This window comes from Engystomops pustulosus, chromosome 4 (assembly GCF_040894005.1).
Source record: "Engystomops pustulosus chromosome 4, aEngPut4.maternal, whole genome shotgun sequence".
NCBI lineage: Eukaryota > Metazoa > Chordata > Amphibia > Anura > Leptodactylidae > Engystomops > Engystomops pustulosus.
Genome location: NC_092414.1, coordinates 176,850,258 through 176,921,661, shown reverse-complemented (window position 1 = coordinate 176,921,661; position 71,404 = coordinate 176,850,258). Strand labels below are relative to the sequence as shown.

Here is a 71,404-nt window from a genome sequence, read left to right as displayed (position 1 = left end):
ATATATATATATATATATATATATATATATATATATATGTATCAGCAGTGACCATCTGTCTGCCTCTCACTTCCCCGCCATAACCCGGCACACTAACATAACAACAATTTATCCACTTAGCTTCAATCTCTTTTAAACTATACTTGAACGCCAAGGAGATAATCCATTTACAGCAAGTAGGCCATTACAGGACACAGATACACTCAATACAAGACCATCCCTCTTAGCCTTTACCCACTCAGACAATGAAAAAAAAACTAGAAAATTTTAAAAAAAAATTCTTGATTTTAATCAACCATAAAAAATGATAGGAATATGTACTAAAGGAAAGTCGTCAAGGTTCTTGACTGGAAGGTCTATCTAATGTGTAAATTCAGAGGAGTGGACCAGGGTGGGGTAAATGCAGAACAGGTTAGAGGATAAAGCATGCAACAAGCAAAGCAGAAGATGGCTATGGCTTCTGATATTAAGTCAATATAACCTATTACTGCGCATTCACATACACACCACTTCTTAAAGGGAAGTACAAAGGCCACCATGAAGTCACAATTGGATTGAAATCTTATGAATAATATCAGTAGTGATGTATAAGAAGTTCACTGGATCATAATGTTCACAGCTTAGTTGTCTTACCTTCTCCAAGAGGGTCCAGGGTATGGATCATAAGTTGGAATATGGTACTGCGAATGGTGCTGTTATGCAGGGAGGCTGAACTTCCACCTCGGGTAAGGAAAGGCTTCAGCTGGAGGGAAGAGGAACAATACTTTTATGATATTGCAACATATAGGGGTTTTATTGGGTTGACATATTGATGGCCTATCCTCCAGTTGTGTTAATACATTGTATTACAGCTTTCCCCCTTTCAATTAAAGAGGATGAAGCTGTAATACCATCGGCTACTGCTACTAGTATAAGCCCATTCCCTCAGCGGAGAGTCACTCACATCATATTTATGGATTATCATGAGGCATCAAATTGGAAACTTAGGAGACTTTGTGAGGAGAGCTCCACCAGCTTGTAAGTGGGGAAGGCATTTTATGGCTTCGGTTCATGAAGAAAGCCACTAAATCTAGAAACTGCAAAGGAGCGATCTGACACATACAATAGAAGAACTGGTGAGGAGTGCAACCTCAACTGAAGGGTTTAGAAATAAGTGGTCTGACACAGTTGGAGAGTAAGTGATCAGGAACATAAAGTCTGGTCATCTGGTACTGTAGTTGTACAGAACCGAGGAATGAGTGGGCTAGCAGATACAAGACTTTCAAAGATATGTTCCAAAATATCTGGAGAACATCTAGTATATAAGGCTGGAAAAAGACGCAAGTCCATCAAGTCCAACCTTTAAGAATTAAGTAAATGTTTTATCCCCATAACCCGTGATATTTTTGCTCTCCAGAAAGGCATCCAGGCCTCTCTTGAACATGTACATAGAGTCCGCCATAACAACCTCCTGCGGCAGAGAGTTCCATAGTCTCACTGCTCTTACAGTAAAGAACCTTTGTCTATGGTGATGGTAAAATCCCCTCTCCTCTAGGTGTAGAGGATGTCCCCTTGTTCTGGTCACAGGCCTAGGTATAAAAAGATCTTTGGAGAGATCCTTGTACTGTCCGTTCAGGTATTTGTACATTGTAATGAGGTCTCCCCTCAGTCGTCTTTTTTCTAAACTGAATAATCCCAAATTTTTTAATCTGTCAGTGTATTCTAGTCCCCCCATTCCCCTAATAATCCTGGTTGCTCTCCTTTGCACCCGTTCCAGCTCTACTATATCCTTTTTATACACTGGTGCCCAAAACTGTACACAATATTCCATGTGTGGTCTGACCAGGGATTTGTATAAGGGCAAAGCTATGTCTTTATCATGAGAATCTATTCCTCTTTTGATACATCCCATAATTTTATTTGCTTTAGCAGCAGCCTGGCTCTGGTCACTAAAATTAAGTTTACCATCCACCAATACCCCCAAGTCCTTTTCAGCTCCAGTTTTACTAAGTAATTGACCGTTTAGAACATAATTATACTTATTGTTTCCATGGCCCAAGTGCATAACTTTACATTTATCTACATTAAACCTCATCAACCATTTCTCTGCCCACTCCTCAAGCTTCCACAAATCCCTCTGTAATGCTATCGAACTCAGTATTTATTACTTTACACAGCTTAGTATCATCTGCAAATATTGAAACTTGACTGTGTAAACCCACTACAAGGTCATTAATAAAAATATTAAAAAGAAGTGGCCCCAATACTGACCCCTGTGGCACTCCACTGGTAACGTCAACCCAATCTGAGAATGTGCCATTAATGACCACCCTTTGTTTTCTATCACTAAGCCAATTACTTACCCAAATACACAGATTTTCCCCTATTCCCAGCAGTCTCATTTTATCTGCTCTAGTACATAGAGGAGCTTGTGAGGACTAATACTTTTACAGAGAAAAACTGGTCATCCTACAGGTGTAGAGCTGGGAAATTAGTGTTCTGACAATTACATGGAGCAATCTCAGAACTTAAGTTGAGAGAAGTTAGTTTATGGTGAAAGGACCACAGCTAAAGATCTGGGGAGGGTGTGTTTTGGCACATACAGAGCACCCTCTGCTAGAGAGCTGGGAAGTAATGATCTGGGATGTAGAAGATGTATATGCCAGACCATAGATGTAGAAGGTTGCCTTCAAAAGATGGAAGTTGAGTAATGGAGCTCAGGGCTCTAAGCAATGGAGCAGAGGGCTCTATGTTGCACATCTGGTTGTCATGTCCTGCGATTAGAGATTTGTGGAAAGCAGTTGTGTAGCAAATTATGGTCAGCTAATATACATGCAATTCCTGAGATCGCCCTTCTCTGGATGTTCCCTTTGTCTGTCTCCTCGATCAAGAAGGAGTTCCTAAGACACTGGCCAAAAAACAGTGCAAATTCCACTATGTGCAGTTTGCCTGTGTAGTGCGATTCATGATTTCTGGTGCCTGTTCTTCATAAATCAGGCACCCCCTGCACTGCTCGGACAAGTTTTTAGTGCACCTTTGACATAAAGTGTGTGACACAATTCTGTTGGACACTGTATGATTAATGTGGCGCATGGTCCGACTGTGCACCACTACTCCCTTTTCAGTGCAGAATTTTGTGTCACGTTGGGTATAGTGCAGCTGCGACACAAATGTGTTGTGGGCACTTTATAAATCAGCAGTTTGCACTAAAAAGAATGTCCAAATTCAGACAAAAACTGGTGCAGGGGCTTTAATAAATGTGGGCCATTGTGGGTCTCTTGGCTATGCTGTAACATATCCTCAGACTTTGGAAATTATCCACGTGCCCCAATAGACCGCAATGGTTTGAGGCTCTGAACCATATTTTGAGGATGGAGGAGATGAGCGCACCTGGCAGATTTCCAAATCTCAAGATATGCTATGATGTGGACCCCTTGGATTCACTTCCACAGCTCTGCAGAGTTTGACCCCTGGGCGTTAGGGTAACCTTTGCTGGCGCCCACTGCCTGAATTTCCACGTAAATTTCTCCCCTGATTTTTTCACTACGACCATTGGCATCAACCCTACACGTTCCTTTTGTCTCTCCCTCTTGTTTCTTTTCCCTTTAGTAAAACTTATTATTGAACGTAAAAGATGGAAGTTGAGGAATGGCACATACAAGCAATGACAAGAAGAGCTCCATGAGATGTGGACATGGGAAATGGTCTGATACAGAGAGATTAGAATTAGTGGTCTACCCTATAGGAGATACATATTGATAAGATGTCCTGGAGAGTGGGTGGTCCCACAGATAAGTGATAATAAGGAAAGCGCTGGCACATATCGTAGCTAGGAATAAAAGTGGTCTAGTGCTGATGAATGACGGGCTCAGAAGGGCTTGAGAAGGATTGGGCTGATGATATTAGAGGTGAAATGAGTCCTGGAGAAAAGCCACTGCAATTGCTATAATCCTAACAAGAGATTTGAAATTGCTGCACACCAGAGGTTAGCGGCAGCATAAATACATCTCATAGATCATGTGCATAGGAAAGAAGATGCATCTTATATTGGAACAATTATTTTAGCAGGCACATACTTTCATTTAGGCGTCACTGAAATACCAGACTGTGGTGTCACATTCTGCACCACATTCATAACTAATATTCCTATATCCATAACTAAGAGGACATCTGTTCATTAACATCTTCCTGCCAATAGCACATAGAGGATTCAGGATGTGCCCTTAAAAGGGTTCTAAACAAGTCCTCTACAAAGACTTTTGCAGGACTACATCACAGTTAACACCCATGTAACATAGTGATTAGCACATTAGAGTGTGTTTGGATCACCTACCTTTAATCTGTTGTTGTCTTCTGGTGGTTTTGGCTCATCCCCTGCAACTGACCCATTGCCTTTCTGTACATAGAAATGAAAAGTAACCATTAACTTCATCAGTCAGGACTTTACAAAACCATCAGCAACAACAACTCTACCAATGCTGCATAATGACCAATATTTAGAATGGGCATCAGATATTCCTATTTTCATAAAAATCATAAAGTTTTTGTTTGGCAAAGTTAAAATGATTTGATTTAGATGAAAGATTTGACATGTGGTGTATGGGGATATGACCGAACATCATTGATGTATCAAGTCTATCTATCTCATACATTTCTCTCCTTTGGCATAGATGTCCATCACATTGTGCCATATATCTGACAGATGTAAATCACTTGATGAATGAGTTTATTTGGGAAGTAAAATAAAAGGGCAGAGAGCTCAAGATTAACATTCTCTCTGCAGTACATGAATCATTACAATGTGAAATACACTGTGGAATATGTATTGACTACACATAGATCAATTGCACCATATAGTATATGGATAATGCATCTGTCAGAGATATAGCTGGAAGATGTTTGTCCCCAATGTAAAATTTGTACAAGAACCCCCTATAATGTATCATTTACACCATTGCTAGGGACTTTGTAGGAGCCCCCTAAGACTTGGAATCAGACACCCTACTGCTTGGAGTAGGCACGGTTTAATGCACCCCCTGCAAGGTATTCCCCTGTCATGTTAAGCTGTTCTAAAAAGTGATCATAGCACAAAGAAGAGTAAACTATTGAGTCATACCTCACCTGACATCCAAAAGAATTCATTGGGGCAGATTTACTTACCCGGTCCGTTCGCGATCCAGCGGCGCGTTCTCTGCGGTGGATTCGGGTCCGGCCGGGATTCATCAAGGTAGTTCCTCCGCCGTCCACCAGGTGGCGCTGCTGCGCTGAAAAGCATCCGGATGCCCTGAAATTCACCGACCCGGACCAAGTGAAGGTAAGCGCGTCCCAAGCGACACATTTTCCGCTTTTAAATTCGGCGTTTTTTCCGAATACATCGGGTTTTCGTTCGGCCACGCCCCCCGATTTCCGTTGCGTGCATGCCGGTGCCGATGCGCCACAATCCGATTGCGTGCGCCAAAATCCCGGGGCAATACAGGGAAAATCGTCGCAAATCGGAAATATTCGGGTAACACGTCGGGAAAATGCGAATCGGGCCCTTAGTAAATGACCCCCATTGAGTTGAATTCATTCTTGTAGCTGTCACTCAATACTGCAATACATCAGTAGAGCTACAAATGTACGTTCTATAACCATCTCTGCTATAAACATAATATCTAAGTCAATCGATGGGTCCACACATCAGGATTCTCATGTCTTGGCCATAACATTTGCAAAGACTATCACATGCTATATGACAGTGATGGCAAACCTTTTAGAGATAGAGTGCCCAAACTACAATTAACACCCACTTATATGTTGCAAAGTACCGGTTGAAATTTGAATTGTATCTTCCCTCTAGGGTTCCCTGGAGAGGAAGTATCAGGGGACCCAGAGCAGGAGCTCCAATGATAACCCATCTCTGATCAAACCTTCTCGCTCCTCCAGTCGTCCGGGCAGCCAAGGATGCATGGCCTTAAAATAGCACTGAGCATGGCACGTCCTGGGCTGTCTTGGACCGCAGACTCTTTGCCGGGGTGAAGGTCTGGGTGCCCACAGAAAGTCCTCTGAGACCCACCTCTGGCACCCGTGTCATAGGTTCGCCATCACTGCTCTATGGGGTCTGTCCTGTCCTGTATTATACAGATACTTCACTGCTTGGAGTTGACACTTTGCAATGCTTCATTTCCCCTTGTGGTGGCGCAGTTAGGATGTTGAACACTTCCTGCCAGGTTTTCCCGTAGTTTACAGTTTGGGTTCCCAGAAGGGGTACCTTATATGATCAGCTTATTGTTATTCAATCCACCTTACAAGCAGAACAAGCAATGTGAAGTCAGGTTATTTCTACCCCAATATAACAACTCTTTTCATGATGTATTGAACTAGAAAGTAGACGTAAGGCTAATGTATCACTACTTAAAGATTTTTACCGGATGAAATCGCCAATTTTGTAACTTGTGACATTTTATTTCTTTACTATTAAAGTGGAGTAGAGAAATACATCTAGAGCATGTAAAAGCTATTGTATATTCAGCTACACCACATATAGGTGTTCTCACATAGAGACATCCCCTTTACATATGCAATATTAGATAATAAAATAATCATGAGACGGTCTGGCCAGGCTGCCACGCACTCACAGACATGGCAACTCCTATATTACAATTGAAATGTATGGCCGGTCATGGCTTTCTCCAGCTGATCTGCAGGATAGGCGATAACAATCTCTGGTTATCTGGTTCCAGCATTTGGTCCCCCATTCCTATTCATTTATGGAGTGGCAGATTGAGCATGCTTCCTGCAGCTCCATACAATAATAGTTGGAATTGCTGAGCACAACGCTCAATATTTCTGGCATTCCCATTCACCTTCGATGTAATAGCTGATTTCCTTTATCTTGCTGATCAGTAACACCAGTACACGCTATAACCTTATAACAATGTTGTTTCCAGAGCCGAATCCCACATTTGAGTTATGTTACCTTTATAGATAAACGTTGGGATAACATAAGATTGGGATCACTGTTTACATTGTTTTTTATACAACCTAAAATCACAGAAGCTTTTGCATCTGCTACTTGCCATTGAGTACTAAACTTACTTGAATACCAAATCCTTCAAGTTTGGGTTTGGCGTTCAGCTGCCTGATATATTGCCATATTTGGCGGCCAAACAGCCAATCCAGCAAATTGATTCCCATAAACAATCAGCTATGTCTGGGCAATCAAAGCTATGGCTAGTTGTTAGGGGTGTCCATTTGCTGGATTAGCTGTTCGGTTGCCAAATACGGCAATATGTCTGGATCAGGCAGCCGAACCTGAATGCCCAAACGGCGGGTCCACTCATCTCTAATTCTGTTACCCAGTTGTATTGTGATCAATGTTTATACAATAATACAATCACTAGGTGTTTCGGCTAAACGGCTAACTATTCTAGGTCCTTCTGTGATATTTTACAGTAATTGGAAATATTACAAATAATATTAAGCAGGTGATACTGTATAAATGTACTAAATGTAATCTTTAAATATGGTACTTTACAATGACTAAAACATATACCTAAATCACAACGTCCTGCTTATTTTACTCCAAAAATTTCTGTTCCTGTGATATAATCCTTTATATAGTCCTGATATTCAATTACAATAGCAATGAGACTAGATTATGACAGGAATGGACTGTATGTACCCACCTTAGATGTATCTTCCAGTGCCATAACTTTCACCAGCCTCTTCCTTTTGGACAGATGTGTCTTCACCCAACTTTCGAACATAACGTTAAACTTCATGAAGCAGACATAAAGCCCATAGGCAGTGAGAAGCATCATGCTCTCCCACCACATGATAACATTATCAAGGAAAAAGATAATCAGCATTATCAAGTCAAGGATATAAAATGAGACATCTCTGAAGAGAGGCCACCATGTAAGGTTGAGGATCTCCCTAGAGAAGAGGGCACAAGTGCCAATCACAAATAAAATGTTAAAAACTGCCGAGCCCACAATAGTTCCAATGCCAACATTACTGTGAGAAATGAACACGCCAATCAAAGAGGTAAAAAGTTCTGGTGCTGATCCACCAGCAGCCATAAATGTGGCACCAGCTACATCTTCAGAGATCTGAAGCTTCTCTGTGATCACACCCAAGGCTGGGACAAAAAACTCATCGCAGACAATGGCCAAGGCCACAAAGACGTACATCATGCCAAAGATATGGAGTGCTACCCAACCTTGTCTGCGCTGCTCTATGCTGAACAGGTCCTCTGGATATTCTCCTTTGGCATGAGGCAAAGGGGGTTTAGTGGGTTTGTGGGTGGTGGTTGGGAGAGTGGTTGCAGGTTTTGGTTTAATGGTGGGTGTTATAGGATCTGGGTCCACAAAAATACAGTGTCGAGTTTTGGTCCTTTCAGTTACATTCTCTGTGTGGGCAACTGAGGTAGAGGTGGTGGTAGAAGTGGTGGTGGTGGGTGCTGTCAGGTTTAATAGTTCCTTGACAGACGCTTTTGAAGTCGTCTCACGTTTTGCATCCTTCCTGAATCTAGATTCTTCCAGGTTGGTCTCTGTCCAAGGTTCTGATCCCATCTGTTGATCAACTGATAGCTGGTACAAGGAGCAAAGGAACATCACACAGACTATAAATAAAATACGGTTCAGCTGAAGCCTTTTTCTCCTCTGTAGATGCATTGTGATAGTATTAGATGGATAAAAGACCAGGGGCCAGAAAATGTCTATATCCCAGTTAATTGTTTATATCCTAGGGAGATAATTCTGATATGGTCCTATGCTTGTTTTCCATCCTTGGATTGCTTGCATGTATTATCAGCTAAATTTGGAGGTTTCTGCAGTGCACCACATAGATCCCTAAGTGGGAAGAAACACAGTAAAACAGGCATATTGAATGAAAAAACAACATTAAAATCACTAAAATAATAACAATTTATGTTAGTGCCCTATATGCAGGCAGAAGGAGGACCTAAGCATAAAGTTTGTGCATAAAGTTCTATATGTAGCTAGTATGTTATAGAGCATGAGAAGCTGATCACATTGTACATTGAATTCAATATGCAACCAGCATGTTATACAGCAAGAGGAACAAAGCAGATACCACATGCACCTGATATCCTGCATGTGTCTCTCCCTGCTTAGGTCCGACAGAGTTCACCTTCTTCTTCCTGGTGCATGTAAGTGTTTGGGCTTGTGACACAATTTGAAAGTTAAATCCCGTGCTCAGTCCGAATCAGTCGGATAGTCTAATGACACGCCTCCCAATTAGTGTTGCATGGAAGCCAGCGCATCTGCGCCAAAATCCGATGTTAAATACCTGTCAGAGCCGTGCAAATCCCGAAAAGTGTTCTATTTGCAGGCAGCATGTAATAAAGCAGGAGGAGCTGAGCAGATTGTACATAGCGCCCTATCTGCAGGCAGCATGTTATAGAGAAGGAGAAGCTGAGCAGATTGCACATAGTGTCCTATCTGCAGGCAGCATGTTATAGAGCAGGAGAAGCTGAGCAGATTGTACATAGTGTTCTATCTGCATGCTGCATGTTTTAGGGCAGGAGAAGCTAAACAGATTGTACATACTGTTCTATATGCAGGCAGCAAGTTATAGAGCAGGAGGAGCTGAGCAGATTGTACATATGTGTTCTATCTGCATGCTGCATGTTATAGAGTAGGAGAAGCTGAGCAGATTGTACATATGTGTTCTATCTGCAGGCTGCATGTTATAGAGCAGGAGAAGCTGAGCAGATTGTACATACTGTTCTATATGCAGGCTGCAAGTTATAGAGCAGGAGGAGCTGAGCAGATTGTACATATGTGTTCTATCTGCATGCTGCATGTTATAGAGTAGGAGAAGCTGAGCAAATTGTACATATGTGTTCTATCTGCAGGCTGCATGTTATAGAGCAGGAGGAGCTGAGCTGATTGTACATATGTGTTCTATCTGCATGCTGCATGTTATAGAGTAGGAGAAGCTGAGCAGATTGTACATATGTGTTCTATCTGCAGGCTGCATGTTATAGGGCAGGAGAAGCTGAGCAGATTGTACATACTGTTCTATCTGCAGGCTGCATGTTATAGAGTAGGAGAAGCTGAGCAGATTGTACATATGTGTTCTATCTGCAGGCTGCATGTTATAGGGCAGGAAAAGCTGAGCAGATTGTACATACTGTTCTATATGCAGGCTGCAAGTTATAGAGCAGGAGGAGCTGAGCAGATTGTACATATGTGTATGTATGTTGTATGAAAAATATTGATGTCTTCATAAAATGCCCATTTTCCTCCACTGGCAGCAAGTTGTAGAGAAATGCACCGTGATTTCCAAAACACTTTTACAAATGCTGACCAGTATTTAGCTTCTGAGAAATCCTAATTTTTAGTAGTATGCTAATGAGGCAGTTGGTACACCCCATGTGTACTTGGCACCCCAAACATCAATATCCCTGCCCAATTACTCACATGTTCATTAGAAAATCTGATTTGTCTAAGAGGAACACTAGAAGGAGCAGGATGTGGATTGGGGGGAGAGTTGCTGCACAGCATGCCCCCAGTGCAAATTGGAACATCCCTGAAATGGTAGAATGGATGGAAATAATAAAGGTGTTTTGGAGATCACTGGATTTCTCTATTACATGCTGCCAGCAGATTATACCGCGTGGGTAGGTGGTAAACACAGAGTACCAGTCAGTGGGGATCAATTAGTCCAGTTATTTTTCTGAAGCCTTTTAATGTATTACTAGGGTTCAAGGTTTTTTTTATTTCCCTCAAAGACCACATTTTCTGCTCAACTTTTGTTGTGGTCTTCTAATGAATGTAAAATTTCACAGGTAGGGATTACAGTGATCTAATAGAAATAACAATAATTCTTAGTATATAATCATTTCTGTATGGGGGACATATGTCTGACCACTCCGTACACAGGGAAAAAATAGGACATGTCCTATCTTTCCCCATGTTATGGGCCCAATGGATCACCACTCCTCCTCTCCATTGTGGTTGATGTATGCCCGCCCATAGCTGTGCGGCCATACGTCAGTGTGCATGTAGCCTAAGGCCCCTTTCACACTTGCGTTTATCACGCGTTTTCTGCACGTGATTGTGACGCACAGAACGTGCATTGCACTCTGACCCATTGTAATCAATGGGTCTTTTCAGACTTGCATTTTTTTTCACGCACACACGCGCGTGAAAAACGCACCATACAACTCTATGGAGATGCATCAAAAACGCATTGCACTCTGAGACACTTGTAAGTGCAATGCGTTTTTCACGCATCAATTGCCATAGAAAAGATAGAGCCAGTCCTGAGTCCTTTCACACGCATTATCTGCGCATGAAAAACGCATTGAAATTGCATTGAAAACGTGCGTGAAAAACTGAGACACTGAACAAACTCTGACTGAAAACTGATTACACTCTGATGCAAAATGTGCGTTTTTCACTGACCAAACCCTGATCACACCCTGATCAATCTCTGACGTGATCTGCAACGCAAGTGTGAAAGGGGCCTAAGTAATATAAAAGGCATGTTTTGTATTAGTAAAACCAATGGCTGCTGAGGGCTGTATAAGGGATCAGCTTGACCCTGATTCCACAAGTCCACTTTGATGTAAGTTGTTATTTCTACCTTGTCTATAGTCTTTCACTTCTGGCACCATTTTAAAAAGCCTTTCCTCTGCCCTTATCAGTTACCCGAAAACCATAAAAAAAAACAAGACCCATTCCAACTTATGAAACCAAGCTCAAATATACAAGGATTTGTGCACATTTATCATGGGCTCCTTTTTACTGACAGAGTTGGAGCCTTTGATTGGGTCCATTGTATTCCATTATATATAATGTGCCGTGGACCCGGTCATGTGATCATTGTTGCATAAGGCCTTCCCATTTATCAAGAGTTTGGTAACTATTTATTTTTATTATAGTCTTAAAAAGTATCTAAATTTTTTTTTTTTATCTCCAGCATTAAAATCCTCAGCTCATCTCGAAGGTCAGTGGAGCCAAAGCTGCACAATAATATAACACCTGTATTTTTCCTAGCGTTACACATATATTAACATACAAAGGTAAAAAACATCAAACAAAAAACGGATTAGTTACTAAAAATATTGTTGTTGTATCAAAATTCTGGAAAAAAAAAATCAGAAAACCAAAAATGAAATAGAAAACCAGTAACTGTATATAAATTAACTAATCCAAAATTTACTGTAGTGGTGTAAGTCCCAAATCCCAAGCTCTGCTCTCCTAAATTTATAGGATAACAAATAATAAATCAATTGTCTGACCTTTGAATGAACCTCTAGGATACAAACGAGGACATCTATCAGATACAATTGATGTAACATTCGATACAATGTAACATATTCAACACATAGCAAACATATATATTAGGACCTATTAGTCACATTCATTTGTCATTTCCTTACTACAGAATCTGGCTAATAATACACTATCAAAGGTTTCACGTATGAAGACAATATAACATCTGGAACCTACCTGAAGATAGCAGCCAACAGGTATTTTAGGGGACGCATTCGCCCCCTTAGTCTTCAGGGAACATGATGCCAAGAAGAGGTCTACTAGGAGGAAGGCAACAGAAGTGTCCCCATCACCAGCAAATCTGCACCAGTTGAGTCTGCCGAGGGTCAGGTATGAAGGACACACTGCAGTGTCCAATCCACACTAATACCTGCAGCATTAAGGAGATTATACAGCAACACTGTACTTTCCTCGCTCCCAGGAGAGAAGCTGCTGGATGTGGGAGGAAAGGAGAGGAATTATTTCTGCATAAAATCTTTTATATGTTAAGTTTTAAGACATCTTTTCAATGACATTCTATTAGATGTATTCTGGGATTTCCTCCAAAAGTTTTGCTTTAGCGTCAGATTTCTAGACATAGAGGATCTATCATTATGGCTGTAATTGAATTGAAATATGCATTTTCTACACTACACATGGGGGTAGATTACAGTCACATATAACAACATATCCAGTATAACAATATTATATTTAATGTGTTTTATATGTTGGGGTCAATCCTGATGTAGAGAAAAGTAGATTTTTTCAATTATTTATTGGTGACACAGCAATGTGTATATTTTTACAGGTGACTCCAAGCTGCGTAGTATAGTGCACTCCAGGGGGATGTTCATAAACTGCAGCTAATCTGGACACAGTGGAGGACATTTATCATATGGTGGCGCTCATGAACCAGCGTACAATGATATCCCCACCCCTCGGGTGCTGCTGGATACAACAAGAAGCTCAGGCCTCCTGATGTGTCTAGCAGCCGGCAGACCGGTGTACCTCCCTGTGCCCCAGTACGGCCGCGGCGGGCTGACTTGCCTTCCCACGGTCCTGCGATGGTTCCTGTACCCCGCTAATTGGCACTGGCCATCGGCTGATATAATAAATGACCTGCCCCTTCCTGTCACCCCTGCTGGATCTTTGTGCTCTTATGCCTCTGAGAAAGTGTCCCAAACTTGTCTGTATACTCTCCGTTGTGACCTCCTGCTACGTTCCTGACCTCGATTCTCTGCCACCTGCCCTGACCCTCCGCTATGTCCCCAACTCTGTTCCGGTGCCGCCTGTCCTGAACTTCTGTCTGAACACGACTCTGATTTTGCCTGCTGACTCTGTACCTTGCCTTGCCCGCCACTGCGAGCAAAGTCGCGCCTGTGTAGGGACTGGGTTGTACCACTCCGCAGAAAGTAATACCCGCTTTGCGGCGGGCTCTGGTGAAAACCGGGTACCACTTAGACTCAGTTCCCAGGTCTCGGCTTACATCATCGCTCGTAGTGGTACTGTCGGTCCACTATCCCTGACTCTGACAGTAAGATCCGGCCATGGATCCCACCAAGGTTCCGCTACCTGAAGTGGCTGATCTCGCCACCGCCGTGGTCCAGCAGTCCCTGCAGCTTACCATGCAGGGCTGACAACTTGATCAGCAGACCTCTGTCTTGCAGCCATTCTTGGCTACCCAGCAGCAGCGTCCAGTTCCCATGTTATCTCCCGCTATGGTGGCTACGTTATACACTGCTGCACCCAGACTGCGACTATCCATGCCTACTAAATATGACGGAGATGCCAAGTTATGCAGGGGATTCATCACCCAGTGTTCATAGAACTGATGTCTTCACAGTTCGCACAGAACGATCCAAAGTAGCTTTTGTGGTCAGCCTTATCTCCGGGAAAGCCCTGGCATGGGCCACCCCTCTCTGGAACAGGAATGACTCGGTCGCGGCTAATATCTCCGTTTTCCTCACTGAATTCCGGTCCGCCTTTGAGGAACCAACCTGGGCATCATCTGCTGAAACTGCCCTGCTGAACTTACGCCAACAGGATTCTTCAGTTGGTGACCACGCGGTGCAGTTCCGCACTCTTGCTTCCGAACTCTCCTGGAATGAAGTGGCCTTGGTCGCCACCCTTAAAAAAGGACTGTCTGCATGGGACCTGCCATCTTCTCTGAGCGGCCTTATCTCTCTGGCCACCCGTATTGACATCCGCTTCTCTGAACACTCGGAGAGCTGCGAGCTGAACTAGTGCAAGCCAGAGTCCAATGACTACCCCGTTTGGCTCCAGTCTTCCAAAGGCCCTCTCTGCCGTCCTCTGTGTCTGTTACTGAGGAACCTATGCAGGTGGATAACACCCAGCTAACGCTGCTGACGAAGACAGGAGAACCTCTGCATCTTTTGTGCCAGCCCGGAACAATTTCTCCAGACTTGGGAGAAGCGTCCCTATGTGAGAGCAAAGCTTCTCCATGCCTAAATATACTTGTTCTACTCGCCACAGCTAGCAAAATCACGCCTGTGGAGCGACCTGGTGGTGAACCTTCCTCTTTATTCTTTTAGTTCATACAATTACACAGATTTTTAAATGTTTTATTATATTTTTAATAAATTAAAAATGATGAACTTTCTCATACTTGCTATATAAGATGTAATGTTCCACAGGATAAGCTGGCGTTTTCATCGCTACCGTTGTGGGTAACTATGACCATTTGAACAGTTTTTATTAAAAAATTTTGTGTTGCAAAATGGCACAAAAAATGGTTTCTGTTTTTGTTTGTGTCTTTGTTTTCAGTCAGGTCTCAGATCGTAGGGGTAGCTTGGTAAAAGAGAGAATAAAGGTTTTTGTAGCCCTTGCAGGAAATAATTGTATCTTTTTACGGGATGGTAAGGGGAGGGTGGGGGGTAGATTAATTATTTATGCATAAGGATTGTGTTTGTGATTGAAAAGCATATGTATATATTTTAATGTTTAAATAAAGAATTTATTTTTTAAAAAAAATGGCAATTAGGACAACAAGGCACTCTTTTCCACCACCAAGAATAATATTTTAACAGTATATTTTGGGTTCCAGGGGAACCTAAAGTGTAGAATTTTATGTGTTTATTTTTTTATATCAGTTCTCAGGAAAGAGGGATGATGGAACAATACAAACAATACAGCTGCCTGGTTATACGTATAGTGATTTTGTATAAGATCTGTATTGGTCTGCCATAGGGTGAAGACACACATGGCGTTTTTGGGCCGTTTTTACTAAGTGCATTTTCAGATCGTTACTAAGTGCGCTTTTGTCCGTTTTTCATTGCGCAATTTCGGAAAACCGGCAAAAACGCATGTGTTTTTTAACGCATGCGTTTTTAACGATCTGAAAACGCACTTAGTAAAAACGGCCCAAAAACGCCATGTGTGTCTTCACCCTTAGGCTTACTAAGTGACAGGCTGTGGAGTCTCACAGAGACTCCCAGCTGTCATGGATCTTATCCAACATGGAAATTCTACCCGTAGCACCCACAATCGAAGCAATAAACATTTGAAGGTGTTGGTGATGGGTGTATGATACGCATGAAGTGCGCTCTCTTACGGGGCAGGTCTGGGCCTTTCTATCAGTGGGTCTAAATATTTTTCCTTTACATGATATCCATTCAAATCAAATTAATTGGGATATCTGTATAATACAGGATGTATTCAGGATGAGTGACACTCTTAATATCTTCTTTCTACTGTGGACAAGAGAGGAAGATTGTGAAGAAAGGACTCCGCTCAACATTAACTCAGAATTCCCCCATAGCTCATATAGAAATAGTAACTCATTTAAACCGCGGTAATGCGGTTCATAATACCTCGGCCAGATTGGATATGCGATTGTTATCAGCCTCCCGGTGTCTTGCATTTAAACAATACAAGACACATGGGCTCTGGTTACCAATTGCATGTGTTTCCCTGGAAATGCATATGTGATGAGGCCAAGGCCCGCCCCCCAACTGCTAGTGTTGCGTTATGAACGCAATGCTAGTCGAACGTGTGACTGTGGCCTTAAACTGATTTCTTCACTCTTCTTCTCCCTAAGGGTGTTTTGAACACATTTTTTGCCCGTTTTTGAGCAGTCTGTCATCCGTTATTGACAGGTTTGACCAATTATCTTAATTAAAACTGGTCAAAAACCTCAGAATCTGTTGTACTGTTAATCGATTTACATAGTGCTGTACTAAGCAACACATGGAAATCACCATTTAATTCCGCTCTATGTGCATTTTAGGCTCCTGTCCTAATCGACCATCTGAACATGCACGTGGAATCAGCTTGTAACACACAGAAAATTTCAACTTTCCCACTGAGAGAGGAGAAATCCGTTGTCGATCCGCAGTAGAGAATGCCGCAAGTTGTAAAATATCCTGTCCAATATATGAGTTGAAAAACAGAAATCTTTATAAAGTTGTAGGCAAATGAGCAGAGAAGAGTCATATTTTGCTTGAGATGAGTCAATTTAAAGGCTGGAGGGGGAACATGACTTCAGACTCTCCGATCTTCAATTCTACAAAACCTACAAACATGCTTTTGGCGTCATTTTAAATATAAGAATCTCATCTTTTTGAGGTTGTGGTTCTGTGAGCAAAGGTTCTCTTCACGGCTAATTTTCACCTGACTTTGGGAGACAATTTATTTTTTTTGTAGGTAAACGGATAAGATTTTACATAAAAGGGGGAATTCTAGAAATATTTGTCACGGGTGGTCCCGCAGCCCACATCGCGGATCGCGCGCTCATCCGTGCTGCCCTGCCTCCGCCAGCGCGCCGCCAGCGCATCTCACCCATCCCGGCTCCTGGCTCGCTCCCCTCCGCTGTGCGCGCGCGTCGCCGACTGCTAGGGCGCACGTGCGGCACCTTCTCCAAATTTAAAGGGTCAGCGCGCCATTAATTGGCGCTGGCCATATTGCCCAATTCTTCATAACCCTGCCTCTTCCTGTAACCCTTGCCGGATCTTTGTGCCTCATAGCCTAAGAGAAAGCTTCCAAGCGATTATTCCTGTGTATTCCTGCATTCCTGTTTGTTCCCGCTCTTGAGTCCTGTGTTGCCGTGTTACCCGAGTTCCTCCGTGTTGCTGTGTTCCGTGTGCCTGTGTTCCCGCTCCCACCTGCCTGGACCTCCCGTTGCTGACCTCGGACTTGGACTTGACGTTGCATCTCTGCCGCCTGCCCTGACCCTGTGCCTGGACCTGACTACGAGACTGTCATCTGCCAAGGTACCTCGACCTCAGCTGCCACCGCGGGCTAGTCGCACCTGTGGAACGACCTGGTGGTATCCTGCCGCAGCGAGTCCAACCCGCTTTGCGGCAGGCTCTGGTGAAAACCAGGTGCGGCTTGGGCGCCGGTCCCAGGTGTCGGCTAGTTCCATCTCCCGCTGTGGTCCAGAGGATCCAATATTGAGGCTGATAAAAGACATTTATGTAGTATCCACAGGATAAATGTCTAATTGATGCTTATTCCACCTCTGGGACCCACGCTTATATCTAAAATGACTAGTTCTTATATCTGACTATACAGGGGTGGTCAGGATTGTTTGCATAGAAATTCTTCTTACTGATGACAGTCATTGGGGACGGAGATGGACATGGAATGGGAAAGGGGGGGTAGGGACATTAGGGATTCATTTTAGAGACGGATGTGGGTCCATACCCTTTTGGCTTATACTTTTGTGATTGAAGTAAAAAAAAACACCACAGGTCTATTACAATTTTACTTTTCATGTGAATAAATCTACAGTGATAAATCTACAGGAAAATCTTTATTCACTGCTATTTTTAACCCGCAAAAAAAACGCAGTGCAATCTTCAGTGTGTGAACAAATCCTTAAAGGGGTTCCAATTTTAGCCATTTAGCGCACGAAACAACCACCTCTATATTCTGATGTATCCTACTACATGAGGGTCCAGTCTCGGGCTACAGAGTTACTAATGAGGACAAGACTAAAGCAGAGTTCCGGGAGGTAGGAACATTAAATTTCAGAGCAGGTTTCACAGGGAACACATTTACCGGCGCACAGCTGCTTGAGGGCGGCTATAATCCTTCCGGCCTCTATGTACTAGTATTGCAGGGCAAGGGGATTGAGCCGGTGAGTGGTGGAGGAAATCTTGGTTGGGTAGCGGGGTAGTTCTTCAACTACATGTCCCAGAATGCTTTGCTGTCGGACATTTGGCCGCAGGGCATGCTGGGATTTGTAGTTCCTCTGCAGCACAAGTTACTGGTTCATAATTGCAGATGTGAGTTCTGGGTTCAGACATGAAATTGAGGCAGTGTGTAATGACTTGGTATGGTCAGGAGAGGCGCTACATGCTGCTCTACTGCAGTCACTGTATCAGGAGAAGCTCTGTCATTTTCAGAGTATTAGAACTCTGCTTGCTGTCAGTGAATGGGAACATTATTGTTTATATCCAAAGGCAGGAAATCTGGACTGATTAATGATGCAAGTAGAGAGCTCATATAATATTGTGTATGTGCACGCACCCTCTTTCTTGTGGAAACGAGTGTCTGATCACATGGGGTCCCATGTATAATGAGTATGAGGGTCCGGTGCCGTCATTTGAATAAGCATTCATCCCACATATTGGCTGACGATTTTTGGGACTAGGGAACATAGTGACCATTTGCAGTGACCATTTGACTCTATTCAAGCAGCTCGAGACCCTTGTGGCTGGTGAGACTTCACGTAATCAGACAGTTACTATGTACTATGTTTAGGCAATTAGTAATAAGATCCATGATGTAATTGGTGGTGGACCCTATGGATTTGATGAAAAGCCTACAGTTATGGCAAAAGCTCACTATTTCAGTGTCACACCTGACATTAAAGGAAATCTACTGCTTACCCAAGTATCTCCAGTGGCAGATTCCTACCTCCATCCTGATCTGTTGCTGAATTTCCAATTTGTTCTCTCCTTGAAGCCGCAACACAAGGACTCCAATGTGCTCTAGCAGGAGTGGCAATAACCCACCCCACCATGTTCTCTCTTCCTTCAGGAGTCACAGTCAGCTGGCACAGCTGCTCTAGGGATGCTATGTGCAGGCTCATTGATGAAGATTGCGTCTCTGGGTCCATTGTGCTTGCTCAAAGCATCCCTGAAGCTGATGGGGCAAGGAAGCTACTGCGCAGGGGCAGGAATTGCAAACTGGCAACCTGTGATGTAGGCTTCAGAAAAAAGAGCAAATGTGGCAGAGTTTGGATAGTTTCCACTGTTGCTGGAGAGCACTGGGGCTCTGGTGACACCCCTGGAGCACCTGCGGTTAAAAGGCATATTTTTAGAAGTCAAGTAGAGCGCTAATAAGAAATTCAGCAAGAGATCCTGTATCAGGATGGCCATAGGAATCTTCCACTGGAGCTACCTTAGTAAGTATGAATAGATGTAGATGAGGATGATAAACTGGTGCTGGATCTTTTTCTCCAATAAATCCACGGACCTTGTTTTGCAGAGATCTTTTCTTGTTTATTATAATCGTTTAAAAACCACAACGCACTTCATGCTCATAACGAGCGCTTCATCAGACACCCAATGAAACGCTCATTATGAGCGTGAAACACATTTTGTTTTTTTAATTGATCATAATAAACAAGAATAATATTTCTGCAACACGAGATTCGTGGATTTATTGGAGAAAAACATCCAGCACCAGTTTATCATCCTTATCAACATCTATTCAAACTATCATTGTTAGATTGGTTTGTCCGGACAAGGCAGCATGATCATATTTCTTAGGCTGTTTGCAGGAGTTTTGCCCGTTGTGCCATGATATGTACAACAAGGGTTGATGAAACCAAACTATTCACAAGTGCCCTTCTCAATAATTTTCTAAATTGGGTAAGTAGTATCCAGACAGTCGATTTCCTTTAATATCTTGGTATGATGCGCACTACAGATTATTATATGTGCATTTACATTGTTTTGTATCTCCTATTTGCACATTGCAGGCTTCCTTTCAAGTTGGTGTGAAACTTTGAACTAGTAACAATGCCCACTGTGGTGGTGATGGATGTGTCCCTCTCCATGACCAGACCAGTCCCGGTGGAGGGGACAGAGGACTTCCAGCGTAAACACCTGGCAGCTCATGGCCTGACCATGCTCTTCGAACATATGGCAACAAATTACAAGCTGGAGTTTACTGCAATGGTGGTTTTCTCTTCTTTATGGGAACTAATGGTACCTTTTACCAGAGACTACAACACCCTTCAGGTATGATCCTGTGGAGAATAATAATAATCTTTATTTATATAGCGCCATCATATTCTGTCGCGCTTTACAAATCATAGGGAACATGTACAAATAAAATACTATATTACAGAGTACAAACAGTCATATGAAACAATAGGAATGAGAGACCTGTTCACAAGAGCTTACAGTCTGAGTATTAGAGACTGTTTGTTTCAAGAGAATCCCAATGCAGTGTAATTTAGGGCTCCATTATATATAACCTCTTATTTGTATGATTCTCTGTATTTTTCTGCTTAAAGCCACCAACATACAAACTACAAAGCCACCAACATACAAACTACAGAACTGCTTTTTACTATATTTGCTGGAACTTGTCATCCTACATATAACCAAGTTTTAGTCTTGAAGAATACTATACAATAATTTTCTTTTTGTTCTTGGGTATTCCTATGAGCCATGCTATGTTTGAGAAGTAACCAGAATTTTTCCCAGCAACCAGCCATTCTCTGATATTCACAAATGAAATGGAGCTCCAAATTGGTGAAATATTTCAATAGGCCCCATGTAAGGTTTTATTTTCCCTATAGTGGCACCTCCATGTAGACAACAGCTGATTGCTGTGAGTTTCATTAGTGTGACGCCTGTAAATAGTTTTGTATTCAGAAGACCATTTAAAGGGGTTGTCTGTAGGTTGAAAAACTTGGCTTTCATCCATAACAGCGCCACATGGTTTGTCCTGGTATTGCAGGTCAGCCGCATAGAGATATATGGAGCTTAGTTGCAATACAACACAATACCCATGGTCAGGTGAGGAGCTGTTTTTGGAAGAAAGCAGCCATGTTTTCAACTTCCAGACAACCCCTTGCGTTCTGAATATAAATTATTTACTGGGGTCACACTAATGACGCTCACAGCCATCAGCTGTAATCCGCATGGAGGTGCCCTTACATGGAAAATAAAAATCTTACATGGTGCTTTTGAAACTTTGACTAATTTGGAGTTTCAGCTTAAGTTACTAATATTAGAGAAATGCTTTGTAAATGAGACCATTCTTTTTACAATTAGATGTTATTCAAAATAATCTAGTGACCTATGTGAATTTTGGAGGGTCCCTGAATACTAATCACACAGGGACACATGGGGATAGTTCCCTGCAGTAAACCCCCAGTGATTTACACTAAGCAGCTTAGTGGATGTGAATAATTCAAATGGACCCAGTAGGCAACTGGAGCATTAAGGGGTTGGTGATGGGAGCATCATCCTTTGTTTTTCTTATTTTAATCAATTCTCAGCATGTTTTAAAAACATGTGCTGATTTATTAATCTGCATCTTTTTCTGTATTTTGTAACATTTGTTTTAGTAAATCTATTTCTTGTATAATTTTGTACAACTAATTTTATCTTCCATGTTTGTATCTATTATTTGCAGGAAGCATTGAGTAACATTGATGACTATGACAAGACTTGTTTAGAGTCGGCACTACAAGGAGTGTCCAGTGTGGTCCAGCAGGAATGGGGAGCCTCTATTCCTTGTCAGGTTATTGTGATAAGTAATATTTGTTATTCCAATGCATATGCATACATAAGCACACATTTTTTAGTCAATGTATTGAATTCATTAAAGGAAATCTACCATGAAAATCAAGCATCAATAAGCCAGACATACTTACTCATAGGTCCAGGCACTGTGACTGTGGTAATATTCTTATTTTCATTATTCATGGCCCCCTTCTTTCTAAAATCAACTTACCAAAGCCCCTCTGTGCTGCAGATTCACAGGCTGTTACAACGTGCAAGGGCTTTTTTCCTCCCACTATGTGTTGAAACTTTCTCTCCTGCAGTGAGATTACATCAGGCAGAGAGGGGAGGGGGGAGGGGGGGGTGAGGAAGTTTGTGTGTGGTGAGACAGTGTAACGGACTGTGAAGCTGCACTATGGATGGGCTCTGATAACATTACCCGGAGCCCTCCAGGCTTATAGCATAATTTTAAAAGTTGACTTTAGAAAGAAGGAGGCCATGGATAACAAATATAAGAGGATTACCACATTTAAGGTGCCTGGATCTATGAGTAGATGCTCCTGGTTTATTATGCTGGATTTTGATGGTAGATTTCCTTTAATAATATGATTATATGGAAATTTGTGTCAAACTGTATTGACTATTACACTGTCTGTCCCATCTTTTCCAATTAGGTTGTGCTGGTAACTGATGGATGCCTTGGCATCGGAAGGGGATCACTTCATAACTCCTTGTCATCTTTGAACCAGCGAAGTGACAGCAATCGATTTCCTTTACCATTCCCATTCCCTTCCAAACTTTACATTATGTGCATGGCAAATCTAGAAGAGGTGAGGAATCGCTCATATACATAGGAGCTTCATTGGAGTCTACCAGCAGTTTTGACCATACAGAACTGCAGACCGTGTTAATTATTGGCCCTGGGATCTGTGTAACCATATGACTGTGAGAAATGCTGGACTTGGAGTATTGGGGGGGGGGGGGGGGGTGTCTCCTAACACTTCTGTGATCTCTGCATTCAAACTGCTCCCCTGCCGTCCTCCTACAGCAGTAACTTAGAGCAGATTGGAGGGGCTCTGTTGTACTTGATGAAGAGATCTCACACAGGAGTGCAGCCCAGTGTTCCAAATCCAGCTCCAATACGGGAATATGAATACATTTTTCACAGAACTGCAGCTACTAACATCACACAATGGTATGATTTATACAAATCTTCTGGAATGCTACACAACACTGTCTGCAGTTTTGTATAGTGGAAACTGCTGGTAGACTTTAAATGCTTTGTGCATTGCATCGGCAATATCGTACATACTCGAGTATAAGCCGACCCGAGTATAAGCCGTTAAGTATTTTGGAACAAGCATGTTTTTGCTGTATGAATGCATCTCTCTCTTTGTACATTCTCTGTAGTACATGGGTGTCGAGCACAAGGCGTACTGGCTGGGTTCGACCAGTTGCCTAATATTATGTGGTCCAACTACTTGGACATAAGCTGTGCTAGTTACTAGAATGCCAGGAGAACACCATAGGGTATGGTGCACACCTTGCAGCCACAAGGCGGATGTGTCCCCCATGAGAATGAGTTTCGCGCCCCTGTATTATCCAAAAAAACTGTCCATATACCCACTGCATTTTCTAAAGCGTCCATAGTTGTGTGAACTCCATTATGCATTATAGTCAGTTCTGACACCATTAGCTCTGAAGTGGTCAAGGCACTAATAGCAATCTTAGTGCTGTTGATCCAGTAGCATAATTCAGCCGCTCATCATAGTGAGCTATGACTCTGACAAAATGCGGTTTTGTTCAATTTTGAGATTTTTTTTTTTAAAGATTTTACTAGGATACACAGCATGCATGTGTAACCATGACATTCCCTGCCTTATGTCACCAGCTACAAAGCTCCGATTCCTTGGGCTGTCTCGAAAGGCTGATAGACCTGAATAATGGAGAAGGTCAGATTTTTACCATTGATGGCCCACTGTGCCTAAAAAACGTTCAGTCTATGTTTGGGTAAGTAACTCTAGTTATAACCATGGCTTTATGTTGCACCAATGCATTGTCCACTGCATAGACCTACCTTTTACAGTGGTGCATATCTACCACTATGTTTGTTCACTAATGACTAGGTAAGTAGGTAATAATGTTATTATGTTACAGAAAACTCATTGATGTGGCGTACACCCCATTCCATGCAGTCCTCAAGTGCGGGCACCTTTCTTCAGACGTGCAAGTGTTCCCTAGGCCGGAACCTGTTATCATTGATGAAGAGATAGACCCACTGCCCAAATACATAAACACAGGTAACTGCAGATGATTTGTGTTCGGTCGTGTATAGATCTTGCAGCCCACACAGATTTGATAGGCAGGAAATCTGCAGCGTAATACTGTAGCCGTAAAGACGAAGTGTAAGGACCAGTGTAGTTAGATTGATAATGTGGTACTATGCATCAATGAGGAAAGTTAGAGAGGTTGTCTTATCACAAATAAGAGCTGAACTTTACAGGGTGATTGCTATATGGTCAGATTGCTGGCTGACTATGTGATATTTTATAGTCCTTCTAATGCTGATATATAACACAGGAACACCATTAATTTTTCTTTATGGAGATTTCACTAGACACTATACTCACAATGTTCTGCCTTGTAATTGATATACAGTTTACTTATGGATGGGGCTGTGTTTTGCAGAATTAGAAGTTGTGGGCTTCATTGACATTGCTGACATCTCGAGTCCTCCTGTGTTGTCACGTCATTTGGTTCTACCCATCGCCCTTAACAAAGGTAAGTAAAATGAGCCAAAAATGTGAATTTGTACTCAGTACTGTATTAATCCAAAATGGTCAATCTCTAATTTTTCTTTTTATTTACTTTATAGAAGGAGATGATTTTGGGGCTGGCCTTACAGATGATATAGAGGATGAGAATTCAGCAAGTCAGATTGCAGGAAAAAGTCCTAATTTTTGTGTCTTGCTTCATGGTAGTCTGAAGGTGGAGGGCATGGTGGCCTTAGTGCAGCTTGGGTAAGAAAATCCCTCTCTTACTGAATTCTCTAAAAGTATAGGACAAGATGTGGTCTATCAATATAGAACACAACCCCAACATGATGAACAGCAAACAAGTTCCTAGTACTAAATAAATAGCATACTAGTTTATAGGACCCATGGTGACCCCAGTCACCAGAGTCCACCACAGTGCCTCTCTTTACTCCTAAATAGACCAGCTTGGCCTCCTTCCACATATACTGAAGTGGTGGCCAGTAAGGCTGACTCACCAACACTGCGTCAGTAGGACTTGTGGACCATCTAATGGTAACCCAATGCGCCCCACCAACTGATATTTGAAAGAAGAAATGGTGGGGTACCTCTTTAAAGGAAATCTACCATCTGTTTTTATGTATTGTAACTAAACCTACCTTGAAAATGCTGTAGCTACATTGATTCAGAAACATATCTTGTTTAACCCATGATCCAAGTGGTTTTGCTCAAAAAACGATTATAAAATTTAGAACCTTTGGAAAGCTTGGTGCTTCTAACTGCTGTTCATAAACACATTACACGGAGCTTCCTGAACTGTCCCAACAGGACTAATCCGCCTGAGCTGGATTACTGGTACACAGCAGCTGGAGGATGGTACAGCGATTGATTGCTTCTGCCTGTCAAGGATAACACAGTGATTACATCATTCTATGGAGCAGTGCATAATTAGTGTAAGAGCAGAGCGCTGAACCCAGGCACAGAAGGGGCAGAAATTAAAGGGGAAAGAAGGAAAGGTGTGAGTGTAGTCAATACTTCACTTTTATTAGATGTTAATTAAAAATGGGGAATATACCCCCTAACCCAGTGGTGGCGAACCTATGGCACGGGTGCCAGAGGCGGCACTCAGAGCCCTTTTTGTGGGCACCCAAGCCATCACCCAGCACACCAGACAGGACTGAAAGAATCTTCCTGCAGTTCCAAGTAACTTAAAACATGCTGCTTTCAGTGATATTTTGATACTTACTTCGCTATTTGGGACTCAAGGAAGAGGGAGAATAAGTAGACAGGGCCGAATTACTTTGGAGGACCTCCTGTTGGCCCCACGATTTTCTCTGTGTACAGAGGGACACTGGAAAGAAGCTAAAATGATGAAAATTTTCCATCTTTCTACTATGTTGCTGTTTTCAGGAGGCCAATATGCTTGAAAGTTGTTGAAAAGCGAGCAATAAGTTACTGCTTTAATTTTTGTTTGGCACCTCACAATAAATAAGGGGGGTTTTGGGTTGCAGTTTGGGCACTCGGTCGCTAAAAGGTTCGCCATCACTGCCCTAACCGTTACTATTAAGCAGTGTATTCCACGCTAAAATTAAGTCGCCCCTTAATATTGTGATATTAGGCAATCGCTATCCCTCAATTGTGCTGTCCCTTTATTACAGTGGGACTGATCATCCCAACGCGCGTTTCACCGAGGAAACTAGGAGAAGAAGCCGAGTTTCCTTCCAGCCAGAGACAAGTGAAGAGGCTTGTGTGTGAAGTCTAGCAGCGTGATCTATGTTATAATGTTGCAAATCCAAATGTTAATATAAACAAGGACAAGCCGGCTAGACCAGAAACTAATTCACAGGCTTATGTGTGCGGAGTCAATTAGCACGATCTATGTAACAGTGTTGCATACCTAGTGTCAATAAATACACAATGATAAGCTGTTACAAATAAATCATCACATACAACCCTTTCCTTTCCCTATCCCACTATTAGAATTCCCCCCCTTCACAAAATACAGGCAGTCCCCGGGTTACATACAAGATAGGGTCTGTAGGTTTGTTCTTAAGTTGAATTTGTATGTAAGTCGGAACTGTATATTTTATCATTGTAATCCCAGCCAGAACTTTGTTGGTCTCTGTGACAATTGGATTTTAAAAATGTTGGGTTGTCATAAGAATCAATATTAACACTAAAGCTTCATTACAGACACCTGTGATAACTGTTACAGCTGATCATTGTAGCCTAGGACTAAAGTACAATAAATTACTAATATCCAGAGGTCCGTTTGTAACTAGGGGTCGTATGTAAGTCGAGTGTTCTTAAGTAGGGGACCGCCTGTATAGGGGAGAACTATAGTCCTCTGTGTCAACACAAGAATATATGTATTTTACAAGGGGTGACTTAATTTTAGCGTGGAATACACTGCTTAATAGTACCTCAACGGTTAGGGGTTATATTCCCCATTTTTAATTAATATCTAATAAAAGTGAAGTATTAACTACACTCACACCTTTCTTCCTTTCCCTGTTTCCCCTTTAATTTTTGTTTATATTTTGGTGGTGTACACCTGTGTGAGTGGGGGTTTTTTTCATATCAGTTCTATCCTTTTGAAAACAGGAGGGACAGAGCATCATAATTTTATAATTGTTTTTTCAGCAAATCCACTCAGATCGGGGATTAAATAAGATATGTTTCTGCATCAATGTAGTTACAGCATTTTCAAGGTATGCTTGGTTCATAATGCACAATAGCAAATGGTAGATTTCCTTTAACATGCTGAATCCACAGCTTTAACCCGTTAACGCTCAGCGTCCGATATATCGGACGCTGAGCTCAATGACTTAGCGCTCAGCGTCCGATATATCGGACGCTGAGCCCATGCCGGTTCAGCTCAAGATCTGAGCCGAACCGGCATCGGGAAACACGGGGTGCCGGCTGTGACTGACAGCCGGCACCCCAGTGTAACACCCGCGATCGGAGTTGACTCCGATCACGGGTGCTTAACCCGTTAAATGCCGCGGTCAGCGCGACCGCGGCATCTAACATGCCTCTGGGGGGTCTTTCCCCCACGATCGGCCCCCCCGAACCGTTTTCGGGGTGCGCCGATTGTTGCTATAGTAACTCTGGGGTCCGATCTGGACCCCAGAGTTACCTGCAAGAATTGCCAGTAAGATGGCGTCTGTGACGTCATCTTACTGGCACAGTGCCAGCCTATGCAAGTGTATAGGCTGACACTGATAATACTCTGCAATACATGAGTATTGCAGAATATTATCATGAAGAAGCAATCAGATGATTGCTTCTTCATGTCCCATGGTATAAAAGTGAAAAAGTAAAAAAAAAAATGTTATTCAATAAAAAAATAAAGTAATAAATCACTAAAAATGCCCAAAACCCCCAAAACATATAAAGAGACATATAACTAAAAAAAAAGTCTAAATCATAACACAAACCCCACATATATAGTATCACCGCGTCCGTAACAACCCGTAGAATAAAAGTAAATCATTATTGAACCCCCACGATAAACGCCGTAAAAAAAAACTGCTATAAACCTTCCAAAAATTATGATTTTTAGCTATTCAATCCCACAAAAAATGCTATAAAATGCGATCAAAAAACCATGTGTACTCCGACATGATACTGGTGCAAAGCACAACATGTCCCGCAAAAAATAAGCCATCAACCAGCTCTGTAGCCAAAAAAGTAACAATGTTATGCCACTTGGAAGACGGCAATACATAAATGATAGATTTTTCCCCACATAAGGGTTTTGTTTGACAAATTTAGTAAAACGTAAGAAAATATATTCATGTCTGGTATCCCCGTAATCGTATCGACCCATAGAATGAAGATAACAGGATTATTAGGATATACGGTGAACACCAAAAAAAAAAAGAGTAAAAAATCCAGTACAGAATTGATGCTTTTCTACTCCTGCCCTCAAAAAAAGTTCCTAAATTTTCAACAATAGGTGATACCAACCCCAAAATGGTAACAATGGAAAAAGCATCTCATCGCGCAAAAAAAATGGCATCACATGGCCCCAATAACGCAAAAGCGAAAATTTTATAGCCTTCAAAAGGGGCCAATGAGGAAACTAAAATCCTGGCAGCTGCAGGGCGCTCCTTCCCTTCTGCGTCTCGCTGTGCCCCCATAAAACAAGTAACGGCCACATGTGGGGGGTCTCTGTACTCAGGAGAAATTGCAGAACAAATTGTATGGTGGGTTTTCTCTTTTTATATTTTGGAAATGTGTAAATTTTAGTGCTAAATGAACGTATAAGGGAACAATTTGACCATTCTAAATTTCACCTCCATTTTGATTCAATTACTATGAAGATCTCAAGGGGTTAACAATCTTCGTAAAAGCGGTTTCTGATAGCTTGAGGGGTGCAGATTTGAAAATGGGTAGATTATATAGGGGGTTTTGATGCTAAATATGTAAAATTTCATTCAAAACTGTATTTATCCCCAAAATAGTCAATTCTGAAAATCCGGAAAAGCGATATTATTTTTGTAAGCCGCGTGACGTCAAAATAAATTATCCAGACATATCAAAAATTATGAAAATGTAAAGTAGACAAATGGGAAATGTTATTCAGCAACTTATTTAGGTGGTAAATCGATCTGCCTGGAAACGCAATGATTTTGAATTTCGAAAATGGCAAATTTTTCTAAAAATTTATCATATTTTCTTTTTTTTTGTAAATAAACGCAAAACTTATCAGCCAAAATTTACCACTAAAATGAAGTACAACATGTGGGGAAAAAACAATCTCAGAATCGTTTTGATAAGTAACAGTGTTCAAAAGTTATAACCATATAAAGCGACGCAGGTCAGAATCCAAAAAATCGGGCTGAGCCTTAACCTGCAAAATGGCTGCGTCCTTAAGGGGTTAAAGAGCAAAGAGAAACAATTCTCTGGATACTTTGAATGTAAGTCTTGTGCTTCTCTCTCCTATCTATGCTATAGGCCAGACTGGCACGGGATGCTCTACTCTCAAGCTGATAGCAAGAAGAAATCTAACCTTATGATGTCCTTGTTTGAGCCTGGGATTGAGCCACTTCCTTGGCTGGGAAAAACTGCTCAGCTCGGACCCATATCTGGTATAACTGTGGAAATCTATTTTATTTCTATTTTCTGCTCCTGAAAGTACATTTCCAGTAACCACAGTACACCATCAGTGACCACAACTTATTTCAATGAAAGTGTTTTGTTTTTCTGTAGGTAAATTGATTTCTCCATTTCAAGCCCATTGTACTGTGGTGAAAGCATCTACATGACAAGTAAATTATCTCATCTTTTACTCTTCCTCTTCTACTTCTGTTTCATACTCAAGACGCCAAAGAGAATCCATATGGGGAAGAGGATAATAAGAGTCCATTCCCTTTGCAACCAAAAACAAAAAGAAGCTACGCACAGAACGTGACCGTGTGGATCAAACCTAGCGGCCTGCAGGTACGTGTCATTCATCAATATACCCGTTTGCATAAGGCAGTGCTGACCTGTGCTCGAGTAGAGGCTATTAGCACCTAATATGGTGCAGATATCATGGCTTTCCTGCAGTGTGTGTAGGGACAGTTATGGCGCTGTTTTTGGAAAATGTAATTTTTAAATTTTTTTTTTACTGTTCTCTTGTAGACTGATGTGCAGAAGATCCTCAGGAATGCCAGGAAGCTTCCAGAGAAGACTCAGACCTTCTATAAAGTAAGATTCCTGTTACATTGGCAGATTTCCGCTCATGACAAATAGTAGGTAGGCCAGCGCCACATTGACCGGATTTTAAGGGCTGAGCACAGAGTGAGGGATTTTTTTTTTTTTTTTTTGCAGTATCTGTATGTAATATCAGTCACTACAATGCTACTCTATACGTATGGATTTGATACACAGCCCCGTAATATGCAACAAGTGAAAAAAGTTCCAGATCCAGCTCAAGGAAATCTTTAAAACTCTTAATTTGCGCATATAAAAGACATCCAGGTTGACTCCCCTTGAGAAAGCCAGTGGGCGAAACACGTGTTGGGGCTACACAGTGCACACCCGGTATCCTGGTATGGTAATGACTTTCTAGTATTGTTTTAGAGCTGTCCATGTTAGCAAGCTAAGGCTTGTATATAGCTGTCTTCTACCTCTAGTTATTAGGTCTCCTACTCCATACGAATTCATTTTATTCCCTATGGCACTTTGCTTGTTCTATATGTGGCTATGCACTGTTTTTAATCATGTATTCCCATTGTACAACTACCATGCTATGTAAATTTGTTATTAATAATTTTTTGCATAACTAATAAAATTTATTTAATATTTATAATTGCTTGTGAGTATAGTACCAATTTGTATTTTTTTGATACTTACATTTTGGGGCACAGGATTTTGCAGTGGCATTTGGATTTGGTGCCCATATCCTTAGCTCCCCCATCTGTTGGATTAGACATCCAGGTTTGCAATAAGTTCAATTGTCAATGCATTTCAAGCAGGTCATGATCAAGAGCAGGTAACCAGCTTGAAACGTGTCAACAATTGGACTTCTTGAAAACCTGAATGTCTTTTATATGCCCAACTTAAGAAGAGTTTTAAAGATTTCCTTGAGTTGGATCTGGAACTTTTTTCCCCATGTTGCTACGTCCTTGCGGTGGGGTGAACCGTTCTCAAGGTCCTCTATTTCGGAAGGCTGGTGAGCTGGAACATTTTATCCTTACTTTTTTCGTAACATACAACGTCTGCACATTACAGTCAACGTAACTACGCAATGTCTGCAGATTGTGTATGTTTTTTTGCACATTTATTTTTTTTTCCCGCCATTTATTATAAATATTGATTTATATTTGATTACATTTTATTCTATTAATTATAGGCTTTATTAAAAAGAATATGTAGTGATCTATAGAGAAATCTCCTAGAAGATGCATCTCTATCAGTATAATGGTTGTGTACTGTAGTACAACTGTAATGAAGCTTAGTTATTAAATTCTCCTATATCAAATAGTGCAGCAAAATCGCTTACTGCGTAGAGTGACTGTGCTCATACTGGAGGGTTCAAATCTTGTCTAGGACAAATTCATACAATGTGATAATAAATGACCTCCCTGACATGGGAAATTACTATACATGGGCAGATGAAGGAAACCCCTTGCCGGGTTGGGAATACCCAGCTGCTATCATCAGAAAAGGGATCACACTGCAGTTTTCCCTTTCCATTCCTCAGAATGTGTGAAGCTCTTAATGAGCTTTTGTCACACTGTGAAGTATCAAGTCATACAGTGGTAGACAAGTGGTTAAAGGGAGCCTGTTACCAGGGACCTCATTAGGGTGGATTACAGCTGGATTGCAAAGATGCCTTTTCTGTGCATCTGCATTACAATATAATTGTCTGTTTTAACTTGCCTTGCAGCATGCCACAATCCTGTTCCGAGTCCTAGATTTGCTTTGGATGCATTTAAAAAAAAAAAAATGACTGTGTTGCTCACTCCTCAGCTTTCAGTCCCCACCTTTTGTGCTCTTGTACAACTCCTCCCTCCCCAAGTGATGTCAGCTCATCAGGCTGTGAGTTTTTAATGCATCCTAACCAAAACTTGTGACGCAGAACAGGATTGTGTCCGGGTGCAGCTATATTGTGCACAAAAAGACATATTTGCAATGCAGCTGTAATTGGCTTCTGCAATCTGTCTTCAGTGAACATTAGGTCCCTGGTGACAGGTTCCCTTTAAGGGAAGTGTAAAGTTATACTTGCACTTGGGTTTTCCGTGGTTCTCATAGACATGATGATTTCTTGCTCTATAACCCTTTTGTATGTTTTTTTTTTCCTCCAGGAACTGAACCGACTGAGGAAAGCTGCCCTTGCATTTGGATTCTTGGACTTATTAAAGGGAGTGTCTGATATGCTGGAAAGAGAGTGCACTCTGCTGCCTGAGACTGCACACCCTGACGCCGCCTTCCAGCTGTCACATGCAGCGGCGCAGCTCAAGCTCGCCAGCACCGGGAGCTCAGAACATGCTGCGTACGACCATAATATTGTACCTCTACAGACAGACTTCTCCGGACGTGGTTCCGATAGGATGTGAGGCATCATTGTGTGGCAACAATGACTGCAGCAGACTGATGCTGGGTTACTATAGAGCTCTATGCTGGGCAGTCTAGCAGTGAACCCTAGGAAGGACAGTAGGTAGCGGTCAGAATCGAGGCAATTGTCATTAGGACTAGAAGAAAATCTGTATATATGGGCCATGAAAAGACTTGTACATTATTATACCATCTTTTATAACCTTCACCTAGTCCAAGAACACAACAGAAATGGTTTCCTCCAAAAATATAATTTTTTTTGCAAATGTAATATACCAGTTATATGGGACCACAGAGCAGCTAAAGTAATGGAGTATGTGCTAAGGAAAACCTGTCACCAGGGACCTCATTGTCACTAAAGACCCATTGCAAAGATGCCTTTCTGCTTTATCTAAGCATCTGCATTAGAATATAATTTTGGATGCATTTAAATCCAGGCTCCTCAGCTCTCAGCCCCCACCTTTGTGCTCCTGTATCCTCTGTCTGCTCACCAGGCTGTGAGCGCTGTCCCTGTGTGAGTGAGGGAGGAGTTGTACATGAGCAGAAAGGAGTGGGCTTAAAGATGAGCAGAGTGGATGAGGGTGTAAGAAAAGTTTTTTTGTTTTCTTTTTTGCATGTGTCATCCATTCAGTACTCAGCACAGGATTATACTGTAATGAAAATGCTTAGAGAAGACAAAAAAATACATTTTTGCAATGCAGTTGTAATGGGCTTTTGCAATCTGTCTTTGCTGACAGGTTCCCTTTAACAGGACATATAAAACATATTTTTAGTTTTTTTTTTTTTTTCCAATTATTTTTTCAGTGGGGTTTTGATACTAAGGGAAGGTGACCGGATTGGTTGCTGGGGACATTTATTTTTAACTGTGCACAAATACATTCTTATGTAGCTGATCCATCAGTGCCATTCAATCCCTTTTACATTTCATTTTTTTAAATTATTAATTGGTCTGATAGTTTGGGAAATGGCCCCTGGAGCAAGACTGTGGATGTGATCCAAGGTTACGCTCATGTCCTGGATTGTATCAGGATTAAGCCATGTATCTGTACATTAATGTATATCCGATTCACTGATTTTCTGCGTTCAGTCCTTGTGAAATGGGGTTGTGTAAGTTTATTTCCATACTATAGAAAGAAATCTAATTGGATTTTCATTTCGTAGAAAAAAATTACCAGTGAAAACTCCTCAAAAACATTGCCTAAAACAAAGGGCGCCCTGCACTTGTCTCCCTGTATTTCTATGGGCAGTGGTTCTTGCACACCAATGACACATGGACCACAAATGATGGACCGAGGGTCTGTTGTTTGCTTCCTGTAAAAAGCAGGTAGACTTTTCAGTATTAAAGGAAATCTACCATCAAAATCCATCATTATAAACCAGGGACACTTACTTAGAGGCACCGTGACTGTGGTATACTTCTTATATTTGTTACCCATGGCCTCTTGCCTTTAAAATTATGCTAATGGACTTTGGGGTTGTAACCGGAACACGTCTTCCCCCTGTCTGTGTAATCTAGCAGCAGCAGGAAGTACAGGGGGAGGGGAGACCTGCTCTGCTCATTGTAACAGCCTGTGAAGATAAAGCATGAAGGGGCTCTGGTAAATGGGTAAAAACCCTAGAAGCCCTTCAAGCTAATAATTTTAAAAGTCGATTTTATAAGGAAGGAGGGCTCTGTGCCTGGATCTATAAGTGTTTCTGGTTTTCATAATGAATATTTAAGGTAGATTTCCTTTAGTTATGCAAATTACTTGAACTCCAGATTTGGCTATAGATCCTCATGTGAATGCACGTTGGATGGATACATAGACAAATGTCAAACAAGTGAACTTGCACACCATTTTTCTCCTTGGTCAAATATAATTTGGCAATGTTACTGGATCTTCTCTCTAAGGCCGCTTTCATATGATCAGTATTTATTCAGTATCTTGCATCAATATTTCTAAGCCAAAAACTGAAGTGGGTCCAAAAACACAGACGGGATGCAGATCTTTCCATTATACCTTTACTCTTTGTAGGTTCCACTTCTGATTTTGGATTCTGAATACTGCCATTCCTTCCTATGTGTTACATTTGGCTTAAGCTCTAAGAGATATAAAATGAATGATTATCTAGATTACATTACTGAGCTATACTACAGAGCTGCATTCACAATTCTGCCATAGAAAAAATCCACAAAATTGGGTCAGATATGGGCCAGCAAGGGCTGCTGGAAGATTTCAGCTGTAAAGCATCCAAAAAGTGAATACAGCGCTGCACTACAATACAATCTGTAACTTGGGATACACACGAGATAAAACTCCAGCTTTGTACTTGGTTTATGCAAAAAATGTTTTTTAAACACTTGGAGAATGTACTGAATGAATTACTGGGCCGGGAGTCATTGCCGCATCAACTGTATAGACTATTTTATCATTTTAATACCACATGAAATACTTTTTTTTAATACATCCTTTATGTCACCCTCCCAAAAACTTTTCTTATAATAAAACAACGTTTAATATGTTTTATTGTGGAACGGCTCTGCATATGGTTTGAATTCTTATTGTTTGCAATAAAATAAACAGCTTTGGGTGTGGGTACCTACCTTCCCAGGTCTTGATGTGAGAACTATCAATCTTGCTGGAGGGCACCAAATGCCTTGTCCCGGCCCTTCATCTCAATACTACTACTATTATTCTACAATGGCCCAGCATAATACTACTATTCCTATGCTGAGAAATAGCAAAATACTGACAGGCTCAATCCACAGATTCGTATAAGATTTGGGTCTTTGGGCTGTGACTGGACCATTTTAAAACATAAATGGAAAATTCAGGACATGGTGGGAGGGTGAAGCAGTGCAACAGCCTGCGATGCTGCAGCACAGAGCGGCCCCAGAGCCCTTCAGGCTCATTAAAGGGGTTTTCCCAAGAAGAAAAGTTAAGCCCTACCCACGAAATAGGGCCTAACTTGCTGATCAGTTGAGTATCAGTGCTGAGACCCCCACAGATCGCGAAAAACCTTGTTGCTCTGTCTGATTAATGGAGCAGACGGGCGCACGCAGTGATCTCCGTCAGCTCCATAGAGATTAATGGAGCAGAACGGTCATGCGCGGCAGTCTACTCCATCCGTTGGCCCCCTCGTTTTCGCAATCTGCAGGGGTCTCGGCAGGGCCGGCTTCAGCACCCGGCATACCTGGGCAAGTGCCGGGGCCCACTGGAGCTGGCAGGGCCCACTGGAGGCAGGGGAGGTGTTCCCCGATGATATAATAATGATGCAGAGTGCAGTCACTCTCTGCATCATCAGTGCCTGTGCAGCGTTTGCCCGGGTTCCTGTATGGGCTGTGAAAACCTCCCAGCCACCAGCGCTGTTCGGGGGTCGGCCGGCCGCTGTATAAGCAGTTGCAGGAGGAAGACAGGCTGGACTCTGACAGCGGCAACATGTGCTGAACTTGTCACCTCCGTCTACTGATGTATGGTGACCCCCGTGACCCTGTGTGAGGAGGCTCCAGAGTACAGCATGGTAGGTGTCATGCCGCTGTCTTTTCAGTTAACCCTTTGCTGTCTTGCTCCTGACAGTCAGGTTCTCATGCCACTGCCTAACTCTTACTTTTATAGTCCATATATGCAGAGTAGTCTAAAGGGGCTTGTGTCATTACACCCTGCTGATGCCTGCCAATCATTTTCTCCCTCCTACATTGTAAATTATTGTCCACTTTCTGCCCCCTGCTATTTTACCACTGTGCCACCTGATCTACCTCTTTTCCAATGTCTCCCTTCCTGTTGACTCCCTCCCTCCTTTAAAACAATAACCCTGAAGGTGCGTTCACACATGGGCCACATTTATTAAAGCTCTTGCGCCAGTTTTCTGTCTGATTGTCTAAAATGCTTGTACTTGTATTTATAAAGTGTCTGCACCAGTTTTGTGTGGCAGCTGCTCTGTAGCCGCTGCACCACAAAATTATGCACATAAAGGGGCGTTCGGTCCACATTTTTACTGCAACTCGACAGGATTGCGTTGCACACTCTATGTTAACAGTGCACCAAAAAAAGGTTGGTGACCCTTCCCAAAAAGTGCAGGAGGTACCAGATTAATGAGGACCGTGCAGCAGTATTCTGTAATATGCCGCATCCTGCATGCTCCACAGGCAAACTGCACTTATTGCACTACTTTTGATAAATGTGGCCCACAGTGTTTTCTGCACACGTTTGTACGTATGCATAACACCGCATGTGTTTTCATGTGTTTGGCTGCTTAGAAAGAGTTTTCTTTCATTGCTAGAAGTGTAAGCAGGTGTGAAAATGTAAACACATTAGCTTACGCTTCCATCAATGAAGATAATGGCTTTAAAAGCAGCCAAACACATGGTAACATAAAAAATGTATGGTGGGGCAACAGGAGGGGGCAAAAGCGGGCCGTGGGTCACTTTCTCTAACTCGAATTTGGGAGGCATAGTAAAGGGGCCCACTGAGGCACTGGCGCCCAGGGGCCTACTAGAATCTGGAGCCGGCTCTGGGTCTCGGCATCGAGACCCCCAACTGATCAGAAAGTTAGGCCCTATCCCGCGGAAATTGAGGGAAAACCCCTTTAACAATTTCAAAAGTCAAGTTTAGTAGGAGGGAGGCCATGAATGATAAATATAAGATGATTATCACAGTGCCGGTGCCTGGATCTATGAGTAAGTGTCCCAGGTTTATCATTGTAGATTTTCATGGTAGATTTCCATGGAGTACGTTTAACCAGCAGTATTCTGCCATGTACGGTTGTACTATAGGTACATGGAAATATTATTTTGCCACCCAACAAGAATTTTTTTAAACACAACCAATACTCAATCCAGAGAAGAGAAGTAAAAATCTTAGGTTTTGTTTAATTTATCACATCATATTTCATAAATTTCACAACCCAGCAAGAACATATAGGTGACTTGGGTGGCACAGCACCATATTGAATGCCCCTGGATCCACATAATAAATGGTTGTTTTACATATTGCCAGAAAAAGTTATTAAATTCATCTCTTAATGGGGTTGTTCACTTTAAGAAAGTCCCAGCAAATAACTGATATTGTGCGTGTAAAGAAGAGTTACACTTTCTCTATCAATTCTTTAGTTTTTCTAGATCTCTGCTTGCTGTCATGCAACAGGAAGCTTTGTTGTTTACTTCCTGTGGATAAACAACGGTCCACAGTCATGTGATGTTACACAGGTACAATATCACACTCCCTGTGTGATGCTAACGACCCTGTGCACCTGTGTGACATCACATGACCATGGACCAGTGTTTATCTACAGGGAGTAAAAAAAATAAAGTTTCCTGTTGCATGACCGGAGATCTAGAGAACAGTAAATGATTTTTACATATATTTTAACTTTTCTTTACTCAAACAATATCAGTTAGTTGCTGGCATGTGCGTAAAGGAAACCTACCATTTTATTTGATGCATCATGAACCAGACATATCTTCAGACTGCTGTAGCTACACTGATGCAGGATCATATCTTGTTTATTCCCTGAGTTGAGTGGTTTTGCTGAAAAAACTAACATTTAGGATCTTGGGAAAGCTGGGTCAGGCTGGCTGCCTACATAAACACATTACACACGGAGATTGTCATTACACATGGAGGTTAGTCAAGACATGACTAATCAACCAGAACTGATCACTCATACACAGGAGCTGGGGGATGGTGCAGCAATTGATTATTCTGCCTTCAGGCACAACCCAAGGATTACATCATCCTCTCCTGCAGTGAAAAATTAATGTGCTAGGAGAAGCGCTGAAGCAGCCAAAGAACCGACAGAGACTCATTATCATAATTTAATAGTTGCTTTATCAGAAAAACCACTCAGCACAGGGATTAACCAAGATATGATCCTGCATCAGTGTAGCTACAGCATTCTCAGGGGATGTTTACTTCATATTGCATCAAATCAAATGGTAGGTTTCCTTTAAGGTGGACAACCCCTTTATCTACATTCTCAGAACCTGCTGATGCCATTTGTAAGTATTTTGAGATTCACATGCAAGTTGTGCCCATGTTCTGCCCATTTCAGTCAAAATATGTGTCATTGGGACCTAGGTCTGACTCATGCCAACCTCAGGCGGCAGATGAATTACTGAGTATATGTTGGCCATAGTCACAGCATCATATGATGCTAGAAGTCCCTGTCTACTCATTATCTATAGGCCCATCCCAATAGCATGCCTACATTATAGTACCATAGTGTAGCAGAGAGGCAGTGACTCACAGCATCATAGGTGACTATTTTGTGAGTCCGGGTCCCCCACACAGTTTACTTCAGGACTTACCATCTGTAGTCTGACACCAGCCTTATGGACAATTTTTACCTCCAAACCAATAGTCTGTGGTATAATATTCAGCTACATATATACAAGTGGCAATGCTGAAATGGTGCCCAAATCTAGTACCCCGTGGGGATAGCATAGAGCCAAGAAAATCACTCATTATTAACCCTTTGGTCCCAGCAGTGGAAAAAAAAATAGATTGAGAGGTTGAGGGAACCAGGAAATCAAAAAAGAAAATTAAAAAAAAAAAAAAATTCTAATAAATCCTTAGCCCACCCACTTAAAAAACAAATAAAATCTAACAGACGTTAATGCATCTTTCTCTTCCGGCTTCCCAAACGTCTGCGCCTTTGTTTGTGCAAGTGGCGGAAATTGATGGCGAGTCCTATACAAAAAAAAAGAAAGAAAAAGAAAATCGGAGGATTCAATTATCTGCTTATCTTCTATTTATTATATTCATTGTAAGTCCATTAATTAATTTACTGAAATTATTTGTTTTTTGCATAAATCACTTTTAAATGTAAATGAATGCAATATTATTATTATGGTATTTACTCCATGCGCGACTGTCTATAATGCTTAAAGGCCTTAGATTCTGCAGTTCCTAAGCATTGTATTATAAGTGGTACCACCAATCACCACAGGACCCCCTGCCAATGTTGATCGCTGGACGTTGATCATTATAGCCTTATGAAGGCCTACAGTCTATGATCTTTGTACACCTATCAAGGCCTGCTGTGGATTGTAAGTCAGTGTTAAGCTTACAGGCATTATACAATGCAATAAAAGAGTACTGAAAAATACTGCATCAGTGATCTTAAAATATGTCATCTTAGGTCCTTTCCCGAATAACATTTTCAAATTGTACCACATGTATGTATCTGATCACATGAAATCACAGCAGTCTCCATGGACTGCTGTGATTTCATGTGATCAGGTGGAAACATGGGGTAGATTTTTGCAAATGTTAGCGGTTGAAGGACCTTAGATGACATCACCCTGGTCACATGACATGCTAAATGGATTTTTTGCTCCTCTCATTCCAAAAGCTACAAGTTTTTTATTTTTCCAATAACAGTGATGTATATGGGCTTGTTATCTGTGGGACAAATTGTACTTCGTTTGCTTAAAAAAATATATATATATATATATATCCTTTTTTTTAAACTTTTATTTCAGGTCCTCTAGGGTACTTTAAACCTGGAGGGTCTCATCACTCATACTATATACTGCAATATTACTATATTGCAATATACAGTAATTTTACTGATGATCTCTACCATTGGCCGTCCAAGATAGCGAAACCGCCCAGATGCTCTGTTAGGTGCTGTGGACGGGTTCAACCTCGGCACTTAACAGGTTAACTGCCACAATCATTGCCAGCACTGACTGTGACAGTTACAGGTGGGTGTCAGCTGTTTTATACAGCTGACACCAGCTGTGTATGGAGAGAGCTCAGCCTACGAGCCATCTCCATAACCCCCTGCCGCACCACAACATTATAGTATGTTGTGGTGCGCAAAGGGATTAACATCAAACAAACTAAAAGTTAAAGATGATAAGAACTTACCCAAAAATAACAGCACTAAGTATATAGAAAGGAAGACAGCAAAGCTGATATTCACATTCAGAGGTGATGGGAGCTGGAGGCTGAACTTGCCAGTCTCCGTAAAGATGGGCATTGACAGGATGATACAGACAGCTGTGGGATACAAACACAAGTTTAGATCACATCCACACAAATATGGCTGCTCAAAGCATATCCAGTGTGACCGCCTAACACATGGATCACTGTGGTGGGGCCCTCTACATCTAGTCCTAGTAAATCTTCTCATCTAAACCAAAATTTTGGTTATAAAATACAGGCGGTCCCCTACTTAAGAACACCTGACTTACATACGACCCCTAGTTACTGTACTTTAGCCTTAGACTACAATAAACAGCTATAACAGTTATCACAGGTGTCTGTAATGAAGCTTTATTGTTAATCCTGGTTCTAATGACAATCCAACATTTTTAAAATCCAATTGTCACAGAGACCAACAAAGTTCTGGCTGGGATTACAATGATAAAATATACAGTTCCGACTTACATACAAATTCAACTTAAGAACAAACCTACAGACCCTATCTTGTATGTAACCCGGGGACTGCCTGTATACAGTAATATCACCCTAGTCAGATTTTATGTCAGATTTTCAGGGACTGAAGCCCCAAGCAAGTTACAAACTTTCTTCAATTTCCAAAAACCCCTACACATGGACTTTCTTTATAAACAATATGGACAACCATGTAAAGTGTATACCAGGGCCTCCAAACTCAATGACTCAAAAACTTAATGGCAGATTTGGGGGAAGATAAAGAAAAGAAAGCTGGATTTCCATTTGCAGACCCTACTGTTTAGATAGAAACCACCAATGTGGATTACAGCAATACAAATATCACACTCCCAATCTGCATAAAGCAGGTGACCATTGTTACCTACCTTCTGACAAAGCCCCCAGTGGGTAGAGTGGAATCCAGATGGTGTATCTGATCCATGTCAACAGCTTCCAATGCACGTCTATGCAGGCCAGCATGTAGAATGGATACCTGGTGACAATGCAAGGACAATAACCTTAGCCAAAATATACAGGGGGGGGGGGTTGAGTATTTAGTCAGCCAACAATTGTGCAAATTCTTCCACTAAAGGGAACCTGCCACCAGGAGACCCATTTTTAGCACTCCCCCAGTCCCCACAGAGCAAAGTGTTTTTGTATAAAAAAAAAACTGGTTTTACAGAAAAAATATGTTATATGGTACCTTTCATTAGCATCTGCTGTGTGACTAGGCAGTTGCCTTTTGGGAGGAGCTGGAAAGGAGCAGTTCCCCCCACCCTTGGGATTCAGCTTCTCCATGTGACCTTTTCAAATATATGAAAACACCCATCACTGGGCTTAGCGACGCCCCCTGCTCCTCTACAGCCAATCCCGAGTGAGGGGAGTTATTCATATATTTGAAAAGGTCACATGTTTCCCAAGGGTGGGGGGGAACTGCTCCTTTCCAGCCCCTCCCTTTTGGCAACTGCCTAGTCACACAGCTAATGAAAGGTACAATATAATATATCTTTTTTTCTGTAAAACCAATTTTTAATACAAAAACACTTTGGCAGTGTATGTACTATGCTCTGTGGGGACTGGGGGAGTGCTAAAAATAGGTCTCCTGGTGACAGGTTCCCTTTAAGATGAGAGAGGCCTGTAATTGTCATCATAGGTAGACCTCAACTATGGGAGACAAAATGAGAAAACAAATCCAGAAAATCACATATGAATTTTAAAGTATTTATTTGCAAATTATGGTTGAAAATGACTATTTGGTCACCTACAAACCAGCAAGATTTCTGGCTCTTACAGACCTGCAACTTCTTATATAAGAGGCTCCTCTGTCCTCCTCTTATTACCTGTAGTAATGGGTCCTTGTTAGAACTTGTTATCAGTATAAAAGACACCTGACCACAACCTCAAACAGTCACACTCCAGTCTCCACTATGGTGAAGACCAAAGAGCTGTCACAAGACACCAGACCTGCACCAGGCTGGGAAGACTGAATCTGCAATCTGAATATGTGAAGAAATCAACTGTGGGAGCAATAATTAGAAAATGGAAGACATACAAGACCACTGATAATCTCCTTCCATCAGGGGCTCCACGCAAGATCTCACCCTCTGTGATCAAAATGATCACAAGAACAGTGAGCAAAAATCCCAGAATCACACAGGGGGACCTAGTTAGTGACCTGCAGAAAGCTGGGACCAATGTAGGTGATTGTCAGTAACACACTGCGCTGCCAGACGTGTCCCCCTGCTTAAGTATGTACATATCGGGGCCCGTCAGAAGTTTTCTAGAGAGCATCTGGATAAGGAGTTTTGGAAGAATGTCAAATGGTCAGTTGAAACCAAAGTAGAAGCGATTTGTAGAAACACAAACAGTCATGTTTGGAGGAGAGTGAATGCGGAGTTACATCCAAAGAACACCAGACCTACAGTGAAGTATGACCGTGGCAACGTCATGACGAGGGGTTGTTTCTCTGCAAAGGGACCAGGGCGACTGATCCGTTTACATGAAAGAATGAATGGAGCCATGTATTGTTAGAATTTGAGTGTAAACCTCCTTCCATCAGCAAGGGCCCAAGCACAAGGACAGCGCAACGAAGAAGTGGCTTCATAAGAAGCATTTCAAGATCCTGGAGTAGCCGAGCCAGTCTCCAGATCTCAACCCCAGAGAAAAACCTTTGGAGGGAATTGAAAGTTTGTGTTTCCCAGCGCCCAAAAATATCGCTGCTCTAGAGGAGACCTGCATGGAGGCCATCTTACCAGCGACAGTGTGTAGAAACCTTGTGAAGACGTACAAAAAACGTTGTCATTGCCAACAAAGGAAATATAACAAAGTATTGTTGTTATTGACTAAATACTTATTTTCCGCCATAATGTCAAAATAAATTTTTTAAAAATTAGACAATGTGATTTTCTGGATTTGTTTTCTGATTTTGTCTCTCATAGTTGAAGTCCATCTATGGTGTAAATTACAGGCCTCATCTTTTTAAGTGGGAGAACCTTCACAATTGGTGGCTGTCTAAATCTTTTTTCCTGATTGTATATTACTGTAGACTAAAAATGGATAAAGGGCTTGTATTGCCCCGCTTACTGCAACCTTTCTATTATGCAGAACCCTTGTACAGGACCTTTAGAGACATCATGATAGCAGGAAGCTGATGTTGTCTTCAAAAAGGTTACAGAAAGGACCCAGGGAAAGCGATCTAGAACATTATTCTACACTTGATCTATTTGATTACTCCGTTGTTTGGCATTTTTGGATTTAGGTCTTCCATGTACTTACTGCTGTTAATGGTATAGTGAGAAATAATCTCCAGCTACTTTATTCTATGGGATATTTAGACCTACCTGTAAATCAAGTCTTGGTGTTACTGGTTGGGGTCGGGGTTCAGTACCGGAACAGGATTTTTAAATTCGGGTTAGGCTATACCAAAATTTTGATGGGTCCGCTCACCACTGCCTACCTGAAGATCTCGATGGTGCTCCAAAGATAGAACACAAAGAACACTGCTCCTTTACTCTGCATCTCATCCAGCTGCCCAAGGACGATAAAAAGTATGAAGTTCCTCCCCAGCACCTGAAAGACATAGGAGATGTACTTGACATTAGCTCAGTTTCACACAATTTACAAGATGAATGCTACTGCGCTTAAAAGGGGTTGTCTGAAGGTTGAAAAACATTGCTTCTTTCTTCTGCTGACCATGGGTGGTATGGCAACAGCTCCATCCATCACTATGAACAGCAATACCTGAACTAACCATAGTCAGGCGTCGCACCGTTTTTGGAAGTAAGCAGTCATGTTTGAAGGGGTTTTCAATCTTTGAGTAATTGATGACCTATCCATAAAACAGATCAGTAAGGGGTCACTTGGGAGCCACCAGTTTGAGCACTGGAACCGTTGTGTAGTGGCTAGCACTGGGAACTACAGCTCAGCTTCCATTTACATTCAGACCCTAAGCAAGTTAATATCATTTCTGAAATCATAGACTTTCCTTCTATGTATATATGAGGAATCTATTACCTATTGGATTCTATGCAATTCTATGGGGCAGATTGACTTACCCGGTCCCTTCGCGATCCAGCCGCGCGTTCTCTGCGGAGGATTCGGGTCCGGCCGGAATTTACTGAGGTAGGTCCCCCGATGTCCAGTAGGTGTCGCTGCTGCGCTGAAGTCCGTGGGAATGCACTGAAGTTCACCGTCCTACCCCGGGTGCAGGTAAACGCGTGTCAAGCGACACTTTCTTTTTTTTTTTTTTTTTTAAATGCGCCGGTTTTTCCTAATCCATCGGGATTTTTTTTTTACGGCCACTGCCCCCGATTTCCGTTGCAATTCAAGGGCATTCAAGGGCAATTCAAGGAAAATCAACGCAAATCGGAAATATTCGGATAACCCGTTGGAAAAACTCGATTCGGGCCCTTAGTAAATGACCCCCTATGTATCTATTAGATTTCTCCAGGATCTCATCTTGAGAGATAAGTAAAGGTCATTCCACCCTCGGATTTTGGAGAATTTCAGATCCCCACAAGACTGGATCTATTAGTTCTTAGTGCTGCACATGATACTGTCATGTACCTAGAGCTAAAGATTTCTTGCAAGTGACCCATTTAACAATGGGGTAAACAGATTTATAGAGGATTGTGGCGTATAGCCTGCAGAGAACACATTGAAATATATGTGTAGCCCCGACCATGTATTCAGCGCTCATAACACTGCATTATTGCTCATAATACCTGGATCAATGCTGGCACAACTCCGGTTTTCACCAATCCTATTAAGGGATTTATAATCTCCAAAACAGCCAGTGTCTGGCAGAAATACATCATGTCAGACATTGTGTGAAAAGTGTCATAGAAGGAATCTGAAATTGAAAAAAATAGCAGAAATTAACCATATTTTTATATACCCCTATATCCGTTTATATACTTATAATATGTAATAGGTTAACTGTATATGTTAAATGAAGTGGCAGTGCCCAAGCTCCATTGTTACTTCTCACAAAATAGGGTACACAGATGGCCAGTTCTGGGAAACCCAAGCAATGAATCCCCAGCAATTAGATCACCTATGATGTGGATAGGTAATATGCATCAATCAGGGAACAGCCCCGTTGAAACATCTTAAAGGGGTTGTCTACTTTCTGCAAACAATATGATAGTATTTGTGTAATAAAATGTTATACAATTTTCCTATATACTGTCTGTATCAATTTCCAAATCTCTGCTTGCTGTCATTTTATAGGAATCTTCATGGTTTATTTCCTGTGGATAAAAGGATACTTTCTGTATCCTTGTCTAGATATCTGCTTGCTGCTATTCTATAGAAAGCTTTGTTGTTAACTTCCTGTGGATAAAAGCCGGTCTATGGTCAGGTGATGTCACACAGGTGCACGGCTAATTACATTACGGAAAGTAAGCAGAGCTGTGTGATATATATGAGCAGTGCACCTGTGTGACATCACATGACCATAGACTGGCTTTTATCTACAGGAAGTTAACAACAAAGCTTTCTATAGAATAGCAGCAATCAGATATCTAGACAAGGATAAAGAAAGTATTCTGTATTACTTTTTATTACATAAACAATATCAATTATTTGCAAAAATGTGTGCGTGTGTGTGTGTGGCAGTGTGTGTGTGTGTGCGTGTGTGGCAGTGTGCGTGTGTGGCAGTGTGCGTGTGTGGCAGTGTGCGTGTGTGGCAGTGTGCGTGTGTGGCAGTGTGCGTGTGTGGCAGTGTGCGTGTGTGGCAGTGTGCGTGGCAGTGTGTGTGGCAGTGTGTGTGCGTTTCCTCCGGTTTCCTCCCACACTCCAAAACATACTGGTAGGTTGATTAGCTTGTGAGCCCCATTGGGGAGAGGGACCGATTACGCAGCGCTACACAGAGCTTGCTAAATCTGTGTGCGTGCTATATAACTAAAGGAATCCTTTTCAAGACCACAGTCAATTTTAGCAAGCATAAAATAAAAGAATAATAAAATTAAAATAGTTTTAGAGAGAAAGTAGGAGGGGAGTTCTTGGCTACTACCCTCTCCATGCCCAGAATATTGCACTCGTGAGATGGAATTATTTTTATGCCACTGTATAAGTGTCTGGTAATGTGAGGTTATTGCACAAAGTTAACACTTAAAGATGCTCAGATAGGTTTGCAAACACTGAACGGCCATCTGAGGACAACCTGCACTGCTGTGTAATTGTGAAGTGTCCTCCAGGATACAGGAATGCAGATGTCTGGGAGCCATTTCACAAAAGCTTCCTTTATATACAGGGAAGATATGGGGGGAGAGGAGCGATACAACGAGACTCCGCTTCCTGGTGCCATCTGTGCCGGTTTCTCTTTATAGCACTGACATTTAGAAAACCTCTAACGTGTTGTGCCATAGAGAGACACTAGAAAATGTTCACTGGATGGGTTCCAGGCGATAAGACCTCCACTACCTGCAATCAGCTATTTCTACCTTGCAGGGGATTTTATATTATTCTAAATTAAGTGTCCAAGACCATTTAGGACTTATCCAAATGTTGAGGACAACCTCTAATACGTTAATTTCTTATGATCATGTAAGTCCAGGTAGTACCAGGTATAAATGAGAAAGAAAGCAGCACACATGCAAATAAAAATAATACTAATACTTCGGTGCAAAAATCCCGAAAAGTATCCTCTAAACATAGGCTCAAATATGACATGAAAAGTAACATAATACGTGTGTATATTAAAGGAGTTGTTTGACTAATTAAAGTAAATCTTTACTTAACTTCTTCGGCACTCCCGGTCTTCTGCGCTGCGGTCCGTTAGAGCTGCCCCCCTGTTTGTTTACAGGGGCACGGCACCTCCGCTTCAACAAATTCTGGAAAGCCTGACACAGCCACCAGTCCTCTGTCCCAGCAAGTATCCGTGGGTGGGACAGGAGGTGGGTGGGCATGCCAGGCTGCCTATACACAGGATAGGGCCTACACTGCAGTTCCCTGGGGGTCTCAGTGATGAGAACAAAAACGAGTGGTCCAAGGTACCTCCGTTGGACCCCTGTTCGTTCCCTGAGATGAGCGGAGCACCTGGCCGTGTAAGTCTTTGCTGCCCCGTTCATCTCTATGGAGCTAACGAACATTGCCGAGCATGGAGCATGTGCCGCCGGCTGCTCCACTCATCTCGGGGAGCAACGAGGAGTCCGACGGAGGTACCTCGGACCCCCTGTTCTGGTGATCTGTGGGGGTCTTATCGCTGAGACCCTAACCAATCAGCAAGTTAGGCCCTATCCACAGGACTAGTAAAGGTTTATTTATTTATTTTTTAATATCCCTTTCCAGCCCAAAGTTTTAAAAGTAGTTGGACAACCCCTTTAACTGCTCTTAAGCTGGCCATAGACAAGACCTTTCTCCAGCAACTCCACCATAAACATACATACAGTGCTGCAGCATGTAAACTATAAGTAACTATAGGGGGACACTATGAGGACTTGTTTGAGTAGGAGGTAGTCATACTAAAGCTCACTCACCTTTTCCCAAAATAAAGAGTCGGACGGTCATATTGACAAAAATCCAGGAGAACCCAAGAAACTGTACGAGATTATACATGAACAAGTACCCGCGCTTCACATAAAGGAAAGCTGCAGAAAAAAAATATAGTATAAGAATTTAAAAAACATATTATTCCTATGCCTAGAAAAATCTTCAGGGGTCTCCATGCTGTTTCCATTCATACAACATAATCAGATGTACATGGAGGGATACTGCATAGATACAGAACAGGAAAAAGCCCATTGACAGAGCTGATTTCCTATTTCCTGCCAGAATTCGGGGCCCTGCTCATTCATCCCCCCATTCGGAAACTCTCTCCAGCAGCATCCCCAGCACTAGACATCTCATCCGAATGGAGGATGTAATAGTAATAGAAGATTAGTACAGATTATTACTCCAAACTTACGATCTTCCCGGATTCTAGATTCTGTCCTTATCTTTGATATTCTCTCTTCTTCCTACAGGATTATGACAAAGGAGATAAATAAGAGGGACTGACTGCTGGGTCTCAGCCAGTAAAATTTACATAGGACTGCACTTAGTCTCAACATGTGGTATAGATTCCCATTATGTATTCTTACTATAGAGGCCTACTAATAGTAATGCTGTCCCGAGGTCTGCAACAAAAATAGAAGTTACTGGCGGCATGTTGGCCTAAAATATTACTTTGTTATATTATGCCATTACATTGTTAGTCATTGTCTTCTGATGCCGAAAAAATTTAAGAAAAAACAGAAGTTACTGGCTGCTACTCATTTCCTCTGCTGAAATAACTACAAGGAAATGCAATATTGCATCTATAGAAACAGTGCACAGTGTCATGCAGTTACATAGAAATGCCATGGTAAAGACATTGTTATACTGTGGGCATATGGAAAAGGATAAGGAGAGTCATCCTGAACATGGCATCTTATCTACAGGTAGTGTATTATAGAGCAGGAGAAGTTGATTTATTTTCTAATCCCATTCTCTTCTATAACATACTGCCAGCATACCATATACAATCTGCTCAGCACCATGCTGTCTGCAGCCAGGACGCTATGTACAATCCGCTCAGCCCCTCTTGTGCTACAAAATGCTGCCTGCAGCCAGGATGCTATGTACAATCCACTCAGCACCTCCTGCTCTATAACATGCTGCCTGCAGTTAGGACACCATGTACAATCTGCACAGCTCCTCCTGGTCTATAACATGCTTCCTGCATACAGGACACAATATACAATCTGCTCATCTCTTCCTGGTCTATAACATGCCGCCTGCAGAAAGGACACTATGTACAATCTGCTCAGCGCCTCCTGCTCTATAACATGCTGCCTGCAGTTAGGACACTATATACAATCTTCTTGGCTCCTCCTGCTCTATAACATGCTGCATGCAGACAGAACACCATGTACAATCTGCACAACTCCTCCTGGTCTATAACATGCTTCCTGCATATAGGACACAATATACAATCTGCTCATCTCTTCCTGGTCTATAACATGCCGCCTGCAGAAAGGACACTATGTACAATCTGCTCAGCACCTCCTGCTCTATAACATGCTGCCTGTAGATATGACACTATTTAAAAATGGTCAGTTTACTTAAACAGACTTCACAAATATTCATTTTTGATGTAAAATTACAGTAGGATTTTATTTTCCCAAAACTTAGAAACGTGATAAACTCTTTCACTGACTGCGGAATAAAATTCTAACTAATGTTCTGATATTGTAGTTGGCGTGGGAGGGTATGTCATGAAGAGCAATTATTGGGAAGTAACTTTTTTTGTGCTTGTTATTTTTATAACTCCAGCAGTTCTAGGGAATAATTGCCCCATTATCTATTTCAAGAGCATCTTCCCATTGTGTAATAATAACTGTACATATTATCTATGCCGCCACCAATTGTCATTCTTTAACAAATTCCTTTAAGTTTCAAATATCAGCCCGCCATCATTCAGACTGAAAATGTCAATGCCAGCTACAGGCGCTGAGATTCTAGAAAACACTCGGGGCACTTTAGGTAAATGTGTCCCTTACAGGCTACAAAGTATGATTATCAATACGTTGCTTCATTCATTTGTAACCCAATAGGTATTTTGGTCTTATTGGGCCTCTCATGAGGCATTTTAGGCTCAACATGTTCCCTTTCAAGGAAATCTACCATTTGTTTTTATGCATTGTGAACCAAACATACCTTGAGAACGCTGTAGCTACACTAATCCTGAGCTGAGTGGTTTTGCTAAAATTCAGGACCTTGGGAAAGCTGGGTGCATACATAAACACATTACTTCCACCTACACAGGAGCTGCATGAACTGTCCAAACAGGACTAATCAACCTGAGCTGAATGACTCATACACAGCAGCTGAGGGAATGTGCAGCGATTGATTACTTCTGCCATTCAGGGACAACACACTGATGACCTATTCTCGGCTTATGCAGGGCAGGACAAGGCTGGAGCAGTACATAATTAGGGTAAGAGGAGAAGCACCGGAACAGCCACGGGAGCAACAGAGCCTCATTATCATAATTGTATAACTGTTTTTCCAGCAAAAAAAACTCAGTTCAGGGATTAAACAAGATATGTTCCTGTATCAGTAGCTACAGCATTCTCAAGGTATGTTTGGTTCATAATGCATAAAGTAGTAGATTTCCTTTAACCTAGGATGGAAATCCTCTTTAGCAGCCCAATCCATGACATCGTCAGCACATTCTTACAGTTCCCTTAAGCAATAACTGGAGATTGTTATACAAAATTAGGGCTGGGTCATTTTTTTCACACCTTGTGTCTCTCTCTGGCTGCCTGAAGTGTTCCTCATAATTCTATGCAAATGTGAAATGCAAAGAGGACAACTTCTCTCACCTTCTCCCTGAGCTCCATCTCTGCATCAGACTCATCAAGCCAGCGGTCAAAGTCCGGAGCCAGGAAGAGAGGTTTGCGTTCCTGCTTGATCAATCGAGGCCACCAGCGGCTCTCAGTCTTCTTCACAGTCAGGTTCACATGGCGCTGAGTGGACCGCTGTACAACCTGTCCGCGCAAGAGGCGGGAAAATATTACTTATCCACGCAACCAAATAAGAATCTGTAAGGCGCTACTGATAGTGATGGCGCTATAAAAATGATTATTATTATTAAGAATCTGCATTGGATGAAGACGTGACATACCTTCACCTTCACAGGTTCAAGGAATTCCAGAGAAAACTCGTACGTGTTAACCCCTTTAGCACCATGTCCCAAAGCTTAGGGAAGAATAAAATATATATATATGAATATTTTGCAAACCTCTTATATTCAGGGTCGGCATATGCCTTATTCTTCAGTCTGAATAGTGTAGATTCAGTGCTTACCTTTGAAATGCAGGACGTTGTCTGTAATACTGATGTCTGGGTTCTGCAAAACAAATATTAAATTAATTACTCGGTATAGAATATGAATGCACAGAAATTCTCATCTCTTTTATCGGTCCGCATTGAGGTTCATTATGTAACCTTTATTGTACATTTAAGAGAATGTGAAAGGAAACTGGATTCCATGGGAAACAAAACCTACATATGTAAAGTCTGGAATAACATACAAAGCCCCTGTGATGTATTCAGCCCTGCATTATTGGTTTTGTCTATGTTTAGTGTGTATCAGGGTATACAATAGCAGGACCTCTGCCATCTGTGGTCATTACATCACCTGGTTTTAGGTTCCACCAGTAAGGATAATTTTCTAGGCTTAACGTACATCTGTCATACTACACAGGGCTGTACACACATCGCCAATATGATCTTAGTAAAGAAAAAAAAAAAAAAAAAAAAAAAAAAACTTCTTCCTTGAATTTAAACAATGGTTAGGTCCCAGGTGGTTATCTGATCCACATCTATTCCACATAGGATGTACCATAAGTGCCTTGGATGAGAATATCCCTTTAATTAAAATATCTGATAAGTACATGAAACAGGGGCCTAAGGGCAGAGCTCAGGGACTACTGCAAAGGTGCAGAGGTCAGGTGTATGACAGGTGTGGGGGATGGTGACCTCTCTGGGAGTATATTGATCCCAGACCAGACATTTATGGCAGGATCAGAGTGGGAGAAACCACAATGAGCTGCGGGGCATGGAGATTGCTGGAATACCAATCCCATCCTTTCTAGCAAAAAACTTGCAACCCCACTGATTTTGTCAAGACCCCTCATGGGTAGAGATGAGCCTACCCAAACATTCCAAACGGATTTGGGTGCACCCCATGCCACCCGGACATATTGCTGGATTGGCCGTCGAACAGCCAATCAGGCAAATTAATTAGGCAATCACAGCCATGGCTAGGGTTGTTGATCGCTACTTAAGGGGCCGTGACCTATAGTTTGAGTAACAATGATATAGTTGGGCACTATTTAAAGGGAACCTGTCAGCAAAAATTTACCTTATAAACCACTACCAATATGTTGTGAAGTAATTACTGATATAATCCAGAAAATCCACTGTAAAGTGAGGTGTAAATTGGATCTATAAAGTCAAGGGGATGTGGAGAGATTTGCACTGAAGTCAAGCTCTCCACAACACAGAACAACCCATCTTCTGTGATTGACAACATTCACCAAACTTCTGGAGAGCCGGTTACTGATATCCTTGGATGTAGGACTGCCACACAGAAAGCTTGTATATTTGAGCTTATATATTTGAGGTGAGGAGAGCTTGACTTCTGTGCTGATCTCTCCAACTCCCTCTCTGCCTTCATATAAACATTTTACATCTCACTTCAAAGTTGATTTTCTGTGCACGCGATCGGATTTTGACGCAATTGCGCCGGCTTTCATGTCACATAAATCGGGGGTCGGAGAGGGGGGGCGGGCCATGGATTGGGACAAACTGCGGGCTTTAACTTGTGTCCCAAAACATGCACATACACCGGGAGGAAGACGGTGAACTCTGGCGGACCTGATCAGGGAAGCAACACATTCAGGAAATCAATGCAGGAACTTATTGAATTGCGGCAGAGTGCATTGTCGTCGGACAAAGCACTTTCGGGATCTCCTCCGGACTGGGTAGGTAAATGTGCCCCATTAGGTCTATTTATGCTGACAGGTTCCCTTTAATACATTTACAGCTTACTACAATTCAGATTAGGACTGGTTCTAGGAAATTCTCCTAAAGTAGTATCAAAGTTGTAGAACTTGATACTATGTATAGACTCCACAACACCTCTGGAGGTTGCTCTGAAGTTGGAAAGTGAGGCCTTCATGAAGGAGACATATTTTTCCAGAACATAGATGTTGGATTGGGTCGAGATCTGGGTAATACAGAAGCCAAGCGAACACTTCCCCTCTGTGTCATGCAGTGTGCCCGGGCACATGAACTACTACCACCATGTTTAGCCTTCAACAAGTTGTAGGCTGGATGAGTCATAGTTTTAACATGAACATCAGTACACAATATCTTGGGATGATCCCATTTGTCTTCTTTCCGGATGGAGCCATTCCTGTTCCAGGTAATCAATGGATAGAATGTAAACTAAAACATGATTCTTCCATTGCTCAAAGGTCCGGTTCTGAATTTTCTTTACTGCCTGATCCGTCCCCGGTTCTGAATTTTCTTTACTGCCTGATCCACCCCTAGACAGACGCTGCTATCACAAGATACTGAGGTTATATGTAACGTGTCACCAATGCTATGACAGATCTGTGTACTGAGATACCAGTGTGATACCTTGCGTGCCTCCAGCTACAACATTGCAATCATAACTATCAAGAAGAAGACAATTTCATACATAAAGTATTTCCATAAAGTTGAAAAAGTAACACATTTTTGCACCAAAGCCTGACATGACACTGACATCAGTAGGACCCCTAACTTTATAGTGACCCCCCCCCCCCCAGAGGTTCATGCAAAAGGTCATGGGGTGCATGCACTGTGCACCTCTGCAAGGTCACACCATTTCTATGTATGGGGGTGCTGGGGTGCACCCCTGTTGTCAGGGCTGCAGATGCGACGGATTGATGAGGGTAATACACCTATAGGGGAGCACTGTACCTGCACATCGCTCAGCTCCACCCGGATATACAGCTCGTGGTGCCTCTGTGCCCAGTACACCTGCGGGGTGAGACTCATGGTGCGCCCTGCTCTCCGCTGCTGCTACTAGAACAATCCAAACCAGCAGCCGGCCTGACACTGCGCCACCCCGGGGGCGGGGCCAAGACCTACTGACGGCCATATTGGAAAAGGGCGCTGGTACAATAGAAATCTGGCGGAAGCCATGACAAGTGAGGGCAGCAGAATGTAGTGCAGTCACCACAATAAGCAGCGGCCCCTCCCGCCCCTCGCGGGAGCTCAGCTGTAGCTGCGTGCGCCTCCCGCCAGCAGGGGGAGCCCGCGGCCGCCTCTCCCAGCCGTCCTCCAGGAAGCGGATGTGTGAGCGGCAGTTGTGCTCGGGCTGGGAGTGAGAGCAGCCAAGTCATAACCGGGGACACGGAGACAACGGGAGCCGGGCTCGGCCGCACACACCCTCCTGCTTCCACATGCTAGGTGAGGGCTCCGGGGGGCAAGGGACGCGGCTTACATGGCGCAGGGTGGGGAGGTGCAGGGAGCACAGCGGGGGGCGGGCAGGACGGGAAGAGGGTGGGGGATGCGGGGCTGCAGGAGCAACTATGCCCGGAATGGTGCCCCTGCACCGTGCCACCCAGTGTGGTGCCCCTGCACCGTGCCACCCAGTGTGGTGCCCCTGCACCGTGCCACCCAGTGTGGTGCCCCTGCACCGTGCCACCCAGTGTGGTGCCCCTGCACCGTGCCACCCAGTGTGGTGCCCCTGCACCGTGCCACCCAGTGTGGTGCCCCTGCACCGTGCCACCCAGTGTGGTGCCCCTGCACCGTGCCACCCAGTGTGGTGCCCCTGCACCGTGCCACCCAGTGTGGTGCCCCTGCACCGTGCCACCCAGTGTGGTGCCCCTGCACCGTGCCACCCAGTGTGGTGCCCCTGCACCGTGCCACCCAGTGTGGTGCCCCCAGTAGTATGCTCAGCCTGCCCCTTGTATGGTGCCCAGGCTGGCTATGTTCCTTTATGGTGCCTTTGTATTGCCATCCTGTGTGGTGCTCACCATGCCCCTTTGTGGTGTCCAGGCTCTTGTATGCTCTTTGTAATCCTGTATAATGCTTATGTACCCCCAGGGCTGGCAGTGCCATTAATGTGGTGGTACCCCTGGTGCCAGCCATTACCTCTTCATGCCTATAGACTCTACTCCTGTATTGTGACTTTGCCTCACTATTACCCTGTATGGTCCCAATGTAATATTCTCCTGCATCTTGCCCCCTGCTCACCATGCTGGTGTATGGCAACTATATACTGTACTGCACCTTCCCCGGGATCTGCCTACTAGGACTACTAACAGGTTTTGTTCATGGATAAGAGATTTGGGGTGAATTAACCCAGTATTTTGCAAACATTTCTGTAACATTCCCATTAAGGCGAATAAGACAAACGGTTTCTGTGTGAATTGTAGATGAAATCCAGTGCCCTGGACTGCTGGTTTCCAATGTCCGGCATGTCAGGTTTTCACTGCTGGTTACCTGTGGCTTTTAAATGTGTCGGCGGGACACCCGCAGTGATTCTTGTAGGTGTAGCACCACCAAAATACACCATACACACTAATGAGAGAAAAGGACTATGTATTGCACAACTTGTAGCATCTGGCCACATTGAGGCTTCTGCACGATTGCTATACATGTGCATCGGCACTTTCTTCTAAAGTACTGTCACTAATACAATGCTGGCCATCTGGTGACACAAAGTCACTAATAAGCATAGTGCACATTATCTGCTTTACACTTACACCATTTGCACATAATATTTCATCTTTTCATTCCTAAGCTTTGGTGCCGCTTTGTCTCGCGGTCTGAATTTGTGACCCAAAAACCTGTGTGAGGCATAAAACACATGATGCTGTAAAAATCAATGTTATGATACTACTACAGCATCAATAAACAATTTCAAAGGGGTTTTCCAATGAATTAAAAAGTGTTTGGCATAAAATAACAATACTCCCAGGCAGTAGAAGGAATGTAGTGTCCCAAGATCCCAGTGGTAATTTAAAAAAAAACTATGTCATTCATGTTCATAGGATGTAACATGGCGGCAGCAATGGAGACTGAGCCAGTTGGAGTAGAGGTATTCGAGTCTGCGGAGCAAACAGGAGGAGACACCAAGCTTGAACCTTTCTACGTGGAGCGTCACTCATGGAGTCAGATGAGGAAGCTGCTTGCAGACACCAGGAAGTACCATGGGTACATGATGGCCAAAGCCCCGCACAGCTTTACATTTGTGAAGAGAAATGACCCAGATAGCCCTCACTCTGATCGCATGTACTATCTGGGTATGTGTAAGTATTACCATATTTCTGTTATGGGTAATACAAGTATTAGTGCAAAGTAATTGCAGGACCTCCTTTCAAATGTTCTTATATTTGGTCATAAGAACTTTTATAGCCGTCCAGTTATATTATGCTATACCCCACCACAGCTCTGAGCATCCCTGACAGCCAGCAACACCACACCACACCTCTGAGCATCCCTGACAGCCGGCAAGACCACACCACAGCTCTGCGCATCCCTGACAGTCGGCAAGACCACACCACAGCTCTGCGCATCCCTGACAGTCGGCAAGACCACACCACAGCTCTGCGCATCCCTGACAGCCGGCAACACCACACCACAGCTCTGAGCATCCCTGACACATCAACACCACACCACAGCTCTGAGCATCCCTGACAGCCGGCAACACCACACCACAGCTCTGAGCATCCCTGACAGTCGGCATCACCACACCACAAGTTTTAAGGATGATAAACCATAGATCCAGGCACTTTGCATGTGGCTATCTTCTTAAATTGGGTGTAAGTGGCCTCCTTCCTACTAAAATCAACTTTTAAAATTACCAGTAGGGACAGAAGGGCCCTTGGGCTTGTTACCAGAGCCTCTATATGCTATAGCTTCACCGGCTGTTACCCAGGGCCGGAGTCCCTTGCTTCCTCGGCACTTTCTACCTCTAACTGATGTGATCTCGCTGTTTAGCTGCAGCACGGAGCGTAATTTGAAACGCTCGTTTTAGAAGGAAGAAGGCCGTGGATAACAAGGAAAATTACCAAGGGCACGGTGCCTGTATCTGTTAGTTAGTGTCCCTAGTTTATCATGCTTGATGTTGATCATAGATTTCCTTTCATCTGATCAATGGGGAGACATCATTGGATAGCCATATCCTTGAAGGGAACCTGTCAGCAGAAATTAACCTAATAAACCACCACCATCCGTTTGTTGTGAAGCCTATAAATACCTTCCAGATCATGTTTTTATGGCACATCATGGTAATTTACTTCATTCTTTGCTCAGCGATGTCAGGAGAAAACCGGGAGAATACTTTATTCTATTCAGAGATCCCGAAGAACGTAAACCGTGGAGGAGTACTGATGCTGTCCTGGAAGCCGTTGCTTGACACCTTTCAGGTAGTACATCTGGTATTAGGTTGTCTTACTGTACACCAGTGTTTTGCTCCACATATGGCAGCATCTGAGGTCATGGTTCCTTTTCCAGGCCACCCCTGATTATGGGATGTACTCTCGTGAAGAAGAGCTGCTCAGAGAGAGGAAACGTATTGGGACCGTGGGCATTTCCGCTTTTGATTATCACGCAAAGAGTGGAACGTTTCTATTCCAAGCAGGAAGCGCCATCTATACTGTCCGTGATGGGGGCAACCGTGGGTTTACGGTAAGGGGCTATTAATATTGATAACATAATCAGCACCTCAATTGTTAAAGGACATCTACCACCAGGATCAAGTATTGTGAACCAAGCACACTGACATACTGGTATGTGCCCCCTCTGACAGGATCTGCTCTTCTTTTAGCGATTATGCCCTTGTTGTTACCAAAAAAGGTTTTAAGAACTATGCAAATGAGCCTGAGGGGCTCTAAGCTCCAAAGCTGTCAATTGAGACCAGGGCCCCTCATGTTCTTTGCATAATTTTAAAGCATTTTTTTTTTTTTTTTTTTTTTTTTTTTTAATAAATAAGAGGTTATAAGAAGCTAAAAGAAGAGTGGTTCCAGAGTGGGCACACACCAGCCTGTAAGTGTACTTGGTTTACAATCCTTCATCCTGGTGGACTTTCTTTAAAGGACATCTACCACCAGGATGAAGGATTGTAAACCAATCACACTGACATACTTATGTGTGCCCCTTTGGCTTGATCTGCTCTTCTTTTGCTTCCTATGCCTTTGTTTTTCAGTTAAAAATGGTTTTTAAAAATTTTATGACCCTTTAAAAAAAAAAAAAAACACACAGAAAAAGTACAGATCCTGCCAGAGGGAGCACACACCACTATGTAAGCGTGCTAGGATTACAATCCTTGATCCTGGTGGTAGATTTCCTTTTAAGTTGTCTTCTTCAGATTCATCCTTTCAGTTGAGCTGTAGTTATCATGTATGGCCACTACACAATTTATGGAACTGTTTTAGTTGTAGTGGTTAATGCAAATGAATCTACTTGCTCCTATAAACATGGATTGTTAGAGTATCATACATGACAAGAGGCTCCTACATTCTTGCCTCACTAATCAGATATGGATAATCATAAATGATAATTAATGATGAATCCTATCCTCCATTACTCATTCTTTTTAATTCATTTGTAGAAACAGTCACTGCAGCCACAGCTACTGGAAAGCAGTTGCCCCAATATTCGCATGGACCCCACCATCTGTCCTGCAGACCCAACATGGATGGCATTCGTCCACAGCAATGATTTGTGGGTGGCCAACGTAGAGACGGGGGAGGAGCGCAGGCTGACGTTTGTGCACAAAGGTGAGAGGAATGTCTGGAATCACGGAATGTTATCTTATACTGTATCTGTACCATTGGTGGAATTGGTGCTTATAATTGTAGTTCTTACTGTATTTTTTTAGTATTTTCACTTTTTTTGCTCAAAACTAAGCAGGTAATGTAATGCCTTCTGTGTAATCTGTGCAACAGATTTGGTTGGAGTAGAAGAAGATTCCCGTTCCGCTGGAGTCGCCTCGTTCGTGTTGCAGGAGGAGTTTGATCGCTACACTGGATACTGGTGGTGCCCCCGCAATGAGACAAGTAAGTGTCTAGGAAAGATATGAGTATGTCTGTGGTGTGTGTGTATATAGATATCTATGTATATCTCTATCAGTTTTGCTAACCTCGCAATGAGATATAACATAAAGTTTGTCTCTGACACAGCTCCATCAGGTGGTCAGATCCTCCGTATCCTCTATGAAGAGAATGATGAATCTGAAGTGGAGATAATCCATGTGACGTCCCCAATGCTGGAGACCCGCAGGACAGATTCCTTTAGGTACCCCAAAGCAGGTAAGCATCACAATTTTTTTTCCAATTTATGTGATCAATCCATAGTTTCACAGTAACAGAAAATATTTCTGATGATAGGTCTCAATCTAACCACTTGCTCTAATTGTTTATTTTATTCTTACAGGGACCGCAAACCCGAAAGTGACATTTAAGCTGTCAGAAATAACAGTGGATTCAGAGGGCAGGGTAAGTGTTTGTTGTTGTTGTTTTTTTGTTTTTATATAACTTTTTTTGCTATATTATTATTTTTTTTATTTATTTTTTTTTATAAGGCAATCATGCAAGGAGGGTGTCGGGCCACGTTGTAGTCCGCATTGGGCTTCAACGGTGCCCCAGGCCAGGTTCATCTTCACAAGGCAACCACTGTGATGTGGAAGGCTGGCTTATGTGATAATATGCTAATATTCCTGTGGGACATTATTCAAGCCAAGAGGGCACAACCAGACTCTTCTCCACCCTGTGACTCCTCAGAGATCAGCAAAAGGTCATCATTGTGGTCCTCCCATTGGCCCCAATTATAGATTTGTGGGCCTTAAAGGGGTTTTCCCATGAATGGCGCCTGACTTGCTGATCAGTGGGGGTCTCAGTGATGAGACTCCCACAGATCACGAAAACGATTGGTCAGACTAATGGAGTAGTTGGCCGTACAGTCAAGTGCAACCCTCTGCTCCGTAAGTCTGACGGAGCGACAAGGGGTCCGATGGAGACCCCCACTGATCAGATCCTGTGTATAGGGCCTAACTTTTGTTATTGGGAATCCTCATGACAGGTTCCCTGATATAGGAAAATGGTGGTAGTGGTCATTCCAGATATTGTTGATGGAGCTCTGTCTAGGATTCTAATGCAGTTCACAGTCTGTGGTTGACATTATTACATCGTTTTACTTGCTAGAAAAAGTGGTTTATTCATTATTGGCCCTTCGCCACAGGAATCGGATATGAAACAAGTTACATATTCGTGACCAGATAAATATTATCTATTAACGTGCTTAACACAGACACTTTAAATAATTTGGACTTTTAATATAACTTAAAACACAGCTATTCTGCGCAGTTCACCTAGATAACTACCTAAAAGCTACTTTGCTAAATTGTGTTGCTAATAGGACTGCGGTGGTCTCTGCTGTAACTCTTATTCATTATTTTCTTCAAGGTGCTTGAGGTGATCGACAAAGAGCTGCGGCAGCCGTTTGAGGTGCTGTTTACTGGGTGTGAATACATTGCTAGAGCTGGTTGGACTCCAGATGGAAAGTAGTAAGTTTCCTGACTCTTAATACCAGGCTTTATGATGGTAACAATTACTAATCACACAAAGGGTTATTACTATGGATTAATAAAGTGATTAATATTCAGATGTTTCATGTGTTGTGTTACCTTGAGTTAATTTGTGGATTTTCTTTATTCTGCGCAGTGCCTGGGCTATCCTGCTAGATCGTCAACAAACACGTCTGCAGATCGTCCTTTTTCCACCCTCTCTATTTGTGGCTCCCTACAAAGAGCTTTCTGAGCATCACCGATTGGCAGATTCTGGGACAGAATGTGTAACGCCTCTGGTGATCTATGAGGAGACCACTGATATTTGGATAAATGTATGTCCGTAACACAAGTCTAAAGCCAATTTATGGAAATTTGCTGAATTCTATGCAGACTACTTTTGCATAGAACTGAATCCAGTGTTTGTTTTAGAAGCCATGTTTACATCAAATTTAGGTGTATGTGTTTCCTAGCGGCCACCTGAATGTCCTTTCCCTATATTAAATACTTACTGTAGTCAAGTTATCCAAGTCCAGAATTTTGTGTAGCTGGTAATACAAGAAATTTAAGGGGTGGGAAGGATGATCTTTGAAGTCACTAGCAAGAACCAGTGTCAATGGAACAAGAAATTAAAATTCAATGAATGAAATGTTAGACAATGGCCATCAATGTCTAATATTTAGTACTTTATGCAAAGGTTTTTTTCCCTAGTCCGTTTAACCTGCATCTCCACTTCTATGTGCAGCTTGCAGGTAGACACCCCAAGGTAAATGCTGAAGAGGCCATCGCCTTGCATCATGAAACTTAAACTCTAAGGCTATATTCACACGAACGTATGGGGGACGTATATACGGCCGACGTATATACGGCCGATATACGTCCCCCATACACTCCTATGGGCGCACGGCACCCTACGGGAGCGGTACGGTGCCGCACACGTGCGGCACCGTACCGTTCCGTACCCGGGAAAAAGATAGGACCTGTCCTATCTTTTCCCGTAATACGGGGCCGTGCGCCATAGGTTGCTATGGAGAGGGGCGGGGGTGAGCTGCGCTCACCTCCTCCTCCTCTCCCCGTACACTGCCGTTGCCCGCTACGGTACGGTACGGGCGGGCAACGGCAGTGTGAATATAGCCTCATAGATCCTCGCACTGTGACTGGTAATCTTCTGATATTTGTTATCCATGGCTTTTTTTCTTCTAAAATAGACTTTTCAAATAATCCTAATAAGCCAGAACTCCCGTTGGAGGCATGACCAGAGCCCCTCCTTGTTGTAGCTTCACACGCTGTTACACTCTCGCCCTCCCCATTGCTCCTGCACAGTGTTATAGCACTTGACCCTTCTGACTCGTTTGCATAATTTTAAAAGTTGGCTTTAAAAGGAATTAAGCCATGGATAACAAATATCAGAAGATTACGACAGTCAGTGTCTGGATGTATGAGTAAGTCTGATGGACGATTTCCATTAACTAGCTCTGCTCTAGCTTCTTTTACACAGTCAGTGTTTTTGATCATTTTGCATATGTATTTGTATTCTTATAGTGGTAGGGGGACCAAACCTTTACCAATCCATTATACTTTATATTTGTAGGTTCCATTCCTAGTTTTTGCATAAAAATGGTAGTCAAATACTAAAAGTGTGAAAGTCTGCTTTGCGGTCTGCTCCATTATTGAGAATATGATGGATCTCTGTGCCATTATTTTTAGAACACATTCCTGTACTGACTGAAACATGAAAACCTTTTCATTAGAAATATTTTAGTTGAGCTGAACCCATTCACAGTATTCACAAGGTGTCATACAGTCAGCATTTCCTATGCCCTGTTGGTGAGCATTACAGTGTGCTCTTGGATAGTGTTACTACTCTGCTGTCTTGTACCTTGTTTGTTAGGTCCAATGCCAGGAGATGGTTGCTTAGAAGGTTAAGGTATCTGTTATGTCACTGTCCATTCCTTATTAATGATGTTTCTGCTCTCTTTTATAGATTCATGACATCCTGTACTTTTTCCCCCAAACTCGAGATGATGAAATCCAGTTCCTCTTTGCCTCTGAGTGCAAGACAGGATTTCGGCACCTTTACCGCATCACCAGCATATTGAGAGCAGCCAGTTCTGGTAGAGCAGGAGCTGATCTCCTGGGACTATGTGAGTTGTGCTGTAACTTTCTACATCTTGACATGTTAATGTTCCCGATATTGCTTGGCTCTAATCTGAATATGTTTTGCGTTCTGCTCAGTGTTTGCTCCACTTATAAGAACGCGGTGATGTATGGATCGTTTGTTACCATGTAAACTGGTTTCCAAGACACCAGAGTAATATATTCACACTGCCTTCACACGCAGAAGAAAAAATAACTAATTTTATCCTTCAGTGATCATAGATATATTCGGAAACTATATACTGCACTGGGTAAAAGTCAGGATAGGGAATGGATAAATGTCTGATTGCTGGGAGTCTGGCCACTGGGACCCCCTGGCGATCAGTAAAATAGGGGAGCACAAGGAAGAGCCATTCTTTATATTTTCTGGGAAGCCTTATAGAAGTCAATGGAGCATAGGACAGAGTTTCGTTCTGTATAGGGTTGGTCAGGGGTCACTAAATCTCGTGATTGTGAAGTTCGACTCTCAGCAAACAGACATTTATACTCTATTGTGTAGATAATAGACAATTGTCCTTTTGTGTCAAAAACCCCTTTAATATATTATGCAATGCCCTCTGGGAAATGCGTGATTCAGGGAAAAAAACAACTCTACAAATAAATATCACTCTAAGATGTGAGGACTGGCCGCCCCAGAGCCAAGAGCTCCTCATTTAATGTGTTTTGGATTCCTTCCATGGTAAGAAGTAATGCATCCAACAGATTCGGTCTGAGGCAGGAATGTAGTGAAAAGATTTATACTTTTCCCTTTTGAAACTACTCCTAATTTTTGTCCTTTAAAATTCTGCATCGTATAAAAAAGAAAAAAAAAAGCTCATGACTAAGCGTTGCACAGGTTTACTGGGTGCACTATAAAGACTATAAAGTGATAGGAGCTCTATGAAAGAAACCCTAAATCTTTAAAATACTCAATAACATTTTGTGCAGGATTTCTGAGACTTTTGGGATTATTTAGTGAATGAGGTAAATTTTCTGATGTTTTTGACATTGTTCTTTCAGGTGACTTCAGATGTCCTGTAAAGGAAGAGGTGGCCGTGACCAGTGGCGAGTGGGAGGTCCTTGGCAGACATGGATCTACAGTAAGTTTACCTACCTGCTGTTCTGGTGGTTGGCCCAGCTATGTCCTTCTACTGCTGATTTCCTAAAGATTTTACTTGACCTACTGAGCTTGAAGTCTCAGTAGGAAAAAGTGCCATCAGGTTTTGTAATGCAGGGTCATTAATCTTTAATAATTGTCTCTAATTCCTCAGATTCGGGTAGATGAAGTCAATAAACTGGTCTTTTTTGAAGCTACAAAGGACACCCCTCTAGAACATCATCTGTATGTTGCAAACTATGAGACTCCGGGAGAGGTGAAGAGACTCACAGACCTTGGCTTCTCCCATTCCTGTTGTGTTAGCAAGGTAACTATTTCCCTGAAGCATTTTGATGGGTTTTTTTGGTCATCTTTTTTTAGAACTACATTAAGGACCCTATTTGTGCCTTGTTACCAGCCATTTACATGTCTCTAAAATATCTTTTTGTAATGGGAGTTTAAATAAATGCTGCCATAAAATTCTATAGAAATTCCAGGCAATGTCTTATTTGTGTTTTTTTTTTTTTTTTTTTCCCCCGCTCTGTTCAGCACTGCGATATGTTCATCAGTAGATACAGCAGCCAGACCCTCCCTCATTCCGTGCACCTATTTAAAGTCAAAGGCACCGGGTCTGATCCGACACAAAAGGATAAAGAATTTTGGGCTACTCTTCTGGAATCACCTGGTGAGATGACAATTTGAACTCTGATTTCTCATTGTAAAAGGCCTCATGCAACCTGGGCTGGGTGGAGGATGGGGGAGAGGGGTTGGTTAAACAGTTGACCTCTGACACCCGAGAGCTAGCTGCCTTTTTGTGGATAGCTCGTGGCCAATGTTTACGGTTGTGTAGATGAGGACTAAAGCAGAACAATATCGAAGTAGTTTAAGAAATTCTACAATTGCCTTTTAACCTTTTTGGTATATTTTCTTTTTTTCTCTACCATAGGGACAGTTCCTGGCTACATTGCCCCAGAAATTTTCTCTTTCCCTAGTCGGACAGGTTTTACCCTCTATGGCATGATGTATCGTCCTCATCAGTTGCAGCCTGGGAAGAAATATCCAACTGTCCTCTTCATTTATGGGGGACCCCAGGTAAGACCCTGGAAATAGCAAGTACTATATCCAGATTTAAGCATTCTGCTAAGCTGAATGTGCACGAGTTTGGAGAGAAGGGTTGTTGGGTTAAAATCTTTGGTAACCTATCCTCAGAATAGGCCATCCATATTGATTTTGGTGTGGGTCCAACTTTGACTCTAATCCCAATGACCAGCTCTAATGCAAATGCTGCATCCCCTTATTGGATAACATGCACAACACAGTTTACATATATCTGATAATAATAGTTTCATGTAAGATTGCATGATTGTCTTTACTATACTTTATACCACATTTGTAATGCCGGTTTAATGTTCCATGAGCAGAGTGAATTCCATGGTAACAAAACCTATTATATTCTCTCTAGGTTCAGCTTGTTAACAATCGCTTTAAGGGTGTTAAGTATTTCCGTCTGAATACCCTTGCGTCATTGGGGTATGTCGTGGTTGTCATCGACAATCGAGGCTCCTGTCATCGTGGACTCAAGTTTGAAGGAGCATTCAAGTACAAGATGGTATGAAAGCTCTGTGCGTGTGTCTCGTTAATAATACATATTACCTAAAAGAAATGTGAGAGATGTGTGTATAATCTGTATTTTGCCTTTCTCTGTAGGGTCAAGTGGAGATAGATGATCAGGTGGAGGGGCTGCAGTATCTGGCTGCTAAGCATAGCTTCATAGACCTTGACCGTGTTGGTATCCATGGCTGGTCATATGGAGGCTACCTCTCTCTAATGGCTTTGATCCAGAAGCCTGACATTTTCCGAGTAAGTTAATGTAAAAACTTCATCCACATTTGTTTTATTGTGAATGCTGTAAACTGAAAAACTGTTTAATAAAAAATAGTGGATTTAAAAAAAAAAAAAAAAAACTTCATCCACTGTTTAAAGGAGTTTTGTCCACTATAGACACTTGTTCTCTATCCACAGTGGATATTGGGATATTAAGTGCTCTTCATTTTTATGTCCTTTGCCTTTTGAAGCAATTGATAGTAACTATCGTTTTCTCTATACCAGGTAGCTATTGCCGGAGCTCCCGTAACACTTTGGATCTTCTATGATACAGGATACACAGAGCGGTACATGGGTCACCCTGACCAAAATGAACATGGCTACTACCTAGGCTCTGTTGCAATGCAGGCAGAAAAATTTCCCTCCGAGTACGTTTGACTACTGTATATGTAACATTGTGAAGGCCAGTATCACACAACAGTATTGTGGATCAATATTTGGAAGACAAACCCAATTGTATCCGATTTTTTTTTTTTCATCATCTGTCTGAAAGAACCATTTCTGGTTTTGGGTTCCAAATACCGATTCAGAACACTGACCTGAATATACTGCACTGTGAAACTGGCCTAAAGATTGTATTGTAGCTTATGATCAGTATAATTTTTATTTCAGCCTTCTGTTAAAATATTTGACATTCGTCAACTATTATTTCATTTTTTTTATAACATTTATGTTTGTTTGTTTTCTTTTTAAGACCAAATCGTCTCCTTCTCCTGCATGGATTCCTTGATGAAAATGTGCACTTTGCTCACACAAGCATCCTTCTTAGTTTCTTAGTGCGTAGTGGGAAGCCGTATGACCTACAGGTGAGTGTTTGGGTGAATTTACTAGGAGTATGTTAGAGCAATGTCTGTGCTGCTTGCCTTACCAAAGCATGTCATTGCTTACTAGCAGAGTGACTTCTTATTAGTTTAAGCTGCCGCTTTTTAAAGGTGACTTACACTACTAGACATATACGTCTACAGACGGATACCACTGTATAGGCTCTCCCTAACCTACTCAAAGCAGATGCTTTATTGTTTGCTTCCTTTCCTGATCATTTTGTCACGTCAATGAAACCCAGAGATACAGCATGTTACAAGGCACAGCTTTGATGTCTGTACCTTATCTTTAACAAGCCCTACCGCTGTGTGATCATCACATGAGCAACACATATCTTATGGAAATAAGCAACCATGAATAACAGTGATGGCAAAGAAAGGTCTTGTGAACTATAAGGAAATAAGACAGAGGTTGTACCAAGTTGGCAAGTTATCCCCTACCCACAGAATGGCCGATAATCTGTTCAGTAGATCAGTCCGACTGCTTGGACCCCCACTAATGATGAGTATGGGACCCTGAGCATTACAGAGAACAGAGGGGTCACATGCCTATTAATAGGTGGAGAAGGCCTTCAGCATTGTATGGTAGTGTCTGTGCTCCACCTATTAGTGAGAAAGAGACCCCAGTTTTTGGGGATCCAGTATTGTGACCAGTGTGGGGTCTCAGCAGTCGAATCCTCAGCTTGTTATTCCATATCCTGTGGATAAAGCATACTCTGTTTAAAGGTGTTGTACCAAGTAAGCAATGTAAAACTATTTTTTGTGTTATGTATGTTTGTATGATGCAATCCACAAGTGTCCATTATACATTATTATTGTAATATACAATATTGTAATATGCAATGGATACTAGTAACCTGATTTCTTCTTCTACAGATCTACCCTCAGGAGCGTCACAGTATTCGGGTCCCTGAGTCAGGAGAACATTATGAACTGCACCTCCTGTATTATCTGCAGGAAAACCTGGGGTCTCGCATAGCCGTCACCAAAGCCTTGTGAGCAAAGTGTTAATGGTGGTCAGGGTGGAGATTGGATGTGTGGCACCCCTGCAACCACCAAAGAATGGCACCTGTAGCCCCCATATACACAGCTTGGTTCTAGGCTGACCGTCAGAGGAGAGGGAATTGGAGGCATAATCCCTTTACTACAGTGATATCACACCACAGGCTATCAGTCACAGAGGATAAATTACCTGAACCACTGTTCCTAGCTCAATTTCACATAGTTGGGAAATGTGTGACCCCACTACACTACATGATCTGAGTTTGTTATGTTGCCAGTTGTTTTTATTTTCTTTCCTTTTCTGCCACATCTCCATATCTTTCCATGGATCGTTTTACAATTGCTTTGGTTGCGCCCATCATCTAAATAGTAAATCAATGCTCTGTGATCCAGGCAAGTGGCACCGTGCTTAGGTGACTCTATTGGGGTCATCATGCAGTGTGATGGAATAGGAACTAAAAAAATGGGTACATTTCAGCTTTTGGAAAGCATCCCCAATCCCATTGGTGGGAAGCTGCTCAGTGTTTGCTTACAGTTTGAGTCTGCTTTTATTTAGCATCTTTTGGAGTGCCTTTCTTCTATGCCTCTCTATCCACTCCTCTTCTGGTCCTGACAACGATGCCCACTTATGAGTTGCTTTGCATGCATACAGAACTGGGAGCCTTTTTGCTCCTCTGTTCTTTTGACTGGTTATGATACCTATGACCCACAATGCAGTTTAACTCGGGGAAAGTTATCAAGACCCCAAAATCCAACTGGTTATCACATTCACCACCATTTGCATCAGCCCTTCCACTCCCAGTTGTAAAGTGTTGTATTCAATGTGCTCTTACTAGTGTAGCTCTATACCATCCAGCAGTGTAAATTGGCCTGTTTCCACCCCTGAGTTAAGGTCTTGTACTGCACTTTATAACACGGAAACACAAAAAAAAAAACAAGGTGCTACTTAAACTACTTGAACATTTATCTCAGTTTGGAAAGCATCTTAAGAAACCTCTGTAAGGTCTGTGGTTATTTTAAGGATTGCAGGAGGTGGAACGCTACTCTCCCATCAGGGTTGTGAAACCATGCTGGCTGCTCTGATACCTCACAATGTGTCATCTTGTCCTCCATCAGCATGATGTATAATGGTTTAGTTTTAATGTTTCCTATATAAAAATCCAACCTGGGACAGCGTTGTATATTTTGTCACTTACTGAGCGGCTGTAGTATATACCCCTTACTCCTATGGACAGCTGTCATCTAGAAGATCAGCTATAGAGAAGTTAACCTGTCTCTGTGTGTAGGGACATTGTTTGCTAACTCCAGTAAGACAAGCGATCTTATACTTATTTACAGTTTTCTTGTATTTGCCCCTTCATAAGACCGTACATCACCATTAAGGCAGGAATATATAGATAAAAAAAATAGGTTTTCCCCAATATGTTATGTTCTGGAAGAATTCATTCCAACTTTTATTGTTATAAATTAAAATACTGACAAATATACATAAATTGTTCTGAAGCACCTGTAGTTAAAGGTATTATTGGGCTGACGGCCTGCCTTCCGTTATTCCCTGCCGTAAAGCGTGACGGTGTAACATGCTGGGGGGAGAGGGGGGCTGCTTAGCTTTAGGTTTACCATTGTAGGCCCAAGCGGAAAAATATCTCTGTCAACGAAGCCCGCCCCCCCCCCCCCTCCCTTTCAGTGATTTCTGTACAAATTTCTAGAATGTCAAGTGTTTTAAACTAAACTTGTAATTATATGGATTTTTATTTTAATTGTTAAGTCTTGAGCTATTAACCTCATCATGTCACTGTCATTAATGCAGTATGCTCTCTTCTCACAAAGTCTCTTTTAAAGGTGCCATATTCTGCTATGTTTGAAATCTAGAGATGATATAGTCTTTAAAAAAGAGGGAAACCACTTGTCTGTGTCATTGGTTTTTTCCTTCTCTCTGGATTTGCGTCATGGAGCGCTTGTTGACATGCTGCCATCTCCTAAGGACTGGTGGCTGAGTCCTTGTATATAATCGAGCCCTATTGTAGCAGCGATTCAGTGTGGAACAGGTTTTAGTGAATGCATTGGATCAACCTTTAGTGATACTGATCAATAGAAGAGCAGACTGGACCTCTTTAGCTACCATTATATTAACCATGTAGGAAAGAAACAAGGTAAGTTATGAATGAACGTTATAATCTAATTGGTTTCTAGTGGTTGTACCAAGTTCGGACATTATGCCCTATCCAAAGGATATTGGAATGGCAAGCTAATCAGTGAGGGTCCGATTAGTAATCTGATAGCACTCAGCTTTCTCTGTCCGACACAGTGAATGGTAATGTCAGATAAAGCCTGCAATACTCCCATGGTATTGAATGGAGCAGCATGACCACCCGTTAGAAGAGGACCCTCATTCTACAGATTGGAGAGGGACCAAACTTCTGGGACCCTCACCAATCTGCGTATGGATAGGGGATCATTTCCTAACCTGTCACAGCCCCTTTAAGTAATGCATAGAGACTAGCCATTTTGGCTTTTACATCTTGTGCCAGCGACATACAAGAAAGAATTTTATTAGAATCGCCAGGACTCGCCCACATTGATGCACAGTAGCGGTGACATAGAATGAAGAATAGCTTTTGTTTTGGTTATATTTGTCAATGAATAGTTCAACTTAACGTATAATCAAAAGTTACTCAGATTAAATTGCCAATGACTTGTTTGTACGGCTCATTTGTGTGTGAACCCAGCCTTAGGTCCTCAGTTATTTCCTTCAGTTATGATGTGCCAAACGCACAGAACATGTACTACTCTTTCCATTATTCCTTACCTGTGTGTAGTCTCTGGAAGGACCTGCATCTGTTCTGTGTGTTCCACAGCACCCGGTTTGGGTTCAGACTAACTAAAGACCTAACTGAGATGTGAACTGGGCTTAAAATGTGTAGTAAACTGCTTAGATCTGTCTTCAGTGGAGATTAAAAAGGGCAATGCTTGTGAGGAGGATTTGATATTTGCAGTATGTAGATTCTGGCAGTGTTGCTATTTCTTAGGGCACATTCACATGGCCTTCTGCGGGGACGTACATGCGGCCGCATGTACGTCCCCATAGATGGCAATAGCGGGACGGCGCAGATACGGTGCTGGCACCGATCCAGGCCGCACACCGCAAAAAGATAGAGCATGCTCTATGTTTCGGCGTGTGTGCGGCCGTGCGCCGCTATTCTCTATGGAGGGAGGAGGGGTCACCTCCTCCTCCTCCTCTCCAGCACACGGTGGGCATACCGCATGTGAATGTACCCTTAGTTTTCTTTGCTGCATGTGGGTCCACACATATAGAAGGAGCAAGATGGCGCACCCTAAGGTAGTCTTGTGGAGCAACACCAAGATCCACACCTCTACGTGAAGTCTTACCTTTGTTTGGCATTGATAAAGAATTCTTTTGTAGACAGCCCTGCAGCCAGATCCGTGTATGCCCTGATACTCGGGTGTGTAAAACAAACTGAAGTCCACACTTGAGACTGTGCTCAGCTATCCACATATGATGGAGGCGTCTAACTCAGAATCTGATAATAAAACTTAAAGAGAACCCGTCATGCAAAATAACCCCCCTAATCTAAATGGATTTTCATAAACTGCCATTAGAGAGCATTGCCTCTATCCCTTCATTGTCCCTCTACATGCCTGTAAACTTAAGCAATGAGGTCCTAAAGCTGTATGCAAATGACCTGTGAAATGTCCAATGAGTCATTAGCAT

General features: G+C 42.4%; 4 protein-coding genes across 11 annotated transcripts in view; 2 read left to right on the top strand and 2 right to left on the bottom strand.

Moving 5' to 3' along the window:
- The window catches only part of SLC24A1 (solute carrier family 24 member 1), a 38,523-nt gene extending 25,900 nt beyond the window's left edge, over positions 1 to 12,623 (bottom strand). For 2 of the 4 annotated variants that reach the window (XM_072148676.1, XM_072148678.1), the window contains exons 1-4: positions 12,447 to 12,623; positions 7,647 to 8,813; positions 4,313 to 4,375; positions 634 to 742 (exon numbers count right to left, since the gene is read on the bottom strand). In XM_072148676.1, the coding sequence (XP_072004777.1) occupies positions 634 to 742; positions 4,313 to 4,375; positions 7,647 to 8,636 (1,162 nt within the window). In that variant the 5' untranslated portion in view covers positions 8,637 to 8,813; positions 12,447 to 12,623. The remainder of the gene's footprint in view (positions 1 to 633; positions 743 to 4,312; positions 4,376 to 7,646; positions 8,814 to 12,446) is intronic. The other 2 variants (XM_072148679.1, XM_072148677.1) reach the window with 2 other exon arrangements.
- Positions 12,624 to 18,246: 5,623 nt separating this feature from the next.
- On the top strand, positions 18,247 to 35,306 carry INTS14 (integrator complex subunit 14). 4 transcript variants are annotated; one of them, XM_072148672.1, is made up of 13 exons: positions 18,287 to 18,345; positions 19,985 to 20,086; positions 20,197 to 20,458; positions 21,867 to 21,974; positions 22,630 to 22,785; positions 23,847 to 23,965; positions 24,113 to 24,255; positions 24,644 to 24,736; positions 24,831 to 24,975; positions 29,671 to 29,804; positions 30,038 to 30,156; positions 30,340 to 30,405; positions 32,508 to 35,306. In XM_072148672.1, the coding sequence occupies exons 3-13, from the start codon at positions 20,237 to 20,239 to the stop codon at positions 32,757 to 32,759; spliced, it is 1,557 nt and encodes a 518-aa protein (XP_072004773.1). In that variant the 5' UTR covers positions 18,287 to 18,345; positions 19,985 to 20,086; positions 20,197 to 20,236; the 3' UTR covers positions 32,760 to 35,306. The 4 variants fall into 4 exon arrangements, with proteins under 4 accessions (XP_072004772.1, XP_072004773.1, XP_072004775.1 ...); XM_072148674.1 differs by lacking the exon at positions 18,287 to 18,345 and adding an exon at positions 18,359 to 18,493; XM_072148671.1 differs by lacking the exon at positions 19,985 to 20,086 and having other exon boundaries at positions 18,247 to 18,345.
- A 2,280-nt stretch (positions 35,307 to 37,586) lies between these two features.
- HACD3 (3-hydroxyacyl-CoA dehydratase 3) lies at positions 37,587 to 54,294 on the bottom strand. The gene is made up of 11 exons (XM_072148670.1): positions 54,138 to 54,294; positions 51,471 to 51,513; positions 51,289 to 51,362; positions 50,987 to 51,151; positions 48,547 to 48,598; positions 48,119 to 48,229; positions 45,362 to 45,489; positions 44,095 to 44,207; positions 41,525 to 41,631; positions 40,611 to 40,742; positions 37,587 to 39,425 (listed from the first exon to the last, which is right to left on the bottom strand). The coding sequence occupies exons 1-11, from the start codon at positions 54,213 to 54,215 to the stop codon at positions 39,349 to 39,351; spliced, it is 1,080 nt and encodes a 359-aa protein (XP_072004771.1). The 5' UTR covers positions 54,216 to 54,294; the 3' UTR covers positions 37,587 to 39,348.
- A 116-nt stretch (positions 54,295 to 54,410) lies between these two features.
- Positions 54,411 to 69,576, top strand: DPP8 (dipeptidyl peptidase 8). Of its 2 annotated transcripts, none has more exons than XM_072148669.1 (20): positions 54,411 to 54,629; positions 56,219 to 56,470; positions 57,483 to 57,595; positions 57,684 to 57,857; positions 58,780 to 58,948; positions 59,117 to 59,227; positions 59,351 to 59,479; positions 59,604 to 59,665; positions 60,632 to 60,732; positions 60,890 to 61,067; positions 62,717 to 62,876; positions 63,889 to 63,968; positions 64,140 to 64,292; positions 64,514 to 64,649; positions 64,911 to 65,056; positions 65,427 to 65,573; positions 65,672 to 65,824; positions 66,074 to 66,216; positions 66,543 to 66,654; positions 67,546 to 69,576. In XM_072148669.1, exons 1-20 carry the CDS (start codon positions 54,623 to 54,625, stop codon positions 67,666 to 67,668), a joined length of 2,649 nt encoding a protein of 882 aa, XP_072004770.1. In that variant the 5' UTR covers positions 54,411 to 54,622; the 3' UTR covers positions 67,669 to 69,576. The 2 variants fall into 2 exon arrangements, with proteins under 2 accessions (XP_072004770.1, XP_072004769.1); XM_072148668.1 differs by having other exon boundaries at positions 54,414 to 54,629; positions 56,219 to 56,476.
- The last annotated feature ends 1,828 nt before the right edge of the window (positions 69,577 to 71,404 follow it).

Coding starts and splice junctions, on each gene's coding strand:
- HACD3 (XM_072148670.1), bottom strand. CDS start 54,215: ATGAGTCTCACCCCGCAGGTGTACTGGGCACAGAGGCACCACGAGCTG. Junction 51,152..51,288: donor TTGAACCTGTGAAGGTGAAG/GTATGTCACGTC, acceptor TTGCGCGGACAG/GTTGTACAGCGGTCCACTCA. Junction 48,599..50,986: donor AGATGGAGCTCAGGGAGAAG/GTGAGAGAAGTT, acceptor ATAATCCTGTAG/GAAGAAGAGAGAATATCAAA.
- INTS14 (XM_072148671.1), top strand. CDS start 20,237: ATGCCCACTGTGGTGGTGATGGATGTGTCCCTCTCCATGACCAGACCA. Junction 22,786..23,846: donor GCATGGCAAATCTAGAAGAG/GTGAGGAATCGC, acceptor TTATGTCACCAG/CTACAAAGCTCCGATTCCTT. Junction 30,406..32,507: donor AGACTCAGACCTTCTATAAA/GTAAGATTCCTG, acceptor TTTTTCCTCCAG/GAACTGAACCGACTGAGGAA.
- DPP8 (XM_072148668.1), top strand. Junction 57,596..57,683: donor CGTTGCTTGACACCTTTCAG/GTAGTACATCTG, acceptor TTCCTTTTCCAG/GCCACCCCTGATTATGGGAT. Junction 59,480..59,603: donor CTTTAGGTACCCCAAAGCAG/GTAAGCATCACA, acceptor TTATTCTTACAG/GGACCGCAAACCCGAAAGTG.